Source organism: Apium graveolens, chromosome 11 (assembly GCF_009905375.1).
Source record: "Apium graveolens cultivar Ventura chromosome 11, ASM990537v1, whole genome shotgun sequence".
Classification (NCBI taxonomy): Eukaryota; Viridiplantae; Streptophyta; class Magnoliopsida; order Apiales; family Apiaceae; genus Apium; species Apium graveolens.
The window spans coordinates 107,128,317-107,200,405 of NC_133657.1; the positions used below are offsets into that span (position 1 = coordinate 107,128,317).

General features: G+C 34.0%; 2 protein-coding genes across 2 annotated transcripts; one reads left to right on the plus strand and one right to left on the minus strand.

Annotated features, from left to right (window-relative positions):
• Positions 1-1,334: 1,334 nt before the first annotated feature.
• On the minus strand, positions 1,335-3,926 carry LOC141696781 (inorganic phosphate transporter 1-4-like). Its single transcript, XM_074500907.1, has 2 exons — positions 3,873-3,926; positions 1,335-3,228 (listed from the first exon to the last, which is right to left on the minus strand). Exon 2 carries the CDS (start codon positions 3,165-3,167, stop codon positions 1,566-1,568), a length of 1,602 nt encoding a protein of 533 aa, XP_074357008.1. The 5' UTR covers positions 3,168-3,228; positions 3,873-3,926; the 3' UTR covers positions 1,335-1,565.
• Positions 3,927-14,511: 10,585 nt separating this feature from the next.
• Positions 14,512-18,981, plus strand: LOC141695753 (uncharacterized). Its single transcript, XM_074499974.1, has 2 exons — positions 14,512-14,756; positions 18,615-18,981. The coding sequence occupies exons 1-2, from the start codon at positions 14,512-14,514 to the stop codon at positions 18,979-18,981; spliced, it is 612 nt and encodes a 203-aa protein (XP_074356075.1).
• Positions 18,982-72,089: the final 53,108 nt, after the last annotated feature.

The following is a 72,089-nucleotide window of genomic DNA, read 5'->3' on the forward strand; positions in this document are numbered from 1 at the left end:
CCAAGAGGTCTCAAACCCACACTTCTGCTCATACGTTTTAAATCTACAACACAAAAAAAAACAGAATAAATAGTCATACAAACATTCCCACTTATGCACTTTACATTGGTAAAAAAAATCCAAATACCTGTGAAGGAAGTCCGGGTGGTTCTATTAGACGAAACATCAGCAACAAAATTAAATGGATTGTGTGGACTGGAATCACGCAATACATTTTATTACTATTGAATAACGGCTGTAAAGGAGACCTAAATCTAACTACAAAATGCATATGAATCATGAGTTCCCAACATTCACTAATGTAACAGATAATAAACAAATATAATGAAAAACATACCAGATGATAATGCAGAACCTGGTGACTGTGTATTCGAGACTGTAACATTGGGACTCTGATTTTCTTTTTTAACACATATGTTTCTACGTTTCACAACTGAATCAATGAGACGAATATAAGAACATGAATTAGATTACAATCTACATACAAAATGTAAGAGGAAGAATGATATTCACCATTCAACTCAGAAACAGGAAAACTTGGGATAGCCTGCAACAGAGAAGATTGATTTGAGCGCTGATCTGATGAATCTTGGCTACGAATCAAACGTTTCAACCCTACGGACAAAAACACAAACCATTCAAAATCATATAACACTTGACGTGCATGATAATTAACAATTATTCATGATGAAATCAAACCTAAAAGTGATGTCCTTGCAGAGCTTGAGCCTTCCAGGGAGCGTGAATCCATGCTTGACAGGAGATCGGCGGAGCAAAATCGTTGGATTGAGAAGAACATCAGAGGAAACCTATTAATCAGTTACTACCTTTAGCACCAGTTTGATAGAGAAAAAAATTCAAAAAAATTTGAACGTACTAATCAGTTGCTACAATCAGGGGGTCTAGCTGTATAATAGGTTAGTTTGTATATGAGTTATAAAATATTTAAATCTTAAAAGATCCATGAATATGTGTATAATATAATGTTTTATGTGTAAAAAAATTAAATGGGTCATGGATAGTGGGTCATGGGTAAATTCATGGGTAAATTTAGTGGGTAAATTCTAAATGGGCATTAGTAGCCTTTAAAATTATATAGATATAGATTTTGCAATTGTGAGGAATCGAATTATGATAATTCACTTATTAATAAATTTAATAAAATAACAATATTATTCAAACCATATCAAGTCCAAAAGATATAATATAACGTTTCGACTACAATTTAAGGTTCTGCTGCAATCACTACTGCTTTTTTACCTTAGCAGAAACATGATCAAAATAGGCTGGAAAATTTTAAAATATTGACCGGGCTTGCTTAAATATATACAAAATAAATAAATAAATAAAACTTGAAGAATGGAAGAAGGTATGTTTATGAATGTGATTCAAATTTAACCAACTCTTGTAAATTCCATAACAATGGAAAATCTATTAAAACAAAGCTAACATAGCAAAAAGTAAAATTTACACATATTTCAGACTGCTGATATGATTCTGAGATTCCTGAGCTTTCGTAAACTTAATGAAAAATACACCAAGACAAAAAATGGTCCAGATGGTTATTATACAGGCAGCTGAGGACGTGCCTCAGCTCCATTCTCCTCCTCATTATTCTCACCTGACATGTCCTCCAAAGATTTGCCTTTTGCTTCGGGTACCAGAAAAGTACACAATGTCCCCAGAAGGTTGACAACGGCCAATACTAGGAGAGAGTTTTTAACACCAATACCAGCAGGATACCCTGCATCTGCCTTTGCCTTGTCTTGGTTTTGAGCCAAATACAAGAATCCGAAAGCACCTACTATTGCTCCAAGCTTTCCTGATGCAGCTGATATTCCGTGGCAAGTTGACCTCAATCTAGCAGGGAAAATCTCCGCAGGCACAATGAATGTTGTGGCATTGGGTCCAAAATTAGCAAAGAAGAAGGTTAATGAGTAAAGGACTACAAATCCAATATGGTTGCCTTTCTCAGTCCAGTGGTCATAAGGAATTGCCAGCGCAAACATAAATATTGTCATCATGGCAAAACCTAGCAACTGAATAGTAAATCGCCCCATCTTATCGATTAGAGCAACTGTGAACCAGTAACCAGGTACGGTGCTACACAATGCAATGAGTGTTTGTGCCCTTGCAATCGTGTAAACCTCGTGAATTGCATTCATACTTTTAGCTGAAGGAATCCAACCAACAGCGCTGAAGATGTCCTTTTGGAACAGATTTTGACTGTAGTACGCAATGTCAAGCAAGAACCATGTTATTGAAGTACCAAGCAAGTGAAGCCCATGACGAGCAAGAAACTTTTTTGAAAACAAACTAATTGAGTTGCATTGTTTCTCAGCCATTTCCTGCACCATTTTTGGTTCGGCCTCAATGTCAACCTGCAGAACCTTTGACATATCTGACGCAGCCTGGTTTGCATTCTTGGCTACAAGAGCTGTGTATCGAGCTGTTTCTGGCATCTTCATTCTCCAGTAGTAGGTGAGGAGTGCAGGAAGAGCTCCAGCCATCAAGATAATCCTCCATACAAAATCAGCCTGGGGGACAGTTGAGCCAATCGGATCAACCTCATAAGCTGGAGCTTTGAATTTTGCATCGAAGGCACTAGAAAGTATAATAGCGAAAATGCCTCCTGATAAAATTCCAAAGCCTTGCATTGCAAAAACAGCAGCAATGAATGCACCTCGTGTCTTCTTATTAGCATATTCAGACATAATGGTAGCTGAAAGTGGGTAATCACCACCAATGCCAAAACCAAGCCAGAAGCGAAAGAAACAAAGAGTTGTCATGACTGCCTTTGGGTTATTTCCAAATGAAAGGCCAGAGGCAATGGAGCAAATCACCATAAGCATCAATGTCAGTCCATATACTTTCTTTCTCCCCAATTTGTCACCTAACCAGCCAAAAAATAGCTGCCCTGCCAACGTCCCACAAAATGCAACACCATTGACAGCAGCAGATACATTCGGAGGCAAACTCCCTGGTTTTCCTGATCCCTCATCATGATAGTAAATTCGGCCCAGTAATTTGGTAACAAGTGATATGCAGAAGAGATCATATGCATCGGTGAAAAATCCCATTCCAGCAACTAAAATCGCAGTGAAGTGATACCATTGTGTTTTCGCAACATCCAGAGCATTGAGAACTTGTAAATTGTTCCCAGCCATGGATAAATCTTGCACTTTGAAGCCCCTTGTACTTGTCCCCTAAATATCTCCTCGATGACTTCTGCAAGTGCAAATTCTCAGTCAGAATAGTTCATCATAATGCGTATTAACCAAAAAAAGCACCTGGTCCGAGTTCCTATACAGTTAATCAAAGAAGGTAATTATACATACGTTAAAAATCAGATAATGTTAAGATGAAACTAAGCCACAAATCTCACTACTGTTCTAGAGAATCATAAACATATTGTTTATACTTCATTGGAAAACATTGAATTTAATATTATTTATTTCTCCCCTCACAGAATCAACTGAAAAACAACTCACTCTCTCAGAAGCAGTAAATTAATTAAATCAAGATAGATAAAAGATTTTATTCACGTATCATATGACTATCAAGGCCAAAAAGGAATATACATGCCACTAACACAATTAAAACACTAAAAATATCAAGAAAATTAGATATATATAATTATGTTACACCGTTCTTCTAAAATCTTAAGATGAAAGATCAAATATCGAACATTAATCAAAACCAAGATCAAGAAAAGGGGGCAGAGACACGAAAATTTGTTTATAATGCAGATGTATTAATATGCCCTAAGAAGATGAATATATTTATATATGCATGGGCATGTATATCTGACAAATAGCATAAACTCCATGCATGGCAGTAATAAGTACAAAAAAGAGCTTTAAAGAACTGACCTTTGTTGTTTTGTTTGTATCTCTAATCTCTCGCTGTCTCAGATCGATTAATATGTGTGCTCTTATATAAAGATGAAAAGATGTGTGGGAAGTATACTAGGATTCGGAATGTAAATTTGTATACGAACTCCGAAAGGGTATATTTTTTAGGATATTCTCCCTGCACTTTAGCTAGTCAAAATCTTTGTTGTACGATGTCGTTTAGGTTTCTCATTTACTTTTCTTTTCTATTGGGAGTTGTTTTTGATCCACCCTTATTATGTGATTACATTTATTAATTTCAGGTGAAAAGTTTAACGGCAAAAGTCAGATTCCTGGGACAGGTTAGGAATATTCTTCCTACATACATGGTTGTTTAATTTTAAAATTTCTCAATAAATAAATGATCCAAGATTATATGGTTACGGGATATTCTGTCTATTTTTTATTTGTTGATTTAACTTTTACACATATTTCAATATATTTAATCGGATATTTAAAATTATCGTTTATGAAATTTTCTTTTATTAATAAAAGTAGACAACTTATATTTTAATTGATTAAATTACTCTTTTCCAATATGAGCTTTATTATATTTTACATTTTTTCCTGTATTATGTCTATTACTGTATTACTGTTAAGAGGATTTAATTATCTTAATTTTAAACGGGTTTAGCAAGTCACACTTGACAACGGCCTTATCAGTGTACTTTAATATAAAAATATTTTTTTTTTGAAACTAACTTTAATATAAAAATATTAAAATATCAAAAATAAATTATGAATTTTCTTAATTTTCGGTTTCTAGTTGATCATTCTGAAATTTAGAATAAATATTCACCGAGACCCTATAAAAGATGACCCATCACCACAAACTCATCACTTCATAAACAACATAATTACTATACAAAACAAATTTATTGCTCAAACAACGAGAAATCATATTCAAAAATTATTTGTCAGCCTAGACTTGGTATAAGAAAAATATGACAACTTTGAAAATGAAATACGGTCAATTTTTTCTGAACTCTTCTCCAATTTTCGTGTCAATTGAACTCTTGATTTTGGCAGAATATTTAGTAAACCGCGCTTCACAACGGCTTTATAAAACCCCGGGTTTTAGCATCTACATTCATCAATCTAATTGACATTCGAGTTACCCGCTTGTTTATAATTACATTAAACAATAAGTATTAAAACAAATCTAAAAACAGAACAATAATATCAAATTACAAAACAATAGTACCTTGAAATGACATATAAATAATTTATAAATTAATTCTAAAAAAATAAAAATAATAATTTTGATTTTACAATTTAACTTCAAATATTTCAAATGATAACTTCAATATTATTTAATATTATGTAAACTTCCTAAACTAAATTATAATATAATAAAATATGTAATTTAATGATTAACTTTACTCTAATCAATTTTTATTCATTACCTGCCCGTCAAGGTTCATAACCTCAACTATTGCACGAAACTAGGGGTGATCGTGGTGTGGGCGGTACGATTTTTTTTCAAATCGCAAATTAACCCGTACATGCGATTTATTAAAAAATTCAAACCACATCCGCACCGTGTAAACTCACAAACTGCGTAAACCACATCACGAAAATACGGTCCGGTGTGGTGCGGTTTGTCCGGTTTATATATTAAAAAAATTAACAATTACATACAAATATAATAAAAATTTACCTAATATGGAATCGAATAATAATATGTCTTTGAAAAAAATAGAAATATATTGGTAATTTGTAATTATTAAGCTAGCATTTATAACACAACACTGTATTAAACAAGAAATAAATCTATAATCTATAATATATAAAGATAAAAATAAATATGTATTATACATATAAATATAAATATATATGCATATATAATTGCGGTGCGGTGTAGTTTGAATCAAAATATTAAAATATCAAATCTCAAATCACACTACAATGTGCGGTTTATCAAAAATTAAAATCGCAACTGCAACACAAAAAATTAAAACCGTATTTTAATGTGCGGTGTGGGGCGGTGCGTGCGGTTTGTGCGATTTGATGATCACCCCTAAACGAGATCATTCTTTATAAGAAGCAAGAAGGTAATACCAGATAAGTAATATGTACTTATCTCTCATATATAATACAACATCAGGGGGTTTGATAAACAATTTAATTAATATGACGATTATATCCCTATGTTAATATCTATATAACATTTATTTTACCTCATAATTCATTTATAAAAAAATATTAATTGTTATATAATTAATATATGCATACATACAATAATACATACATACATGCATACATACATAGATGCATCATGCATGCATAAACACATACACACACATTTATACACATACATACACACATTCATACATGGATACATACTCATATATTTTTACTTATCATCAATTTAACATCGTCCTCCAATACAATGAATTATCCAAATATTATATTAAATTATATGAAATAAAAAATAAAACAAACTTCTATCTTTTATATATATAATACAACAATAGGGGATTTGATGAATAATTTAATTAATATGACGATTATACCCCTACATTAATATTCATATAACATTTTTTTCACCTCATATTTCATTCATTAAAAATTATTAATTGTTACTCCATCCGTTTCATTTTAATTGTCTCTTAACTTTTCTGCACACATCTCAAGGTGCATTGACTGCATTGCAAAAAATATCACTTTTAAAATTTTCTTTTTATAAATAAAAGTTGAAGTTATACTACATTTTTATTCAGGAAAAGATAATTTTAAAAATTATTATTTTAACTATGCGGTAAAAGCACTTAGAAACGAGTGCTGAAAAGTCAAGCGACTATTAAAAAGAAAGAGAGGAAGTAGATAATAAATATGTGCATACATACATTAATACATACATAAAATAAATATATACATATCTATAAATTAATACATGCATACATATATACATATATACATACATACATACACACACACATTTATACACACATATACACATATACATACATTTATACATATTCATATATTATTATTTGTCATCAATTTAACGTTTTCCTCCAACACAATGAAATGACTAAATATTATATTAAATAATATGAAATAAAAAATAAAATAAATTATTTATACACATAGGTACAATTTATAATTTACTATTAATAATTATGTGACATGTATCATATACTCCCACCGTTCCATAGGTTGTTAACATTTTTGTTAGAGGGGTGGAGTTTGTTGAGCAAATTAATTCTTATGACAATTATACCTTTACGTTAATATCTATATAATATTTAATTCACCTCGTCATTTATTTATTAAAAATTATCAATTATTGTATAATTAATATGTGCACACACACACATACATACACATACACACACATACATACATATATACATACAATAAATATAAACATACACACATACATACACACACACACACACACATATATATATATATAAATCAATACAGAGACACACACATACGTACCCGTACATTCTTATTTGTCATCAATCTAAACTAATTCTCCAACATAATTAAATGATGAATTATTATATTAAATTCAATGAAATAAAAAAATAAAATAAACTATTTATACAGATATGTACGGCTTATACTTCACTATTAATCATTTCATAATATACATCATATACTCTCATTGTACCATAGATTGTTACATCGTTGTTAGACATAAAGATAAAATAAAATGAATTATGTTTAAGATAGATTAAGAAAACGGGGGTAAATTTTGTAACCATTATAAAGATAATAGGCTATTTAGAGAATGTTAACAATCTGCTGGAACATCCCAAAATATAAAGTTATTGAGATGAAGAGTATCATATGTTATTCAGTTGAGTAAACTTACAATACTAAAGTCAATTGGCTATATAGTATTATCACATTTCTAACACATAAATACATTAAATAATTTAAAAATAAATTATTAATTATTTTATATTTAGAGTGATTGATATACATCAGACACACATAATCACTTGTATTTATTAGATTTTTTAAGCATTAACATATAACAAATACCATTTAATTATAAAGTGGCAAAAATTTATATTAACATAATTTATTACTTCCTGCGAATGCACCATTGCGAACATATCTCAATCACTCGTGCTCATATACATAAATAAATAAATTATCATCAATTAGATAACACCATAAATATATCGTCAATAATTACAACGAAAACAGTTTCAATTAGTACATCTATATATCTTAATGACTACTCCTTAATTACCATTTAATTATAAAGTGGCAAAAATTTATATTAACATAATTTATTACAACCTGCGAATGCACCATTGCAAACATATCTCAATCACTCGTGCTCATATACATAAATAAATAAATTATCATCAATTAGATAACACCATAAATATATCGTCAATAATTACAACGAAAACAGTTTCAATTAGTACATCTATATATCTTAATGACTACTCCTTAATTTACCAATGGGTAAATAAATTTACCCATGACCCAAATCCTATATATTTTTCCATATCCATGGACTATCCAATTAGCTTCAATTGACCCATCTTAATTACTAATTACCTATTTTTGAATTTCAAAATGGAAAATAATATCAAAAAAAATAAATCATGCATGATTTGCTCATTCTGTTACATCACTCTCTCTCTCTCTCTCTCTCTCTCTCTCTCTCTCTCTCTCTCTCTCTCCCCCTCTCTCTCTCTCCCCCCCCCTCTCTCTCTCCCCCCCTCTCTCGCTCCCGCTCTCCCTCCCTCCCTCTCTCTCCCTCCCCCTCTCTCTCTCTCTCTCTCTCTCTCTCTCTCTCTCTCTCTCTCTCTCTCTCTCTCTCTCTCTCTCTCTCTCTCTCTCTCTCTCTCTCTCTCTCTCTCTCTCTCTCTCTCTCTCTCTCTCTCTCTCTCTCTCTCTCTCTCTCTCTCTCGCGAATTAGAAGCTACAATGGATGATCATTGGATCTGAAAACTGAATCTTAGCACTGAAACGTTATCAGAATCAAGGAATCTGAAGGTATTGCTTATCACCAGTTTCTAATTTGCTGTTGGCTTATTATCTGTTATTTTGTCATGCGATTCACCGGACTATATATTATGTACATTAATCACTAATGGTAGGATCCAAACGTGTTCGTGGTCGTAATACTTGAAAATATTTTGAATGCATCGCACACCTCAGGTAATCAAGGTATGAAATCTGATGACCATGTCTCATCGTTACACTTTTTGTTTTGTATTTGGTAATGATTTTTCAGTTTTTGACCAATCAGAAAACAAACGTCGCGTCCGTGGCCGGAATGTAGATTCCATTCTTACAGACATGACTAATTCTCAGAGTGCAGATAATTACCTGATGATTTCCTCCTGCAATAATTCATGTAAAGTTTCTTCATTTTACTGACGTAGTTTGAATCTAAAAGTTATTATGCAGACGTTAATAAGTTTATCTTTATTCTTTGCTTCAGCTAAACCTGAATCTGATCCAATAAATATGCGTGGAAATGCATTGTCAGATAGTAGCAAGGAGAATCAGAATCTACTAATTTTGTCAGGTTAAGCATTTCTCAGCCTATCAACTATTGAACATGGCCAAAGCCGGACATTCTAACAATTTTGATGTATAGTTAATGTTGTTTATTTGTGATTGTTACAGGTACCAAACCACAGCCGTTCAATCAGTCTTTGAGGACTAATAATGCAGAATATCTTAGCCGTAATCCTCTAAAAATAATTAACGATAACTTGAATTGCAGAACAACCATGTATGTTAATAGGCCTGGTATTTTAAGTTAACTTTGTATTCCCCTTTCATGGATGCAGGTAATTCTGTAAGCCGGTCTTCTTTGACACCCTTATCAAAGAATATCGAATTTAGTCAGAATTTATAGTCTACAGGTTCGTCCACTTTGAATGGTTTTTGTTTGCTTCTTAATGTAATACTATTGTTGTGTTTACACAATACCATGATCGGCATTCAGTGGAATTGAAAATAAGTTTTTCTCTATTCTTTGCTTTAGTTAAACCCGGATCTTATCCAATAAATTTTAGTGGAAATGCATTGTCAGATAGTAGTAAGGAGAATCAGAGTCAAATAATTCTGTCAACTATATCATCTTTCAGCCGATCAAGTATTGAACATAGCCAAGGTCTGTCGTATACTGCGGTTCAGATAAAACTCTGCTTCCGAACATTCTAACGATTTGAGTATATTAAATGTTTTTTATTTGTGATTAATTCAGGTACCAAGCCTTCACCGTTCAAGCATTCTCTGAGGACGAAGGTCTCAGAATATCTTAGCCGTAATTCTCTAAAAACAATTAACGGTAACTTGAATTGCAGAACATACATATATGTTATTAGGACTGATATTTTAAGTTTACTTTGTATTCCCCTTTCATGTATGCAGGTAATTCTTTTAGTGAGTCTCCACTGACACCCCTATCAACAGATCTCGAATTTAGTCAAAATTTACAGTCTGCAGAATAGTCCACTTTGACATGTTTTTGTTTGCTTCTTAATGTAATACTAATGTTGTGTTTATACAATACCATATTTAGCATTCAGTGGAATTAAAAAAAGGTATCTTAAACACACAAAGCTACAAGATATTAACGTTGAACTATGTAAGCAACAAATCTTCGGAGATTTGCCATTGTGTTTGGAAGATTTAGGCAAACAGTCTCTGCGCACTCTTGACATGACAAAGGCTGGTAAATTCCCAAATTTACATTTATAGATAGAATATTCTTAATTTTAATATACCTTTTGATTATGCAGTTCCAGTCCAATCCAGTGATAAGGATAGATTAGCCACCGGACAGATGTTAATGTCAAGTCTCCATGAAGTTCAGGTTGACAGTAATTTCCAACCCAGTTTTTAGAAACTAGGTACTGACGGATATTGCCTCAATACTAAACCAAATGCAAAACCAAACCTGAAACAACCTGGTAAACAATAATAAGTGTGGTCAGTTATTTCTTTTTACTAAAGAATCCTGTTTGATAATATAAATGGATTTACTGGAAATTGCAGGAAAAAAAACCAGATGAGGGTGCGTCGAAAGAACTGCAGTTTTAAGGAACACAAAATATTCCTGAGTACACTGACGGATGATCCAACTTTTAGTGAAAGCATTGTGCACAAGCCTGTAAGAACTGCGTCACCTTCATAAGCTTCTCAAACATCAGACACATTTTACTTAACTCATAGTTGGAAAAATTTGTGTTTAAAATTATATGATATTGGTTGAATTGGTTATGTTTTTCTCCAGGTAAAAGAAAAAAATAGGCTGTGTGGAAAGACTCCGCGTGATAGAGAATTACTCGATAATTCTCCATACACGCCACCTGGAAACATTTCACATTCATACTGTTCTCAAATATCAGGTCAAAACATGCTAAATATTATTTTTCATTTCAGCTGTCCATGGTTGTCTTATTGCTATATTGGCAAAAAACAATTTTGGAATTGTTAAATTCATCGCATAATTTGATAAATTTTGGGTCAATTATGTAGGTGTACATATAAATGGAGAAACATGCGCAGCTCCTAATACTCCATACGTTCATAAATTATGACCCATGGGATTTGAAGGTGCGTTTCAAAATCAAAATTGTAAATTAGAGATGCTTACTATTTATGCAAATAAAGATAGTAGGAGTTGATCTTATTAATAATGTTGTTGTTGTAGTAGGAGAACAACGAAATATGGCAGCTCCAAAAACTAATCAAAGTGCCAATAGTACTGTCACTTTTGCACTGCCCGCATCCACTATATTTAAACGACCACAAGTAACTTTAGGTTCCAGTGATATCGCTGTAAAACAACAATCCAAAAAACCTGTGGTAAAATTAGTCCAGGTTCTTCGGCATATGATACATCTTCGGTAAAAAGTAATTATGAGCAAGGAGAAAGTTCAGGTTCTAAGAACTTATTAGGAGAATTCAACAATGTTGAAAATTGTGACAGCAGCGACAGTGATTGTATATCTAGCGGTATGAACTTAAATTCAGTTCCATTCTTAATTAATCTGATGTTCCACAGTCATAATAATTTCAAATTTTGTAGGTGATTGTGACGATGTTGATGTACATGGATTTGACAATACTGTTACTAAGTGGAGTGAGTACCTCGATGTCGGTGATCCTGATAGAATTTATTCAAAGTGTCAGGCCATCATGTGGAATCATGAAAGAAACAATAAAAGTGCGACCAAAAAGCCTCTAACTTTCTCTCTTTGTTGTAAATGGTCTGATAATTCTTGAGAAAGAAAAGCAACCTCCCGAACCTCTCGCTTCACTCCTTACTGGTGTATCCCGTTTTAGGCACTTCAAGGAAAATATTAGAATGTATAACTGTATGTTTTCCATGTCTTCCACCAGAGGTCAAATTAATCATAGTATCAATCGTGGTGGTGCTCCTTACTGTTTCAAGGTAAAAGGTGTAAATTACCACAGTATGAAAAGCTTTGTACCACTTGATGGTGAGATCCCCAAATTCTGTCAACTCTACATATATGACACTGAAGATGAAGTATATAACAGAATAAATGCCGTTAAGGGAGGACGCGATGCCGTGGATGAAGATATCGTTCAGTCGTTGTTAAAATGTTGGATAAACATAATCGTTTGGTCAAAGGTTTTCGTATGGCACGTGAAAGAATTAGTCAGAATGCAATTGATGAATTTAGATTGGTTCTAATATCTTCGTCTTCCGCATCTGGTCGACTAACCATAATGGTCCATCGAATGAAGTTGCCGGGTTGATTGTCACTGATGAGTATACTAAAGGATGCAGGGATACAATAATCCATTCGAGAAATAATGGATTAAAGAGAATTTTTGAAACTGATCCACGGTTTATGCAGCTTCAGTATCCTATTCTTTTTCCTCATGGAGACATCGAATATTACCGTCAAATCCCTTTAAACAGACCAAATCAAAAAAATCAGAAACAACGTTAGAATACCGAAAATGAAGATCCGGATGAAAAAGGGGAGAGAGAATTCATCACGATGAAAGAATATTACAATTATAAACTCATGATACGGCCTTCGAAAGGTATATTCAAAATCATGACCTAAATTTTAACCCTTATATATTAGTTTTTTCTCAAATTTTAATTATCTCCGAAATTGTCTCATGTATATTCAGGTTTGACTCCACATCTAGGAGGTCGTTTATGGCACCAATATGTTGTTGACGCATTTACTGCGATTGAGCAATACAGACTTGACTGGATCAGAGATCACCAGACTACAATTCGTTCTGATATGTACCACAACATACGAGGTGCACTAAACAAGGGTGACAACAATCCTGAAAATGTCGGCAAAGCAACAATTTTACCAGCCTCCTTCACTGGCAGTAAAAGATACATGAACCAGTATTTAAAGGACGCAATGGCAATTTGTCGAATACTTGGACACCCATCATTGTTCCTTACGATGACCACTAACACAAAATGGCCTGAAATTCAGAGGATGTTAAAGTTTCTACCTGGTGTTGATGTTGTTGACGCACCCGATGTCGTTGCAAGGGTATTTAAAATGAAAGTTGACCAGCTTCTTGATTAAATAAAAAATAAGAACTGCTTTGGACGTTGTATTGGAGGTATGCTATTTTCAGGACTTCTCCCTTTAACAATTTTTTTATGATTTATATTTAATATGACATGTATGTCAGGCTTTATTTAATTATTTTCATCAATTTCATATTACAGTAATGCACGTCATAGAGTTTCGAAAGCGTGGATTGCCACATGCTCACATGCTAATATGGTTGCATCCAAACGATCGTCCCATAATAACTGAACAAATAGATAAAATGGTTTTTGCAGAAATTCCTGACCCAAGTATTGATCCAGTTGGTTACGAAGCTGTCAAGAATTACATGATCCACAGACCATGTGGCACTGACCGTGTCAAGTCTCCGTGTATGGTTAAAGGCTGTTGTATTAAACATTTTCCTAAAAGGTAATTCATCATCGTTTATATTGAGATCCAGAATTATGCTCTTGCAGGTATGAGCTGTTAATAATGCTTTATACATATTACATGTTCCATGTTTGGATTAACGTTATCAAGTTTTATTAATGTTATTGCAGAGATAGAGAAATTGTTGAATGATATTGGTAAAAGCCTTAGAAACTTCCCAGATATGCCATATCCAGAAGATGCTTTTTTTTTCCAACTCTGAGAATAGACTAATTCTTGAGAAAACATCCTATGATACAGAAGAAATGAAGAGAATCCACACAAAAAATCATAGTCTTATCAATGATGAACAGAAGATAGTCTATGATTCCATTCTTGACTATATCAACCAGAAAAAAGGTGGTGTTTTCTTTGTTTACGGAAGTGGAGGTTGTGGAAAGACTTTCTTATGGCAGACATTGTGTTGTCGATTATGATCAGAGCATAAGATTGTGCTTCCCATTGCCTCATATGGTATAGCTGTCGTGTTACTTCCTGGTGGAAGAACCGCACACTCCCGCTTTCACATTCCACTCAAACTTGATGAAAATTGTTCTTCCGGTTTAAGACACGTGACTAATATTTCTGAGCTACTTCAGTGAACTGATTTAATAATTTTGGACGAGGCTCCTATGCAACATCATCATGCTTTTGAATGCGTTGATCGATCCTTGAGAGATATTATGTCTGCTATTGATAAAAGTAGAGCTAAAGAGCTATTTGGTGGTATAACCATTGTTTTTGGTGGAGATTTTAGGCATATACTTCCTGTCATTCCAAAAGCGTCAAAGGCTGAAGTTTTCTTCTCTACCCTCAATAAATCCAAGCTTTGGGAATCTTGTGAAGTATTTTTATTGAAGCAAAACATGCGGCTTAATGCAGGAAATAGTGATTTGGAGAACAAAACCATTGCGGACTGTAAGATCCCGTAAGAGGGCTATTTTAAGCTAGAAGGGGGGTTGAATAGCTTAATTACCAATTTAAAAATTATTGTGGTGTTTTAAAAATATTTTATCCCTTTTCAAAACTTTACCGAGTGGTTATGCAGTTTATATGTGCGGAAAATAAAGTGCAAGGAAAGAAAATACCACATGGTGATTTTATCCTGGTTCGTGATGACGCAACCTCTAATAGATTCGCTCACCCCTACTCCAGTCCCCGAGCTCCTCTCCCGGACTCGAGATTTTCCCTTATAATAAACTCGCTCCTTTAGTAGGCGGAGAAGCCTTTACACCCTTTACAAGTATTTGTCTTGGTGCGGAACACAAGGGTCACCACCTCAAAATAAATGTAATACCTACACAACTTATCTTAGACAATAACTCCCCACTATTTCTTCAAAGTTGTTGTAGAGCCTTTGTGTGGACTTGGCTTCCTTAGCTTTTTCCGGTCTTGGATCTTAGTGATCCGGTCTTGGGTCTTTCCTCTTCTTCACGGTGCGAAGACTACTAACTCCCCGTTAGTACGTCTAGGACTTGGGTCTTAGAACGAGAATCACCTCACGTCACTTCACCTCACTACAAAACTAATAAGACAATCCACGAAACAAAACAAGTAGGAAAAGATTTGTTTTGAACTAGTCTGTTATTGTACTAGCCCACAAATAGTATAATATTCAAATAAGAATATTAAATAAAATAAGAATACTTGACTTAAGATAATAAATAGTAGTCCAAGTATTTTTATGATTACTCCTTTATAGATTAAATAGATAGGTGGAGTAATATAAAAAGTCTTTTTATATTAAGCACTTATGGCTTATGACTTCTTTAGTATTCTTCTTCTTTCGATTAATTATTTATAGATCGAAGAATACTTTAATTACAACCTCGGAGTTGTAATTTTACCTTTAAGTATATCAACTTTAAGGTTTTAAGGTATACTTGTATATTGACGATTATAAGGTCAAAGTATACTCTCTTAACTTCAAGCACGCTTATAAGATTTATGAGTCTTAGCCAAGATCCAATTAAATAAGTGCAAGTAATTGGCTTAAGATTGTGCTTTCAAAGTTTGGACAAATAATTACGAGTATTTTATAGATATCGTAGTATAACCCCACGGAACACTGAAAGATGTTAGAAGGGGCTTATACGATATGACTCATAATTGTTTATATACACGATATGTGTTAGCCAAGATCCAATTAAATAGCGTAAATTAATTGGCTAACTCGTGGATTTGATTTGTCCTTAATTTTAACGGATGATTACGAAGTAGTTTATATGGAACAAGCTATAATCCCCCGGAACACTAAAGATGTTAGAAGGGATTACACTTTTACTTCGTAATATTTTATATGTACGTTATTAGTTAGACAAGATCCATTTAAAGAGCGTTAAGTAATTGTCTAACTCGTACGCTCCGTTTTAAGATTTGACAAATTACGAAGTGTTTATATGAGACAAGTAATAATCCCCTGGAGAGCACTAAAGATTCTAGAAAGGATTACACATGAACTTCGTAATTATTTTATGAGTACGAATGAATGTTAGCCAAGATCCAATTAAAGTGCAAGAAATAATTGGCTAACTTGTACTTGTGTCAAATATAATCTCCCCTTGGAGATAAAGTACTTTTCTTATTAGATATTCTCGTTGGAATGATTTATGTGAATATCAAGTACTTATTTGAATTCCGAGTTCGAATCTAAGTTCTCCCCAAGAACTTCCTTTATAAGAAAGCTTGTATTAGAGCTTAAGATGAAGTAGAGAAGTTAAGAACAAAGCTTAAATACAAAGAACTCAAATAAGAAGCTAAAACTAACCACTTTTGGAAAACGGTCAGAAAAGTTCGCCGGAAAAATTCGCCGGAGGTTCGGCCGGATTTTGGCACTTTGGTCGAACTTGGACAGCCCTTCGGGAGTCCGGGAAGTGGTAGTCGATGAGCTCACTTGGTGGGATAAAGCTTGGTTGGGTGAAGCTAAGCTTGGGTTTCAAAAACCTTGTATATGTAAGTATATAGAAGAGAGAAAAGGTTTTTGAGAAGAAGTGTGTGTATAGAATTTGAAAGAGATGAAGAGAAGCACTTCTTGAAAAAATCCCAGCAACTTTGTGGCTCTTTAGCTTAAAGAAAATGGGTTGGGGTGGGGGTTTATTTATGGGAGGAGTTGGGTGGATTGAATAGTTGAGATTTGAGAAGGAATGAATGGTGGATGGAGTGTATCACATGGATTGATGACATGGCAAGTAGGTTGTGTTTTTTTGTAAGTGGGAAGGAAGCACAAGCTAGTATCCATTCAAATCTCAGCTGATATATATATATATTAAATATATATTTTCCTTTTCATTTAATCATTCTTTAATTACTTTAATTAAGGATTAAATACCATTAATTATGACCACCCCAAAAACTCTTAAATAAATATCATAAAACATATGATAATTACCTAAATATTATAAAATGATGTCCTGAAATTTTTGGTCAACTTTAGTCAATGGTAACTAGGTCAAACATGGTCAACCGTGGGACCAACTGCCTCGATTTTTGTGCCCGGACAAAAATTCTCTGAATGCTACGAAATTTTTATCATATTTAGAAAATATCATTTAAATGATTCATACCAAATTTCAAGTCATTCTAGCATGTGGAAGTATTTTATTTAAAAAATGAAACTGTTCTGTCAGCCTTTCTTCCGAAAAAATATCATTGGTCTTGAAATAAAGGAGATGGATCTTTTGACCAAAGTTTTGACTTGTATAGATACTTAAAATATATTTCCTAATATATAAAATATATTTGAGTGGTGGGAAATAATTTTGAGTATTTTTGAATAATTTTCTCCGAGAAATACTAATTTTACGAAACGGGAGAAAATTACTTTACGAACATACAAAATGAGTGTAAAAATGGATATTAGTACTTCAACCAAGAATATTAATAAAATTTGAGTAATAACTCTTTTGAAGGATGTAAAAAATATTTAGGAGCGAAGAGTAAAACATTTTTGATATAGCACGAGATCTCTAAATAGTATTTCTGCAATATTCCTTATTCGAGCTTGTTGCCATATTCCTGTTGCAACACAGATCTAAGAAATATCATATCTTGATATTTCTTCTTTGATCATATTGCCTTAGAGATATATTCCATAAGGATAAAAAAAAATATTTTGCAAGAATGGAATATCTCTTTTATCTGTTTAAAAGACATGATTTTGCTAGTTTGACTTTTTGACTTTGATTTGGATCAATTAAATTCATGTCCTAATGGAGAGGATCTACGTGTTCTTAATTTTATGTTTAATCGTAAAAATACCAAAATAAATAATATATCGAAGATATCCTTTCACGGACTTTAGCAAGTGGCAGCTTGCTGTCGATGATGGCAAAGAAACCAATATTTCTCCAAGTCCAGACACTAGTGAAATGTTAATAAAGATTCCTGATCAATATATCGTTCATACATCCAGAGAACCAATCCAGAAGCTTTATGAAGTGACGTACCCAGATTTTATACAAAATATCTCTTCACATGAATACCTCAAATCAAGGGCCATACTCACACCTACCAATATCGTGGTGGATGAGATTAATACAACGATACTTGAAAAAATTCCCGGCATGGTTTACACTTATCTGAGTCAGGATTCAATTGATGATGCAGGTGATGATGATAATGATTTCAGATCCGCGTTTCCAGTTGAGTATCTAAACTCTATCAATATGCCTTGCATTCCTTAGCATGAGTTAAAATTGAAGGTAGGAGTTGTCGTCATGCTTATGAGAAACTTAAACCAGATCATGAGATTATGCAATGGTACAAGAATGATTGTGAAATCCTGTAGGAAGAACAGTATTGAATGTGAGATTTTGTGTGGCTCTCATGTTGGAACGAAACATCTAATTCCTAGAATTGAGGTGATTCCAAGTGACACGAACTGGCCGTTTGAATTTAAACGCGTTCAGTTTTTGATTCAAATATGTTATGCCATGACAATTAACAAAAGTCAGGGACAATCACCTAATACATTTGGGCTTTACCTTCCTAAAGATGCTTTCTCGCACGGACACATTTATGTTTCTATATCCAGAGTGACACGACCTGAAGGCCTCCATATTCTCATAGATAGTGATGATGGTATTAGCACAGATATTACAAATAATGTAGTTTTTGAGGAAGTGTTTTACAATCTTCCAAGTGTAGACAATTGATATGACATATTAAGAACTTCTTGTAACATTTTTCTATATTTCCTTCTTAACTCTGGATTTATTGTGTTTGATATATCAATGGTGTAAGTTCAACATCTAAAATGTTACACTTTTTTTTACTGCACCAGTGTATAAATATAATATAAACAAAATATCTCCAATTATTTTGTCTACTAAAAATATGTATAATCTGTTTGATTAGGAAGATTTTCTTAATTGTTAAATATATTGTACAGATTTTATTAGGAATTGGATTACAGTTTTCCCTTTTTCTGTTGGCAAAAACCCAAATGATAAGGTTGGTTAGTTGTCATAATCACATCAAACACTTACCTTAAGAATTATCAGCAAATTAAACCGGGATATTACTCTAATTCTCATTTAAAGGAATAGATTTGCACTATCAATTTCGAGCTAAATTGTTGGCATCTCTCTAATGCCTTGCTGGTTAAATATAATTTTAACATATTTACAGGAGTTTTGTCATTTGCTAAGCATCATCCTTTTTTTCTCTCAAGATTTCAACCATTTTGTAAGATCTTCAATTCTTTAAGCGATTTATACAGTTCTTAGAATATTGAATGTATAAATATCTTACCTGCTGAGTTGTTATTAAATTTTTGAATAAAATTTTTTCTTGCTCTTCTTATAGTGATCTTTTTCAATGGAATCATTTGATCGTCTATCCAATCTCGATAAGGCAAGCACTAACTGGAAAATTAAGGTCAGGGTTACCAGGATGTGGGCTAACATGACTTTAGAGACGAACTCATTGAAAGGCTACAATCTTATTCTCCTTGACGATGATGTATGTTTTAAATTTATTCATCTTTGCGTTATTTGTTGTTAATCCTTTTTTCCAATATTATGTATTTATATCATTTAAATTATTTAAATGTAGGATAACCATGTTCATGCCTTTGCCTATCATAACATTTGGAATGGATTCAACACGGAAATTGTGGAAGGCGGTGTCTATATTTTTAACCAGTTTGTAGTTAAAGATCCGGTTGGGAACTTGAAGCCTGTGCAGTCAACGCTCTGCATCAGATTTACAGGCTCCACTACTGTGAGGACTGCTGATGATGATGGCATGATCTCTTCGCAAAAGTTTGAGTTTTTAGACCTTGTAGATTTGTTTGCAGAAGCAAATAAATGTCTTCCTCAACAGCAGCCTGAATTTGCAATAGGTCTGGTAACACACTCTTTTAACTCAATATTGTAATAATTAACTCATATAAAATAATTCTCCTACAATTATAAGACAGTCTACTTTAATTTTGTGTAAAGAAATTTTGTGTTAAACAGATATTATTGGAGTTGTGGAGGAGTATGAAGGTTTGAACAAGTTTTCTACTAGATACAGAGATAGGGACATTGTGAAGTTTAGAATATGTGATTCAAGGTAATGTGCATATGTATATTTGATCAGTAGTGTAATTACGCATATACACCGTATATTGCTAATATATTATTAACATATATGATATCTAAACCTATTTTGTAGTAATGCCCACAAAGTTACTGTTTGGGGTGATCTTGCTGTGTCGTTCAACAACAAGATGGTTGGAAATCCCAAAAAACCGATCATTGCTATTATAACAAGTACAAAAGTGACTACATTTATGAGTAAGTACTTATGCAATCAAATCTATTACACAGTTATATTTTTGCTGATTAAACAATTAACTTTATTCCCATATACAGATCTATTCAGATTGGTACATTACCATCTACTCATCTATATATAAATCTAGATGATGATTATGTGAATGATATGAGGCAGAGGTAACAAGTAAATATAGAGTTAAAATTAACTCATCGACGTTTTGCTCTATTTTTTAATTTTTTCTATATGTTTAGGTTGCTTGAGGAAGGATATATAATGAAAAGAGACAAATTATTCGAAGCTAAACAAATTGAACTGGTTCCTACATTATTTGAAAAATTGTCACTCAAAGACCTTAATGAGAATCTGACATATGATCACCTCAAGGTATTGCAATTATATAATATTCAGAAATGGTATTTTTTATATGGTTGCTTTTGTTGTTAAATATTACATTTTCATCATACCCCAGAAAAGAATTTGCTGCACCTTTAAGATCATTATGGTCGATGAGAAAACAAATTGGTGGTTTTATAGCTGTAACAAATGTCTCCACGAGGTTGAGCGCATTGGAACAGTATTCAAATGTATCCATTATCCTCGAAACATTCCCGTGTCTCCGAAGAGGTAACCTAACTATTTCAATTTGTTGGAAATATTTGTAGGCTTGATACTGTTAATTAAAGCCTAAAAAAATAGCTAACTATTTTCTCAAGGTTCCGTATCATGGTCCTTGCCGAGGATGAGACACTTGCCTGTAATATTATTTTGAATGATCGAGTTTCTAGAAGAGTTCTTGGAACAAGTGCTGCAAAGGTGGTTTCTGATTACGATAAGGTAAATAACTGTTATCCGAATACAGCTGCACCGTCACTATGTTATACCACATATGTAATCTTATTTTCTATAACTGTGTTCAGGATTCCTCCAAAGCCTTTCCAGAAGTTATTAAATCATTAGTCGGAAGACTAATTTCAGTTGAGCTCGGCCTGACAAAATCAAACGTTGTTGAGGATAACAACATCTTTTATGTTGATGATTTATATGAACCAACGATGAACACTCCAACTCCTTCTGAATCTCCAATTCTGTCCGAAGATTATTCCATCAACATGGGTTTTGAAGTGAGATTATAATGCGATTATGTTACATTTGAGTTCTCTTTAGTATTCCCTGCTGAATAATAATACTTTCATACTTTTTTATTAACGGTCTTTGCATGTATAGTACTCTGAAGGTGATGATGGTAATGGTACTCCAGGCTCTGCTAAATCTGTTACCAAAAAAATTAAGAAGGTACTGCCAATAACTAGCATCCTATGTTAGACATCCTATTTACTTATATACTAAAGTGCTTTTCGCTGACTAGGAATTGTCCTTATTCATCACTTGTTAGGTCACAAAACACTATAGAAGGGGGTTGAATATAGTGCTTATACAATCAAATCGATTTATCAACACAAGTATGTAACAGTAATGAAGTATATTCAATATAATAAACTCTATTACAATAGAACAGTTGTTCTCTCTCAGTGATAAACAATATCACTAAGAGCTGCTAGGTTACAATGTATAATGTTCTCGATAATGATATCACATATAGTGTAAACCCTAAGCTGTGTTTGTATAGTACACAGTTACAAGATATCTTCTAATTGATATGGAATATAATTCTGTGTCCTAAAATATATCAATCAGATATTATCTTCTACTAGTCTTCCAGTCTTCTAACTCTTCATGCATATCTTCTATTGTTTTAGTCATGATCCTTTCCTGTAAGTCAGCTGCTTTCCTTATCTGAAGTATTTGCACTTAAGTCCTGATATAAATCCTGACGGCCTTAAGTTCTGATATAAGTTCTGACTTCAGTAAGTTCTGATTTCTAGTAAGTCCTGATATTAAGTTCCGAAAACTAAACACAACAGATTAGACATGACATCTCAAATATATCTAACAATCTCCCCCAACTTGTAAATTATGAAAAATATACAAGTTAATAGATTTGATGATGTCAAAAATATTTAAGTACAAATGCAATAAGAGTTTAAATAAACAACTAACTACGACTTACAATCCTTGTAGCTTTTACCAATTTTACTGAGTCAATCTGAATCCAAAGTGATTCTTGGCAAAGTTTGATATCAGCTTTTCTTCTACATTCCTCAGGACTTGAGCTAGTGTATCTTTGGCTTGCTTTAATTCTTCATCTTGACTTCCAATCTGGTAGATTGTAGTCCTAAGTGCTGAGATATGATTTCTTTCTAAACCATCACCAAGTCTAATTACTCTTGGATGAGTTGAATCTTTATTATAACACAAACATTTCTCTTTCAAAATGACTTCAAGTTTAGCAGAATCCTTTTTCATTGGAATTTCACTTCTATCATCTTCAACAATGTTTGGAATGAATTCTGCAACCCTTGATCTAGAAATTCTTGCTTTATCCCTTATGGTCTTCATGATGAAATTTGACCATCTCCTAGTAATCTTAGACTTTATCTCCAAAAGATAATGAAAGAATTGAAGTTCTTTCAGAGATTTGTTCAGCACATCTGATTCTGACGTTCTATATGTTCTTCCATCTTCAAGAAACAGAATCAATTTTTCTTTGACATTACTTTTGTCATGAGCATTCAGTACCACTTGAACAGATATAACCTTATCAAGGTGTTTCTGTGTAACTTCTTCAAGAGGTTTGTCAGTCAATAAGAATGGATCTCTTGTAAGTACTTCAACTCCTGTCTTGATCTTGGCTTCTTCGGAACCTAATCCAGCTCTGTCTCTTGCTTCTCTGGCTTTCAATCCAACAGTCATGAAATCAGATAGCAGCTGGCTTTTCTTAGGATCTGATGGATTAACATTCTGCCATAGGAGTTTTCTCTTATCAGTAACTGTCAATTTGTTCAAATTAACTTGAGCTTTGTCAGAGGTTGATGTCTTGATGACTTGATCAGAATTTGTTGTTTCTTCTGTAGCTTGCTGTTCTTCATTCTGAACAACTTGAGTTGTGTCAGAGGTTGTCTTAGATTCTTCAGTTATCTTCCTTTTCTTCAGAGTTTAAACAGTTTCATCTACTGCAACAACATCATTAAATAATTGAACCAGTTTGCATACAGGTTTCATCAGGATTTGAGGAATCTTCATCTCTTGTGGCTTTGTTGGTTCATCAATCTTTCCTTTCCCTTTATCCATGTGATCAATTTGTGATTTTATCTTGGGCTTTGAAGCCTCAGTATTTAACCTTTCCTTGATCACTATGCCTTTTACCTTAGGCCTTGGAGGTTTCTTTACATCATAAGCTTTAGACTTTAGATTTGTCTTCTCAGCTGCAAATCTAGCTTCTTCCTCCTTTAAAGTCTCTAAATCCATTCCAGGATTATGCTTGAGAAATAGTTTTCTAGCAATCTCTTCATCAAGTGTCTAAATTTTAGGATCTTTATAGTAGACAGTAGTCTACTTTCCCTTTAGCTTAAGAGTTTGTAAAAACTTCTGAGAGTCTTTAGATCCTGACTGAATCAGGATATCAGAACTTGACATCAGACTTTTAGCATGCACAACATCAGAACTTGACTTCTTCTGTGTAGAAGATTTGCTAACATCAGAAATTACTTTCTGTGAAGATTTTCCTTGACCTTTTCCTTGACCTTGACTCTGACCCCTACTCTTATCAGAGTTTCCCTGGTCATCACCTTTATCATCCTTCTTCTTCAGTATTTGACTAGTTAAGTAATTGGACTTAACTACCTTCTCCCCCTTTTTGGCATCATCTGGTAGTACTCTTATCAGAGTTTCCCTGGTCATCACCTTTATCATCCTTCTTCTTCAGTATTTGACTAGTTAAGCAATTGGACTTAACTACCTTCTCCCCCTTTTTGGCATCATCTGGTAGTAGGAGAGAGAGAAGAAGTTCTACTGAAGATTGAATTTCATTCAGTTGAGCTTGTTGAGAGGCTTGATTCTTCAGGACCTCAGTAATTTGGGCCTGTTGCTTTTCTTGAACCTTCTCAATAGCTTCAACTTTCTCATGAATAGGTCTGATAAACCTCTTTTTATCTAGCTTGATCTCCATATCCAGCTTATCAGCTCTTTCCAGAAGTTTGTCAACTTTTTCATGAGTAATGGAGTGTTGACCTTGAAGGTTTTTTGTACTTAGAGCTGTGACTTTTATTTGGTGCTTGGAATCAGAGTTTGTCAACAACTCATCAGCTTTTGCAATATGCTCTGTCAGAACTTTAGAGCTTGGAATGAAATCTGATTCATTCCATTTCTTGGTCCACTCAACTCCTCTATGAGTTTCTTCCCAAGGAACGGGAGCTTCTTTTTCAACAAACTTTTGAATCAATGCCTCTTTTCCAAGAATGGGAGCATTTACTGGAGCACTGTCTCCAAAACTTGCTAGAATCTCCTCATCTTCTTATAACACCAGAGTTTGTGTAACTGAAGGAGATTCTGTAGCAGCTTCATCTAAATTCTGATCTTCATGTTCCAGATCTAGAATTAGTGTAGATGGTAACTCAGCCTGTAAGATTGGAGAAGTAACAGTAGATGGATGAGCTGCTGTTGGAGCTTCCAGATAGAGCACAGTTGGAATGTTCAGCCTATGAATGTCAATTTCAGGACTTAATCCTGAATCTTCACCTATTGTTTCTTTAATAGGAGAGACAAGAGGTGTGATCAATGTGTCTGGAACAGTGTCTTCAGCTTGAGGAAGGGCTTCAATGATAATTGGTTCAGATGAGATCAGAGATTCCTGATCCCTTTCCTCAGCTTCTTGAGTATCCTCAGAGTGAGGTTGTGCCAAATGCCTTCCTGCTCTCTGTTTCTTTGATCTCCTGGATGGTGGAGAAACATGATCTGCATCAGAATTTGCAGATCTTTTCCTCTTCTAAATTTCAGACCCTTCAGCTTCTATTTCCTTCTGAAAAATCACATTTTCAGCTTCAACTTTCAAAGGTTCTGATGCATGAACCTGGACTTGCTCCTCTTCTTCATCAGACTCATCCCTTAGTATCATTCTTCTTCTCCTTAGTGGAGATTTAGGAACATATTTTGATTTTGAAGGTTTGGGTCTTGATGTTGTAGCAGATGGTTGTTGGTGAGAGGATTGTGCTGGTTTGAAATATGTTCTGATGGTAGGTTATGGTAGAGGTTGAGAGGATGGAGCTGGTTGTGTATTGGTTGTAGGTCCTGATGGAGGTTGAGATGGTGCTACATCAGGATATATGGTACTGTATATGTGAGGATCAGCATTTACTAAGAATTGTTTAACTTATTGAGGAATTTGGAGGGGTCTTAGTACAGTCTTCTTATTATCATAGATAATAAGTCAGTGAAAGCCCTTTTGTGTAACTCAAAAGGGTCAATTGTCTCACTATAGTTTTGTGGTGTATCAGGAAAACAGAAAGTATAAATAAGTTGACAAAATCTAGCAAAATAGACTATATTGCTATCTTCTTTCATCCTATCACCAATAAACCTTAAAATAACACTTGCATAATCAAAATATGTTTGATTCAAAAGAGCATACCCGATTTTCTGACTCATTATGGGTATAGCATCAAAGTTTGAGCACTTGTTGGTGAAGGCTTTTGTAGTACAGTCAAAGAAAAAGCTCCACTCCCTCCTGATATGGGGTCTCTTCAATTGTCCCATCTTTGCCAAAGACTTTTCAAAGCCCAGACTTGCCATCATTTGTTGAAGAGCTGGCTCCTCAACTGTTCAATTAAAAGTGCAGTTTTCTGGTAGATGTAATGCCTGTCGAAAAGTTGACAAAGTCACCACATGCTCATCCTCCCCTGTTGTAAAGATAATACTTGGGGACCCATCCTTTCCACTATCATCATAAACACATGACCTCTAAAACTCCAGTATTTGCTTGCTTGAAAAAACCTGGGGTTGGGTCAGTGCATAGCCTATTTCACTTCGAGCAAGAAAGTCTTGGATGAAATGAAGTTCTAAAGGAGCCTTGTCCTTAGAAAGAATAGCCATGTAATTATTAGTAACAAACTTAGCTCCATGATAGATTATATCTTTGGGTGCCATTTCTGTAAAGAAATAAGTAAAAAAATGTGTGTCTAGAAGGTGTTTGATAAAATGCCTGTTAGAAAATAGCTTTAGAGAATATCAGAGAGAGAGAAAATAAGAGAGATTAGAGAATAAGAAAAGTAGGTAAAAGATTGTAAAATCTTTTAACTCTCTTATTTATACACCCACTAATTATAACGGTTAAATTCTGAAGCGGAACCGACATTAGACACCTGTTACGCAGTAAATAGTCAAAACAGTGGTTAGTGAGCACGGGAAATGTGCAATAATTATTGCTCACATGCTATTTTTCAAAATAAACACGCAACCCATAAACCAAATGATTATCACCGTTTTTCTCTCACATAATTATTTTCTGATAAATATGACTGTTACAGTAAAAACCACAAATAAGTCAAGTAATTAAATAATGCCACATAAGCATCAGAGTTTCCATCAGAACTTGATTATTATCAGAATTTAATGGTCATCAGAAAATGGCTTCTATACTCAAAAAGTGAATTTCGGTATCTGTGATTCTTTACACAAATACTGACTGGTTTCATCAGAATTTAATCATCAAAACTTTCATCAGGATTTGTCCTCAGAATTTATGCAAATAATACTTAACTGTTTGTCAAAAACGACTTAATCACCACAATAATTTTCATCATTCGTATGGAGTGAGAGTGTGTGCATTTGCAAATGATCAGAAAATGATTAAAGTATGATAAACTTCAGATATCTTAGAAATAAGGCATGACTCAGAAAAATGCTTAAAATCTATCTTTAATTTTGAAGTCTACTATAGAATAAATTTATTCAAGAGTCCACCTCAACTGTTTGTGCTCATTTTATGCATCTTTTGACATTCTTTTTACAGTGGCTTCTCAGTGTAAGTGAGTCACAACTGCTATTAGAATTTATGCTATTATCAGAGTATTTCTCCAATAATCAGAGAATGTGAAAAGTCATCAAGAAAAATTTATTTGCTTTTCTAATGCATATAACTTATACCAGCAATGCACTTGGATCTTCCCTTTCACATATTTACTCTAGATCTCAAAGGAGTGCCTTACTTCAATTTCTTTTCCTTTGTTTTCTTTAGATAAGTGAGGCTTAACAAGCATGTAGTTCATCCTTAAGATTTACTGACATCAGAATTTGACAGATATGAAGCAAAAATCTAGTTTGTGACTTAGTAATAAGATACACAAAGTAAATTTGACTAAGATCAAAATCAGAGTTTGCTTGTGTTATTAATTTCCACATAAACAACTAATTCATACATGGGATACACAGTTTGTTAAAGACTACTAAGTCAGCATCTAACAAATAATCCTAATTGGATTGAATAGTCACAGAACATTCAAAACACTATCAGAGTATATAGAATCACATTAGATAAAAATTAGTATTTAATATATTACAATTTAAGCACATATTACATAGAGATAAGACAATCTGTAAACACTGATCATAAAGTCTGATGTATGAGAACAAAAGCTAAACAGAATTTGAGAAAGAACCTGAAACCATTCCAAGTTCATTTACCAGTCTTGTAAAAGTAGCTTCACATAGTGGTTTTGTGAAGATATCTGCTAGTTGTTGATCTGTTGGGACAAAATGCAATTCCGCTTTACCTTCCATAACATGTTCCCTTATGAAATGGTACCTAATGCTGATGTGCTTGGTCATTGAGTGTTGAACTGAATTACCTGTCATAGCAATAGTACTTTGATTATCACTATAAATGGTTATTTTAGAAAATTTTAACCCATAGTCCAACAACTGATTCTTCATCCAAAGAATCTGTGCACAACAGTTTCCTGCATCAATATATTATGTTTCTGCAGTTGATGTAGAAATTAATTTCTATTTCTTGCTAAACCAAGAAACCAATCTGCCTCCAAGAAATTGGAAGCTTCCACTAGTGCTTTTCCTGTCTATTTTGCATCCTGCAAAATCTGCATCTGAGTAACCTATTAGCTTAAAATCTGATTCTCTAGGATACCACAATCCTAGATCAGCTGTACCCTTGAGGTACTTGAAAATTCTTTTTATAGATATTAGATGAGGTTCCCTTGGATCAACCTGAAATCTTGCACAAAGATAGGTAGCATACATGATATCAGGTCTACTTACAGTTAAATAGAGTAAAGAGCCGATCATACCTCTATAGTTAGTAATATCTACTGATGCTCCACTATCTTTATCTAACTTGGTTGCAGTGCCCATGGGAGTGGATGTAGTTGAACTGTCTTGCATTCCAATTTTCTTGAGTAAATTTCTGGTGTACTTAGATTGATTTATGAAAGTACCTTCTTCATTTTGCTTGACTTGAAGTCCCAAAAAATAGCTAAGTTCTCCCATCATACTCATTTGATATCTTGACTGCATTAGCTTTGCAAACCTTTCACAGAGTTTAGAATTTGTAGAACCAAAGATGATATCATCAATATATATCTGTACCAAAAGTAAGTCCTTTCCATGGTTTTGATAGAACAGTGTTTTATCAATTGTGCCTATGTTCAATCCAATTTCCAGAAGGAATTGAGCTAAAGTCTCATACCATGCTCTTGGAGCTTGGTTAAGGCCATAAAGTGCTTTATCAAGTCTGTAGACATGATTAGGAAATTTTAGATCTAAAAATCCTGGAGGTTGTTCAACATATAACTCTTCTTCCAATTCTCCATTGAGAAAAAATACTTTTCACATCCATTTGAAAGACTTTGAACTTTTTGTGAGCAGCATAAGCCAAAAAGATTCTTATGGCTTTTAATCTAGCAACTGGAGAAAATGTTTCATCATAGTCAATACCCTCCTATTGAGAGTAACCTTTAGCAACCAGCCTTGCTTTGTTTCTTGTAATTATTCCATCACTGTCAGTTTTGTTTCTGAACACCCATTTTGTGCCAACAATTGATCTGTTCTTTGGTCTTGGCACTAAGCTCCAGACTTTATTTCTTTCAAATTCATTTAACTCTTCCTGCATTGCTTGTACCCAATCAGCATCTTGAAGAGCTTCTTCCACTTTCTTTGGTTCAGTCTGAGATAGAAAGGAATGATAGAGACATTCATTTGATGTTGTTGTTCTGGTTCTGACACCTGTTTCAGGATCTCCAATTATTAAGTCAGGTGTGGGTGATTTGGTCCACTTCCTTGCATATGAAAGTTGATCTCTAGAACTGGATCCTCCCCCATGATCCATGCTGTCTCCATCAGCATTTTCTGATGCTCCCCCTGAAGTTATGCTCTCTGAAATTTCAGAATTTGAGTTGGATCCTTCAGAAATTGAAGAATCAGAGTTTCCAGAATTATCAGAATTTGGCTCATCAGAACTTGATGAATTAGAACTTGAAGAACCAGTGACAGGTTCTGATGCTTCTTGAGAATCTTGAGATGTGGTAGGTTCATCAGCTTGCTCCCCCTGAACAGGTGCATTTTCCCTTTGAGTAGTTACCACAGTTTCATTGACATCAGAACTTAACCCGTCAGAACTTACATGATCAGGATTTAAGTCATCAGAATTTACAGAATCAGAATTTAAATCTTCATTTTTAAATCTCAGCTGATCATGATCATTGAAATCTTCAAGTCCAGTAATCTTTTTATCATCAAAAGATACATTGATAGATTCCATGATAACCCTTGTTCTAAAATTGTAGACTCTAAAGGCTTTTATGGAAAGTGGATATCCAACAAAAATTCCTTCATCGGCTTTTAGATCATATTTTGACAGCTGTTCAGGATGAGTTTTAAGAACAAAACACTTGCATCCAAATACATAAAATAATTTCAGATTTGGCTTCTTTTTCTTCACCATCTCATATGTTATTTTTCCATGCTTGTTTATGAGTGTAGAATTCTGTGTACAATAAGCAGTCTACACAGTTTCAGCCCAAAAGTAGGTTGGCAGCTTTGCTTTACCAAGCATAGTTCATGCAGCTTCAATGAGAGTCCTGTTCTTTCTTTCTACAACTCCATTTTATTGTGGAGTTCCAGGTGCAGAAAATTCCTGCTTTATTTCATGCTCTTTGCAGAACTCTTTCATGATTGAATTCTTAAACTCAGTGTCATTATCACTTCTTATTATTTTAACAGATTCTTTGACTAACTTATCCAGCTGTCTGACATGATCAGTTAGAGTAGAGGCAGTTTCATTCTTCTTGTGCAAGAAATACATCCAAATGTATCTTGTGAACTCATCCACTATAACCATAGAATGTTTCTTCTTTGCAATTGACATGACATTGACTAGACCAAATAGATCAACATGCGGTAAGTGATAAGGCTCAAGAATTGAGGATTCAGTTTTGCTCCTGAATGAAGATTTTCTTTGTTTTGCCTTTTGACATGAATCACAAAGGCCATCAGGAGCAAATACTGATTTTGGCAGTCCTCTCACAAGATCTTTCTTTACTAACTCATTTATGTTGTTGAAATTTAAATGAGAGAGTCTCTTGTGCCAATTCCAGCTTTCTTCAATTGATTCTCTACTTAACAGACAGATTGCAGAACCATCAGAATTTGTTGAAAGTCTAGCTTCATATATGTTACCATGCCTGTAACCTTTCAGAACCACTTTGCCTGTAGAATTACTTACAACCTCACATTGTTCTTCAAAGAAATCCATATGATAACCTCAGTCACAGATTTAACTCACACTTAGCAGGTTGTGTTTAAGTCCTGAGATAAGAGCTACTGTTTCAATGACGACATTCCCAAGATTGATATTGCCATATCCCAGAGTTTTTTCCATGTTGCCATCTCCATAAGAAACTCCTGGGCCAGCTTTCTCCATAAAGTCTAATAGCAGGGCTTTATTTCCAGTCATATGTCCTGAACATCCACTGTCAAGAACCAAGATGTTTTTCCTGTTGCCCTGCAATCACAAATACCACTATTGGTTAGTTTTAAGGACCCAGACTTGCTTGGATCCTTTGGCCTTTTTTAGTTTATTAACATTTGCAGCAGATTTAGTTTCAAAGTTTATGCTAATATTCTGTTTATCAGACTTTATATCACACTTTGTATCAGACTTTACACTGGAAGGAATTACACTAACTTTCTTTAAAGAAGGTTTTATTTGATAATAATCATAGCACAAACTATGATATTCCTTACAAGTATAAATTGAATGGCATAAACTACCACAATGAAAACAAGGATTTTGTGGTTTAAACCTAACAGACTGACTCTTAACTCCTGATCTAGGAGGAAAAGAGTTTATATCTTTATTTTTCCTGCAAAAAGAAGCAAGATGGTTAGAGTTTCCACAGTTATAACATCTCTTTCTAGGAGCATTAGGAATAGGCATATAATTATTGCTTTTATTCACATCTTCCTTTCCATTCTTATTTTTCCTAGCTTCCTTTACCTTCTTCACATTTCTAATCTCTTTCAGCTTATGTTTAAGCTGCTTCTTAGTCATTAAATTAACTGAAGCTGGTTTGTCCTATTTTAATTTGTCAGAAGTTGACTTTTCTTTGACTTCTGTTCTAGAATCTTTCATCTTTTCAGAATCAGACATTACAGTTTTTGCTACAAACTTAACATGATTAACTTTAGGCTTTTTAGCTTTCTTGGTAAAGTTTGGTTTAGATGACACATTTTCCTTTTCTACTTTATCATCTTCATAACCTAAGCCCTCTTTCCAGTTTCCACTACTTAGTATATTCTGAGTTGTTCTGCCAGATTTAGTCCAAGTTTTGATGATTTCTCTTTCCTTTTCTAATTCAGAATTAAGAGATTTATTCAGTTTTAGCACTTCATCTCTAACATACAAAGCATCATCTCTTTCTTTCTGAGTTTGGTGGAACATAACTAACTCTTTTTCTAAATAGTCATTTCTGTTTCTAAGAGCAAGACTTTCAGATGTTAATCTTTCATTTGTTAAAGTCTGATCTCTAAACCTAATGAACATAGTTTTAAGATATAATCTCAACTCAGTAATACCATCAGTATGAAAAGCAAAAGTTATTTGAGGTACCTTCAATTCAGCAGTTTCAGGATTGCTATCAACATTTGCCAGCAAGGCATAGTTCACCTCATCTTCAGAATCTGAAGTGTCTGTCCAGCTTTTCTTCTTTGTGACAAGTACCTTGCCTTTATCACTTTTTCCTTTCTTGCATTCAGGAGATATGTGGCCTCTTTCACCACAATTGTAGCATTTGACATTTGAGTTGTCTCCTCTGTTAGACTTTCCTCCTTTGCCTTCAGACTTTCTGAACCCTTTCTTATCAGAACTTTCACCTTTCCTGGAAAACTTCTTGCCCTTTCTAAATTTCTTGTAGGCTATCTTTGTGATACCCTTCATCATAAGAGCACACAGTTGCATGATCTCTGCATCAACATCCACTTCAGATAAACTTTCAGTTTCTGAATCATCATTATCAGAATCTGATGATTCTGAATCAGACTTTATGATGAGAGCCTTTCCTTTGCCCCTCTTTGAGACAACCACTTTAGGAGATTCCTTCTCATCTTTAAGAGCAACTGTCCTTGACTTTCTTCCATGCCTCTTGCTCCTTTGATCCATCTCAAGTTCATGAGTCTTGAGCATACCATAAATTTCATCAAGAGTAGTTTCAGTAAGGTCATAGTTGTCTCTTATGGTATTAGACTTCAAATCCCATTTTTCAGGAAGAGCTAAAAGGAATTTTAGATTTGAATCTTCAAGATCATATTTCTTGTCCACCAGTGATAGATCATTCAAGAGTTTGGAAAACCTGTCATATAAATCAGTTAATGACTCATCAGCTTTTGAGTCAAAGTGCTCATACTCTTGAGTGAGTATAGTCTTCCTGTTTTTTTTGATTCCATCAATTCCCCGGCATCTTGTCTCCAAAGCATCCCATACCTCCTTTGCAGTCTTGCATCCAATTACCATGTTTGACATGACATTATCAATTGCAATATGCAGCAAATGCCTTACCCTTGCATCCTTGGCAATAGATGAGATATCTTCAGGTGTGTATTCACCTTTCTCCTTTGGTATGGTCTTTGCTGGTTGATCAGCAACTGCAACAGAGAGCTTGGTAGGCTTATATGGTCCTTCATTAATTCTATCAAGGTATTCTGGATCTGTAGCTTCCAGAAACATAGCCATCTTCACTTTCCATATAGGATACTCAGATGGTCTTAGTATGGGAACCCTAATAGTCTCATATCGACTGTGGGTTTGAGTGTTTGGAGTATCTTGAGTTTTGGTGCGCTTAGTTGGAGTTTGTGTTTCTTCAGACATGATTGATTGTTTGGATCTTACTGTATGTGTGTTAACAGAAAGGCTCTGATACCACTTGTTAGGTCACACAACACTATAGAAGGGGGTTGAATATAGTGTTTATACAATCAAATCGATTTATCAACACAAGTATATAACATTAATCAAGTATATTCAATATAATAAACTCTGTTACAATAGAACAGTTGTTCTCTCTCAGTGATGAACAATATCACTAAGAGCTGCTAGGTTACAATGTATAATGTTCTTGATAATGATAACACATATAGTCTAAACCCTAAGCTGTATTTATATAGTACACAGTTTCAAGATATCTTCTAATTGATATGGAATATAATTCTGTCTCCTAAAATATATCAATCAGATATTATCTTTTACAAGTCTTCCAGTCTTCTAACTCTTCATGCATATCTTCTATTGTTTTAGTCACAATCCTTTCCTGTATGTCAACTGCTTTCCTTATCTGAAGTATCCGTACTTAAGTCCTGATATAAATCCGGACGGCCTTAAGTTCTGATATAAGTTCTGACTTCAGTAAGTTTTGATTTCCAGGAAGTCCTGATATTAAGTTCTGAAAACTAAATACAACAGATTAGACATGACATCTCAAATATATCTAACATCACTCTAAAACTATGTCCACATAATTTAATTAATGAATATGTCACTTTTGCTTGCAGGATGGTTGATAGCATGCTTCAACTTTGAGTATTTTCTAGAGCTTTCATCTTGCTTATGGCTAAATTATTTTTTACAGTTATTGTCCACGTGACATTATTTGCAACTTCAATTGTATAACAATGTTTTTACCCTGTTTTCAATATTTGTTATCTATGTATTTGATTTTTAATCCTTCATAACTGTGATCAGCGTCATCACACATAAATAAAAGTTTGGTTTACAATATTTAAATATTACCTTGATCATCTACGTTTAATGAAGCATGGTTGAAGCACTACTTTTATTAAAAAGTAGTACTTATTTATCAAGGACCCTGTCGTACACCATTTAATTTGACATTCAATGTCGTTTATGGACATAAGATTTTATAATGGAAAGAAATGTTTAATTTTAAATTGTATAGCGAAAAGATCATTTTTTCAAGAGAAGACAAGTTCTTAAATTTGACTCAAAACATTCATGATGAGCAACCTTAAATTCAAAATAAAGTGTCATACTATATGTTTTAAATTCCCCACATTGTTCAAAATTAAAATTTACCAAATGTAACTACTTGCCATCTCATTATACAAGTTTCCACGATGTTTCCCATGAATAACCTCAAAATATGCTCCTTAATTTTGACATGAATCAATACCTTAATTATGGCAATCCTGATTCACACATTGCTTTATTTAGGAATATGATATAATATGCGTATTGTTTGTGATTTGCAGAGTATACCACAACCTCTAAAAATTATCCTAACTGCCTACAATTAAGATGACAATATCTTCTTTTAAAATTGGTGTTATTGAATATCTTTACCATTTTCAAAATCGATCCTATTCTACTTAGACGGTACTATATATTCAGTAACTTTCATAGTTGTTCTACACTAAAATTGTTGAAGAACATACAGGTTTGTACACATATTTCTCTTCAATTTCAACAAAAAATACTATAAATAATACATTAATCCTATAAACATTTATCATCTTTCAGCCAGGTATGGATGACCATCAACATTTGTCCGATGTGAATGCCACTCAAATTGCATGGACGTTGAAAGTTAGGGTGACAAGAATGTGGAGGTCACTAAATGGTCATGGAGAGGTCTCGAGGCACAGTCTCATTTTACTCGACTGTGAGGTGTGATTGCCTTTAATCTGTTGCAAGTAATTGAGTTCACCACGTTTCTATTTTTCATATTCATTATTCATGCATATACTCTCCTTATATTACAGAATACGCACATGGTTGCAGTTGTGTCACCTGCTATATGGAATCAATTTGCCGGACTTTTGATTCCAGGAACCTTTTACCGTATAAGGAACATAGGTATCATGCCTGCAACTGGTTTGTACAGGCCTGTGCGTAACACAAACTGCATACGGTTCCTACCCATCACTATTGTGGATGTTATTCCAGTGGATACTCTAATGATTCCGCGGTACAAGTTTGAATTGACTCCCCTGACTGCTATTTCCGACGCTCTTTTGAATTCTAACTTTGATGAGATGCTTGTTTACTCCACAGGTATTGAATTTTAAATGTCGACAATCACGATTTCTAAAGTTATAAACGTTATTAATTTATAATGTCGAAACATATGTTATCGGTGTTGTCGAAGACTTGGAACCAAAGCAAACAATCCTGAGCAGATTGGGTTCAAGGGATATGATCCGCTTCAGACTAAGTGATGGAGAGTAAGATATTCCATATTCTGTTTATATAATGCAGATTTGTACAATCAGAACTGTTTAGATTACCACGTCTTTACTTTGATTTCAGGACATCACACCGTGTTTATTTTGTGGGTAATTTCCCACCAAATATAGATTTTTATACCAGGATATAGGAACAGAAAGGAAAATTGTCATCCTTGCATCTGTCCGCATCAACGTTTACCAAGGTTAAATTAATTATTTACTAATTATTTACTTGGTATTGAAGAAAGTTATTTAATTCCCGAAAAAGAAATTAAATCATAATTACTAATTCATAAACTATTATAACAGATATTGTTTGATTTTTTAATAAAGAGAGCTAATTGATAAACTATTAGTAGTACTAATAATAGATATTATTCTATTAAGCTTTTAGTAGAAAAGTTTCAATGTAACTGTATATGTATCTGAATTTACCTTATCTTTCATCATATGTAGTTGAATTTTACATAATTTTACATAATATAATCTTCTACAATATATAAATTTAAATAACCTATGAACTATGTATTTTAAAATTGTGTTTCCAATGTAATACTAAATGTTCAATTGATTAAATCATGTGTGAAGAAAATACTATTATTTTCATAATTTTTTCAACATAATAATTTTCTTTAGGACACATAATTATGATTAATATTGCAAACTAAACTGTTCAAATAAATTTAGTTATTTTAAATCCAACAACTTTTTGGAATAAACACATCTCCTCAACTCTTCTATCTTTTTTTTTTATTTTGGTAAAACTCTTCAACTATTTGGAGCAGACACATCTATTCAATTATTTTCTTTATATATTGGCAACAATCATTTAATAATATCTCATATAATTAGGGGTTAGCATAAATTAGCCAAACCGACCGAAACCGCCCAATCCAAACCGACCAAACCGAATTTTACGGTTAACTAACGGTTTGGTTCGGTTACGGATTGGCATTTTAAAAACCGATTTTTTTTCGGTTTGGTTTCGGTTTTTACCTCCAAACCGACCGATATAACTGAACCGAACCGAATACCTAAATTAAAACATTAATATACATATATTAGTAAAGTGCAATTAATAACAAATTATATTGTATCAACATATGTGTAAACTAAAATATATAAAAGAAATAATCATAATATATTTTATTCTAAGAAATAAATATTTATGTATGTGTTATGTATTCACTATTTTTATTCAATAAAAGCATAAGAATTGGTCGCATCTTTTTCGTCTTCTTGCCTTTTTTTTATTTTTCAAAGTCATTATTTTTATATATTCTTTTTGAATATGATTATAATATATTAGGTCACACACACTGTAGAAGGGGGTTGAATATAATGTATAGCACAATAAAATCGAATTCAAAGAACACAAGTAACAGAAAACAAACTTTATTAAACTCTGTTACAATGTAGAACTGTCCTCTCTCAGTGATGAACAAATATCACGAGAGCTGCTAGGGTTACAATGAATAATATTCTCGATAATGATAACACTTATAGTGTAAACCCTATGTCTGTGTTTATATATCACACAGTTACAAGATAATCGCTAATTGATATGGAATATAATTCTGCTTCCTAAAATATATCAATCAGTTATCTTTTCTTTCAAGTATTCCATTCTTCACAGAATTTCTTCTTCATGCATATTTCTTCTTACGTTTGTCTTGATCTTCTTTCCTTTCAATCAGCCGCCTTCCTTATCTGAAAGTTTCCTTTAAGTCCTGATATTATCTCCTGATAAATATCTCCTGAACCTTAAGTACTGATAACTTAAGTTCTGACTTCAGTATAAGTGCTGATTTCAGTTAAGTACTGATTTGTCATGTTTAAGTAAGATCTGAAAACTAAACATAAATCATATTAGACATGACATTATCAAATATATCTAACAATCTCCCCCAACTTGTAAATTAGCGTAATATACAAGTTTAACAGATATTTGATGATGTCAAAAACATTAAGTACAAATGCATGAGAATGTGACTAGATAACTACAACTTACAGTCCTTAAAGCTTTACCAACTTTAACTTCTGATAACAACTTCATTCTGTATACATATCAGAATTTGAGCAGTTGTAGATCTTGACTTGGCTTCACTTTCTGATCTCTTTGATGTCAGGAGTTGTTCTGAGATAGTTCTTTAACAAACATCTCTCAGCATATCTGAGTTCATCAATCATCCTCCGTTTTGCATCTTTGAGTTTTGCAGTATCTTCACCAGTTTGAAAGATAACATATCTGAGATCATTAATTTTTGCTTTTCTTAACTCCTGATCTAGTCTTATGACATAGCTTTGTCAGACTCTAGATTGAATTCAAGTCCCTTAATACCAAGATATGTTCTGATCATTGCAGTATTAGGCTTCATATCAACAATATCACCCTTGTGATCTCTGTACTTGGGACAGTATGTGCTGTCAAACTTTACAGAATAAAGCCTTTTCTGTCTCTGAATTTGAGTCTTCAAATAACTTGCATCACTTTCTGTTATTCTGTCATTCACTTGAAGTAAGAATAAAACATGTTCTAGTTCCTTAAAATACTTCAGTGGTATAACATTTTCCCTTATATGGTAAACCCTTCCATCTGTCATGAAATATAACAAGATGTGTTCTTTCAAGAAGGTATGGTAGACCATCTGTACAGATTCTAGTTGATTCAATCTTTCAGGAGTTGCTCCAACACCTGGTTCACTTAAGGAAGTTGGATCATTGGTTGTGTTATGCACTCTTCTTTCATCAGCACTACCCAATCCAGATTTATCTCTTGCTTCCTTTCCAGTAACCACTCTTGCTTCAAAACCACTTGCTGCAGTCTTCAAAGGTTGAGTCTGTTTGGCTTTAGTGAATCCTGGTAGGAGTAACTTTGAGGATTTAACATGAGCAATGTCAGAGGTTTCCTTTGACTTATCTTCTGATATCAAGTCAACTTGAGATATGTCAGAGGTTGCTTGCTTCATTGTTATATCAGAACTAACTATATCTAGACTCTGAACAACTTGAGCCATGTCAGAGGTTGTCTTAGAAATCTTCCTTGAAGTCAGAGTCAGATCAACATTTTCAACATAAATTTCTTCATCTATAGGAGGCACATAAACCTTTACAGGTTCACCAACTTTTTCTTTGCCCTTGGACCTTGGATCTATCTACAATTGTGATTTGGCCTTGGTTTCCATAGGATTTGTCCTTTCTTTTATCACAATGCCTTTAGCCGTAGGATGTTTCTTTTTAACAACAGAAGCTTCAGATTTGGAGTTGACCTTTTCTAACTTAAGTCTAACTTCTTCTTTCATTAGACTCTCAAAGTCCATTCCTGGATTTTCTTTCAGAAATAACTGTCTTGAAATTTCTTCATCAAGATCCAAAAGTTCATCAGAACTTGTCCTTTTACCAGTATCAGAAGTTATTCTTATCCCAGTATCAGAACTTGTTCTATGACTTGTAGTTCCAGCTCTACTTGATGAGAGACCTCCACCTTGACCACGACCTCCACCCATTCCAGAGTTTCCCGGGTCATTACCATCATCCTTTTTCTTCAGTGTCTTATCAGGTTTGTATTTGGACTTAATTACTTTCTCCCCCTTTTTGGCATCAGCAGATAAAAGAAGCGAGAGAAGCAATTCCACTGAGGATTGGATCTCATTGAGTTGAGATTGCTGAGAAGCTTGATTTTTCAGAATTTCATCAATCTGAGACTGTTGCTTCTCTTGGGTTTTCTCAATGTTGTTAATTTGGTCAAAGGAAGGTTTGAAAAACCTTTTCTTGTCCAGCTTGACAAGTATATCTTGCTGTATTAAAGATTCTTGAATCTTGTCCACTTTGGCCTGAGTTACAGACTGTTGACCTTGAAGGTGCCTCGTAGTAAGTGCAGTAACCCTTAGATGTGTCTTGAAATCTTCATTGACTAACAACTCATCAGCTTTTTCCAAATGATCAGCAATAATCTTTTCTATAGGAACAAGGTAACTGAGTTCCACTCCTTAGTCCACTCCTGTCCTCTAGGAGTTTCACTCCAAGGTACTGGTGCTTCCCCTGTAATAAACTTTTTGACTATTTCAGCCTTTAAAGGAGCTTGCAGAGGTGCATGTCCAGAAGGACCAGCTGCATCAGCATCTAAATTTGTAGCAGCATTACCAGTAGCATCAACATTTACAGCATCAGAACTTACAGAGTCAACAGCTTCAGCATCTTCTGATACAAGAACAGTATGAGAAGCTATGGAGGCTTCCACATCATCCTCTAGGGACTGATCTCCAACTAAGTTCTGATCAACATCCATATTCTGATGCTCACCTAAAATCTGATCTTCAGTATCTAGATGCAGAGAAGGTGTTGTAGGCAATTCTGGATGAAAATCAGCATCAGGAATTGGTGTTGTTGGTGGAGTGACTTGAGTTGTTGGAGCTTCTAGATGCAAAACTTGAGGCACTTCCAAGTTAGGAATGTCAATTTCATCACTTGGCCCCTGAGTATTAGCATTTATTGGAGATACTGGAGGTGTAGGTATATGAGTGGATTCTGGCTCATGTAGTGGTGAGTGATAAGTAGCATGAGGGTCTGAATCAGCACTAGGAGAATTGTGAGCTTCAATAGGGTCTTGTGAGATCAGAGATTCTTGATCCCCTTCCTTAGCTGCTGCTTCCATTCCTTTACCAGAATCTTCAGGCCTTTTTGCCAATGTTTTGAATCTTTTAGCTTTTAAGATGACTGTAGGAGCGTTATCATCAGAATTATACTTTCTAAGCCTTTTTAGGGGCCTAGAACTCCCAATATCATCATCCTTCTGAGAAGAGACCTTCTCAGCTTCTTGAACAATAGGTTCTGATGCAAGAACCTGTTCCTCAGCATCTGATTCATCTCGCAGAATGAATCTCCTTCTCTTCTGTTGTGTCTGAGATACTTTCTTAGTCCTCTTAGATTTGGAAGATGAAGGCTGCACTGTAGGTTCTGATGGTTGAGGTTGAGAAGTTTGTGGTGGTTGAGTAGAGGTGGTAGGTGCTGATGGATGAGGTTCATATGGTTGAACATCAGGGTATAATGCAGTGTACTTAACATGATCATAGGTTATTAAGGCTTGTTTGACAGATAAAGGAATTAAGAGGGGTCTTAACACAGCCTTCTTATTATCAGTAGATAATAAGTCAGTAAAAGCTCTCTTAGCTATTCTAAATGATGAAATTAAGTCACCATAATTTTGGGGCTTATTATCACAACAGAAACTATAAATAAGCTTACAGAATCTAGCAAAATAAACAGTAGATCTATCTTCATTCATTCTGTCCCCAATAAAACCTAAAACAACACGTGCATAGTCAAAATCAGTTCGATTTATAAGAGCATACCCGATTTGTTGGCTGAATATGGTAATTGCATCAAAATTGGAACATTTGTTTGCAAAAGCTTTAGTTATGCAATCAAAGAAGAAACTCCATTCCCTCCTTATGAAAGGCCTCTTCAACTGGCCCAGCTTTGCCAATGTTCTTTCATATCCCAGACTGGCCATCCTGTTTTGAAGAACTGGTTCGTCAACAGTAGAGTAGACACAGTTCTCAGGTAGCTACAGTGCTTGTCGAACCGTAGACAACGTCACAACATACTCATCCTCCCCAGATGAAAAAATAATGCTTGGGGACCCTTGAGCACCACCATCATCATACACACCGCTTCTCCAGAACTCCAATACTTGAGTACCAGAAACTGTTTCGGGGTCAGTCAGAGCATACCCAATATCAGAACTAGCAAGAAAGTCCTGAATGAAATGAAGTTCAGAGGGTACTTCTGACTTGTTAAGAATAACAGAGAAGTTATTGGGAACAAACATTGCTCCATCGAAGATTATGTCCTTTGGTGCCATGTGAATTCGTGAGAAAGAAGATTGCATGTAAGGTGTTTGTGAAAATGTCTTTATGAAAAATCGTCAGTAGATGAGAGAGAATTGAAGTAAAGAGAGAGAGAGATAAAACGTGAAAGTAAATAAAAGATTTTACAATCTTTTCTCTCTTTTACTTATACACGGTAGAAAAAGTAACCGTTGGGACACTTGTCAGACATGCAGCAGTAAAAGATAATTAATGGGCACGTGTATTCAGTAATCATTACTTATTACATGCAGTTTTTCAAGGAAAAACCGTTCCACTTACCAAGTAATCCCATTAATCAAGGTAGTTCAGTTTTATTTTTAAAATTTAAAACTATTCCCACTTAAAATTTTTTATCACTGCGTGACCAATATTCTGTAAAAATATGACAAATGAGAGAACAACCAAAAATAAATCAAGTAAATAAATCCTGCCACGTCAGAATCAGAACTTGATTTGTATCAGAGCTTGAAGGCCATCAGAATATGGTTAGTATCATGATTTAACATGTTATCAGAATGTCAAACGACTCAGAGACAAAATCTTGCATAAATATAAAATTTCATTAATATATTTAGCAAATACATTTCATGAAATTCAAATTACATGCTGAAAAGTACAAGATTGTCCTAAGCTACAAATTCTAACATCAACAACTTTTGTCCTAAGCTAAGAAGCCAGACAAAGCTGACGGTGACAGGGAGCAAAAATTATTTCTTCTTCCTACTCTCAACAAAAAGAATAGCGAGACGAATGATTCGCTCCTGCTGTCGGAGATGACGGAGATGTAGATCTCTTTGGACTGTCAACAGGTCACATTTAATGATCTCTAAAAATTGAATCCAGAGATTATGAGGAATGTTTTTGATATGATATGGAGTTGGAATTCCATTTTGAAAAACATGTACAGTCTCAGTGCCATAATTGTAAAACCAGCCAAACTCAGCCATTTGTGGTGATAAGAATAAGAAGAGAGTGAGTTTATGAGAAAATGAGAGATGTGCTGGCTGGAATGAAGTGTTGGTTTAAATAGGCAATAGAATGCCAAGAGACTCAAGGAAAATTGAATGGTTATAGGTAGAAATAATTCTACCTCGTCTCCCTAGACTGATGAGAATAAAAACAGCCATTGGAAGTGTAAAACAGGATTTAATGCGCACATAAAACAAGTAAAAATTACTGTGCATAGATGTGTACCACTAACCCAAATTATATTGACTGTTAATATCTCACCCAAACATATTCTGATTTTAAATAAGACTGTTTCAGATTTTAACCACAAATAAGTCAAGTAAAGAATCAGAGTGTAATATCAGAACTTAGACTTATATCAGAACTTAATAGTTATCAGAACATGATTTCTTAACTCGAAAAATGAATGCCTATTTCTGTAATTCTTCACACAAATTCTGATTTCGTTTCTTCAGAACTTAATCATCAGAACTTCCATCATAACTTGTCCTCAGAATTTATGTAACTGACACTTAAACGTTCATCTAAAATACCATATATCACCACAGTAATTTTCATTATTCATATGGAGTGTATGTGTGTGCAGTAAGCTAAATATCAGATAAAGATTAAAGTCCAATTCACTTCAGTATATCTTAAAAATAAGGCATAACTAAGAACTTTGCTCAAAATCTGTTATGATTCTGAAGTCTACTTTAGAATGAGTTCATGCATGAGTCCACCTCAACTATTTTGTGCTCATTTTATGCATCTTTTGAAATTCCATTTTACAGTGGCTTCTCAGTGTAAGTGAGTCACGACTGCTTATCAGAATTTATGCTATTATTAGAGTATTTCTCCAGTAATCATAGAGTGTGAAAAGTCACCAAGAAAAATATTTATTTTTTCTTTTCTGATGCATATTACTTAATACCAACAATGCAATTGGGTCTTCCCTTCCACAGTTTGTACTCTAGACCTCAAAGGAGTACCTGATTTTAATTTCTTTTTCTTTTCCTTTTCTTTTGATAAGTGAGGCTTATCAGCACTTTGTACATTCACAAGATTTACTAACATCAGAACTTAACAGATGAGAAGCATTATTTTAGTTTTTGACTTAGTAATAAGATAGACAAAGTAAACTTAACTAAGCTCAATATCAGAATTTGCTTGTGTCAATAGATTTAACATAAACAATTACTTCAAACATGGGATTTGTTAGTATATTAAAGACTATAAGTCAACATCTAGCATATTTATCCTCATTGGATTGAATAAACATAGAAACATTCATATCACTATTAGAGTTTAGAAATTCACAGCAGACAACAATCAGTACTTAAGCAATTTTCAATTAAGCACATAATACACAAAGATAGTAATATCTGTAAATACTGATCATAAAGTCTGATGCATAAGAACAAAAACTAAGCAGATTTAGACAAAGAACCTGAAACCATTCCAAGTTCATTTACCAATCTTGTAAAAGTAGCTTCACACAGTGGTTTTGTGAAGATATCTGCTAGTTGTTAATCTGTTAGAACAAAGTGCAGTTCCACTGTACCTTCATCCACATGTTCCCTTATGAAGTGGTACCTTATGCTGATGTGCTTTGTCATTGAGTGTTGAACTGGATTACCTGTCATAGCAATAGCACTTTGATTATCACAGTAAATAGGGATTTTAAAATATGTTAACCCATAATCCAGTAACTGATTCTTCATCCAAAGAATCTGTACACAACAGCTTCCTGCAGTAATGTACTCTGCTTCTGCAGTTGATGTGGAAATTGACTTTTGTTTCTTGCTAAACCAAGAAACCAATCTGCCTCCAAGAGGCAGCTTTCACTTGTGCTTTTCCTGTCAATTTTGCAACCTGCAAAATCTGCATCTCAGTAACCTATTAGCTTAAAGTCTGATTCTCTAGTATACCACAATCCCAGATCAGCTGTTCCCTTAAGATACTTGAAAATTCTTTTCACAGCTGTTAAATGAGGTTCTCTTGGATCTGCTTGAAATCTTGCACAAAGACAGGTAGCATACATGATATCAGGTCTACTAGCAGTTAGATAGAGTAGAGAGCCAATCATACCTCTGTAATCAGTAATATCTACTGATTTACCAGAATCCTTATCCAATTTTGTTGCAGTGGCCATGGGAGTGGATGCACTTGAACAATCTTGCATTCCAAATTTCTTCAGCAAATTTCTGGTGTACTTGGTTTGACAAATAAAAGTGCCTTCTTCATTCTGCTTGACTTGAAGGCCCAGAAAATAGCTAAGTTCCCCCATCATACTCATTTGATATATTGACTGCATTAGTTTGGAAAACTTCTTGCGAAGTCTGTCATTTGTAGAACCAATATTACAACCGACATTTTCGTGTAATACTATTTGTAAATTTGGTGCAATTTTAAAACCGAATGCCAATATATTCAACTATTGTATGCTTGTGTGAATGAGAATTTCTGCGTCTTAAATTTGCGTTATGTGGTATATGATTTTTTCAAAGCAAAAGTTTATTTATTTCTTTTATTTTTGATTTATAAGGAATATTTTAAACCTTGAATAAATTTCTTTTTAAAAGTTATTTTGTTCACAAAATTTCAAAAGTGGTTTTATAAAATTTCTAAAAATCCAAGTTATTTTATGGTATAAATTTTATAATTTTTGAACTTGTATTTTATTTTATAAAAATAAATCTTTATAACTTTTAGTTGTCATAATTAGCAAATTACATGGTTGCCCTTGCATGCAAATCCTTTTCTATTCAATTTAAAGGGCTAAAGAGACAATTCCAACCCCACTAACTCTTATTTTACTAGCCAAATTCCTTCTTTGCCCTTGCATGCAAAATGATCCAAGTATAATTGGAAGGTTAGTCTTGTCAATTCTCATTCCCACTCACATTTTGTCAAATAAAAAACCATAAAACAAGCAAATGGCATGATTATTCACTCCACTCACACCACACTTTCTCCTCCCTCCCTCCTCCCTCTCTCACTCTCGGCCCTCCTCCCCCTCACTCTCGGGTTTTAGCCGAGACCAACCCCCTCCCCATTTTCTTCATTCCTCAACCAAGCTCCCACCTTCTATACAAGTAAATACTACTTCCCATATCATGATCACATATATTTCAAGGAGTTTTGAGTAAAAAGTTTAAGTTTTAAGGTTGCATGTCAAGGTTTTAGTTGAAACTCAAAGTACAACCTTGATTCTTATGGATTTAAGGTTGTTTTTGAGAGGAATACAAGGAATGGTGGAGTGCCAAGTCTTGAGAAGGAAACTCTTGATGTTGAATGGCCATTTCCCTTCCATTTTATTCGGCCATGACCTTAAGGGAGCCGAATGAATGGTCCTTGAGATCATTCTTGTTGCTTTGTTCAATCTTTGTATGTTTATGTGATAATGGCATGAATCTTGTAGTGAAAATTTGATGAAACTCTTTGCATGCTAAGTGATCATCTAGATATAGCTTATGCTAGGCTTGCATGTCAATTTCATGGTAAAATATATTTAGAAAACATGTTACTTTGGTTGGTAAAACTCAAAGACATGCATGAATATTATAAGATTTTGATCATTTGGAAAGATTTTGTTAGTAAGCTTTAATTTCAATAGGAATAAGGTGTTAATATTGATTAGTGTTCCTTGATGCATGGTAATAATTTGGGTATATTTTATAAAAAAACATAACTTGTCATTTTCAAAAACTTGATGATTTGTGAGTTGTGAAATGTGGTTTCTTTTGTTTTTCCATGATTGCACCTTAGGTAAGGATGATCTCCACCAAGATTATTTTGAGTATAAGGGAGTTAGTTCAGTAGATCACCATGTTTAAGTCTTGGTTTGGGTATTGGGTTGTTGGTGGTTGAGTTTGTCAAGTCAAAACCTTGGAGAAAGGAGAGTTATAATTTCTGCAGAAAATCAGTTTAGTACCCTGAGGTTTAGAGTGAGTTTTGACCATGTCATTGATGTGCACTCTGAGGCCCAAGCCACCAGAAGTTATTATTGGGAGTATATAAAAGGTTTTAGGTGTTGGTTGGAGGTTTTCATGTCGTTTGGTTAGGTGCACAAGTAGAATAACAAAATCTGTCCAGCAGGGGACAGTTTTGTTGCAACTTAGAAATAGGGAGATTGGACCATGTCATGGGTAGGCCCTCATTAGGCCCTGTTGGGCCTTAGTTAGAGGGAGTTTCAGAGAATTTTTTCCAGCCATAGTTTATAGGATATGAGTTAGAACCATGTGTCACAAGTTAATTCTAGTCAGGGCGTTTTCTGCCCAGAAAAACAGGGGAACCTTGGACTTTTAGCTTAGGCCCAAGAAGGCCCAAGCTAGGCCCTTGAGCCACATCAAGTTTGGGAGTTGCCCTTAGGTCAGAAGAGTCTTGTGTAAAAGTTTTGAAGGAAAACTTGTAGTTTAAGAGTGTCTAATGCATTCAAGAAACCATAGATGTCATTCTGAAATTTACACCAGTGAGCACTTTCACTTAACACATAGTTTTAGAAGACTTAGGAGTGAGATCTAGGTTGACCACCATAGTTGTAAGATAGTATAAGGTCAGTAGAGCAAAAGGCCCAAGTGAGGGTCAATAGGTCTTGGATAGTTTAGTAAAGGCACATCGAGTTAGGAAGCCAAAATTTGAAGACTTTGTCTAGTTTAGTGACCAAGTGACTTAAGTTGAGTCAAGATCATCCAAGCCTAGTGTTGCATTATGGTGTATATGGTGTTATTTGGTATTAATATATGATATGTGAGTATATGTGGCTATGTGTGTGCAATTATATTTATAAGGTGAATATAAATTAAGTGCATATATAAATTAATATCCAATAGCCTCACTAAATTTTCTTGTCCAAGTTTTATATATGAAAACCTTTCCGTTACCCTAATGGAGTAAAGTTTAGTGGATCATGGCCTTGAGATTTAGTAACGTATTTCCCGTGTTTCGAGTTGATCTATAATCCCTTGATAAAAATGTTTACTGTTAAAAGAGATTTTGGTCATAAATCGGCATCAATTTTTGAAATAAATAAAATGTGGATTTTCAGTCCCAAAGGGGGATAAATGTTTTCTTTGAATAGTGGATCTGGACTGAGACGCGAGTCCTTTCCACACTTATATTAGGCTTAAAAGTTGCCTAGGGATCCCATTAATGTTTTAGAACCCAGCGAGGTTCGGGATTACTTCGTGGCTGATCACTGGCTGTAATCCGTAGCGTCATAAAATGATTTTGATTAAGATATGGTTTTGAAATTGTTTTGATACAAGCAAAATGATGCCATCACCCAAAGTTTTATCTCTCGTTATCATTGGTTATGTCTTCCCATTGTCATTCTTTAATGTATATCTCAATTTGTGTTTTGTATCGTACTGTTTAGCACTTGTTGAGCATTTGGCTCACTCCTTGCTTTACCCTGATATTACAGCTAGCAGCTATGGTTAGATTCAAGCAGACTACCCGTAAGACCTATGATGCTGATGCTTATGTTCGAGCTCAGGTAGAATAAGAGATAGTAGTTTTGTGTGAGGACTCGCTATTTAAAATCAGTTGTAATAGATGGTAGTGTTGGGCTGTTCCAAACCCTAAACTGTAAGATCTTGGAGTTGGTTATGTTTACTTCTTTTTAAAAAATGTTGTAATAGTTATATTTAATTTGCTGTTTAAGTTGGGGGCGTGACAACCAAAGATGATATCATCAACATATATCTGAACCAAAAGTAAGTCCTTTCCATGGTTGAGGTAGAACAGAGTTTTGTCAATAGTTCCTCTGTTAAATCCACTTTCCAGAAGAAACTGAGCTAAAGTCTCATACCATGCTCTTGGAGCTTGTTTAAGGCCATAAAGTGCTTTATCAAGCCTGTAGACATGATTTGGAAATTTGGAATCTACAAAGCCTGGAGGTTGTTCAACATATACTTCCTCTTCTAACTCTCCATTGAGAAAAGCACTTTTCACATCCATTTGAAAGACACTAAACTTTTTGTGAACAGCATAAGCCAAAAATATCCTTATGGCTTCCAATCTAGCAACTGGTGCAAATGTTTCATCATAATCAATTCCCTCCTGTTGAGAATATCCTTTTTCAACCAGCCTTGCTTTATTCCTTGTAATTATGCCATCACTATCAGTTTTATTTCTGAACACCCACTTTGTACCAACAACAGATCTGTTCTTTGGTCTTGGCACTAGGGTCCAGACTTTGTTTCTTTCAAATTCATTTAACTCTTCCTATATTGCTTGCACCCAATCAGCATCTTGAAGAGCTTCTTCCACTTTCTTTGGTTCAGTATTAGAAAGAAAAGAATTATAGAGACATTCACTTGAAGTAGCTGTTCTAGTTCTGACACCTGCATCAAGATTTCCAATAATTAAGTCAGGTGTATGTGATTTAGTCCACTTCTTTGCAGATGGAAGGTTTTCTCTAGAACTAGATGCTTCCCCATGATCCATGCTATCTTCATCAACATTTTATGATGCTCCCCCTGAAACTATGCTCTCTGAGTTGGATCCTTCAAAAATTGAGTTTTCGGAATTATCAGAACTTGGCTTATCAGAACTTGATGAATTAGAACTTGAAGAGCCAGTTGTATATTCTGATGCTTCTTGAGATATGGTTGTATCTTCAATATGCTCCCCCTGCACAGGTGCATCTTCCTTTGGCATAGTCACCACAGTTTCAATAACATCAGAGTTTAATCCATCAGAGTTTGCAGTATCAGGATTTAGACTGTCAGGATTTTCAGTATCAGAATTTAATTCTTCATTTTCAAATCTCAGCTGATCATGATCATTGAAATCTTCAAGTCCAGTAATCTTCTTATCATCAAAGGAGACATTGATAGATTCCATGACAACCCTTGTTCTTAAATTGTGGACTCTGAAGGCTTTTGTGGAAAGTGGATACCCAACAAAAATTCCTTCATCAACTTTTAAATCAAATTTGGATAGCTGTTCAGGGTGAGTCTTAAGAACAAAACACTTGCATCCAAATACATGAAAATACTTCAGATTTGGCTTCTTTTTCTTCACCATCTCATATGGTGTCTTTCCATGCTTGTTAATGAGTGTTGCATTCTGAGTAAAACAAGCAGTCTGTACAGCTTCAGCCCAAAAATAGGTTGGTAGCTTTGCTTCATCAAGCATAGTTCGTGCAACTTCAATAAGAGTTCTATTCTTTCTTTCAACAACTCCATTTTGCTGTGGAGTTCCAGGAGCAGAAAATTCCTGCTTGATTTTATGGTCTTTGCAGAACTCTTCCATTGTCAAATACTTGAACTCAGTGCCATTATCACTTGTTATGATCTTCACAGAATCTTTGACCAATTTATCCAGTTGCTTGACATGATCAATCAAGATAGATGCAGTTGCACTTTTTGTGTGCAAGAAATACACCCATGTGTATTTGGTGAACTCATCTACTATGGCCATAGCATATTTCTTCTTTGCAATAGACATGACATTCACTGGACCAAATAGATCTACATGAAGTAGGTGATAAGGCTCAAGAATTGATGATTCAGTCTTGCTCTTGAATGAAAATTTTCTTTGTTTAGCCTTCTGACATGAATCACAAAGGCCATCAGGAGCAAATACTGATTTTGGCAGTCCGCTCACAAGATCTTTCTTGACCAATTCATTTATATTGTTGAAATTTAAATGAGAGAGTTTCTTGTGCCAATTCCAGCTTTCTTCAATTGATGCTATACTCACCAGACAGATTGCAGACCCATCAGTACTTGTTGAAAGCTTGGCTTCATAAATGTTATAATGCCTGTATCCTTTCAAAACAACTTTGCCTGTAGATTTGCTTACAACTTCACAGTGTTCTTCAAAGAAATCCACATGATAACCTCTGTCACAGATTTGACTAACAGTTAGCAGATTGTGTTTAAGTCCTGAAACTAGAGCTATTTCTTTAATGATGACATTCCCAAGATTGATATTGCCATATCCCAGTGTTTTTCCAATGTTTCCATCTCCATAAGAAACACTTGGGCCAGCCTTCTCCACAAAGTCTGATAGCAAGGCTTTATTTCCAGTCATATGTCCTGAGCATCCACTGTCCAGAACTAGGATATTTTTCCTGTTGCCCTGCAATCACAAAGACCACTAATGATTAGTTTTAAGGACCCAAACTAGCTTGGATCCTTTGGCCTTATTAGGTTTGTTAACATTTGCAGCGGATTTAGCATCAGAGTTTATGTTAACATTTTTCTTATCAGCATTTACATTATCAGACTTTGTATCAGAACTTACAATAGAAGGAACAATGCTAACTTTCTTTAAAGAAGGTTTTATTTGATAATAATCATAGTACAAACTATGATATTCCTTACAAGTATAAATGGAATGCCATAAACTACCACAATGAAAATAAGGATTTTGTGGCCTATATCTAACAGACTGACTCTTAACTCCTGACTTTGAAGGTAAAAAGTTTATGTTCTTATTCTTCCTGTAAAAAGAAGCCAGATGGTTAGAACTTCCACAGTTATGACATATTTTTCTAGGAGCATTAGGAACAGGCTTATAATCATTGCTTTTATTCACACCTTCCTTTCCATTCCTATTTTTCCTAGGTGACTTTACCTTGTTTATATTCTTTACATCTTTCAGCTTATGCTTAAGCCGCTTCTTTGTCATTAAGCCTACGTTTACTTCAGTTGTCTTTTTCTGTTTTAGTTTGTCAGAAGTTAATTCCTCTTTAATTTCTGATTTCTCAGTATCAGACTTTACAGCTACAAACTTAACAGGTTTTAACTTTGGCTTTTGTTTAACAACTATAGGCTTAATTTCTACAGTTCCTTTATCATTCTTATCATCTCCATAACCTAAGCCCTCTTTCCAGTTTCCACTACTTAACAAATTCTGAGTTGTTCTGCCAGAGTTAGTCCAAGTCCTGATAATCTCTCTTTCCTTTTCTAACTCAGTCTTTAGAGATTCATTCATTTTAAGTACTTTATCCCTAACATAGAAAGCATCATCTCTATCTTTCTGAGTTTGATGGAACATGACTAACTCTTTTTCTAAATAATCATTCCTCTTTTTCCAAGCAAGATTTTCAGAAGTTAATCTTTCACATGTTAAAGTTTAATCTCTATAACTAATGAACATGGTTTTAAGATATCTTCTCAACTCATTAATGTCATCAGTATTAAAGGCATAAGTAGTTTGAGGTACCTTTAACTCAGCAGCTTCAGGACTGCTATCAGCATTTGCCATCGAGGCATAGTTCACCTCACTTTTAGAATCTGAAGTGTCTGTCCATCAAGGCATAGTTCACCACAGTTGTAGTATTTGACATTTGTGTAATCTCCTTTGTCAGACTTTCCTCCTTTGCCTTCAGATTTTCTGAAACTCTTCTTATCAGAACTTGCACCTTTCCTGGAAAACCTCTTTCCCTTTCTGAATTTCCTGTATGCAATCCTTGTGATTCCTTTCACCATAAGAGCACACAGCTTCATCATCTCTTCATCAGCATCCATCTCAGGCAAGCTTTCAGTTTCTGAGTCATCATCACTATCAGAACTTGATGACTCAGTATCAGACTTTGTGATGAGCACTTTTCCCTTGCCTTTCCTTGAGGTAGCTGCCTTGGGGGATTCTTCTTCAGCCTTAAGAGCAACTGTCCTTGACTTTCCTCCTTTCCTATTGCTTCTTTGTTCCATCTCAAGTTCATGAGTCGTGAGCATCCCATAAATTTTATCAAGAGTTGTTTCATCAAGATTATAGTTGTCTCTTATAATTGTTGCCTTCAAATCCCAACTTTCAAGAAAATCTAACAGGAATTTAAGGTTTGAATCTTCAAGATCATACTCCTTATCAACTAGTGACAAATCATTCAAGAGTTTGACAAATCTATCATATAAATCAGTCAATGACTCATTAGGCTTTGAGTCAAAGTTTTCATACTCTTGAGTGAGTATTGTCTTCCTGTTCTTCTTAATCGAATCAGTTCCCTGGCACCTTGTCTCCAACGCCTCCCATATCTCCTTTGCAGTCTTGCAGTTAATTATCCTGTTTGACATTACATTGTCAATGGCACTATGCAGCAAGTGTTATACCTTAGCATCCTTAGCAATTGATGTGATATCTTCAGCAGTTTAATCACTCTTCTCCTTTGGTACAGACTTTGCTGCTTCACCTACAACTACTACAACGAGTTTTGTTGGCTTGTGAGGTCCTTCATTGATTCTGTCAAGATATTCTGGATCTGTAGCTTCCAGAAACATAGTCATTCTCACCTTCCATATGGGATATTCAGATGGTTTCAGTATGGGAACTCTAATAGTCTTATATCGACTATGAATTTGAGTCTTTGGGGGTTCTTCAGCTTTGATGGGCTTGGTTGGAGTTTCTGCTTCAGACATGATTGGTTTTGGATCTTAAACTGTTTGTGTGTTAATAGATAGGCTCTGATACCACTTGTTAGGTCACACACACTGTAGAAGGGGGTTGAATACAGTGTATAGCACAATCAAATCGAATTCAAAGAACACAAGTAACAGAAAACAAACTTTATTAAACTCTGTTACAATGTAGAACTGTCCTCTCTCAGTGATGAACAAATATCACGAGAGCTGCTAGTGTTACAATGAATAATATTCTCGATAATGATAACACTTATAGTGTAAACCCTATGTCTGTGTTTATATATCACACAGTTACAAGATAATCGCTAATTGATATGGAATATAATTCTGCTTCCTAAAATATATCAATCAGTTATCTTTTCTTCCAAGTATTCCATTCTTCACAGAATTCCTTCTTCATGCATATTTCTTCTTACGTTTGTCTTGATCTTGTTTCCTTTCAATCAGCCGCCTTCCTTATCTGAAAGTTTCCTTTAAGTCCTGATATTATCTCCTGATAAATATCTCCTGAACCTTAAGTACTGATAACTTAAGTTCTGACTTCAGTATAAGTGCTGATTTCAGTTAAGTAATGATTTGTCCTGTTTAAGTAAGATCTGAAAACTAAACATAAATCATATTAGACATGACATTATCAAATATATCTAACAAAATAGAAAATATATTTCTATAATATGATACAAAATTTCGATTCTTATTTACAAATTCAAGTTTAATTTAATTTCTAATTTTATTTTATACGAAAACGGTTTAAACCGAAACCAAACCGAACCGAACCATTTTAAACGGATTGGTTTGGTTTGGTTTTTTCACATAACGGTTTGGTTTCGGATTGAATTTTAGGGAACCGTTAATTTCGGTTTGGACCCTCCAAACCGCCCAAACCGACCGATGCTCACCCCTACATATAATCAAATAAATCCCTGAAATAGTTAACTTTTGTCTTATACATTTAGGGATAATGGAACATGTTGAGCGTGTATGGAAATTTCCTTCTAATGGTTGGGTCAAGATCAATGTCCATAGTGAGTTTATCCAGAATGCTCCTGAAGGCGATAATAGAAATGGTATTGATGTTGTTATAAGAGATGCATGAGGTCATCTTCTCAGACTTACTTATGGCACAATTCAAAGACTTACAAATTTGAATAGTGCATTATGGGCTATTTTATTAGGCATGCGCCGTGCATTCCAGAATTCTTACGAACGGGTTATCATTGAAACCGACAATATACAAGCATACCGAGAATGCAAATATTACAAAGAAGAAGGGATTACACCATATTCCAGACAGACTTTTAGACTTATTCTTTCAAGGCTTAGTGATAAGAATATCCGTTATGAACTTAATTTGGTTCATCCTAATAGGAATGCAGTTGCACGTCGTTTGGTAACACTTGGAAGACAAGATACGCATGACCTTCGAACATTTGATAGGCCTGTTGCAGATAAACATAATTTCCTAAATATGGATTTAGGTATTGGGCTAGAGCAAGCAAGATTTCAAGACTTTTAAGTTAATGATCCCGAACCAACAATTGATGGCCAGGTTGTGCAGGTTTAAAATTCTTTCAATGTATGTGAATGTGATATATGTCTATCATGTAAGGAAGACAAATTTGGATATAGAATAAACTGCATTTGTAATTATTGTTCAATGTATATATATCTTTTTAATCATCCACAGTAAACACAACATGACAGTAATCCAACATAAACAATCAATCATATATGCAATTATTGCATAAAAATGTTTATTACTATCCTCGAAGTAGAGGAAGTACAATACATCATCACAGTATATCAACTACAACATATTTTATATATTTTGAGCATAATCATCTAATAATATGGGAAGCTTTCCACTTTCTTCAATCAACATATCAGCACGAGCATTCAAATTCTAAAGATGTTCTTTCCACCCATCATCAAACTTTTCAAATGCACTTACCGTTTCTTTTGTATTCTGTTTGAATTTGTTCTCATGGCCATGTAGAGATGTGGACGTATCACCTAGGAATCTGCGTGAATTCCCTATATAAGAATATGGAATTTCAGTACTACTCTGTGATGACTCTCCACGTTTTTTCCTTGATCCATTCTTCAGAGTACTTTCTATTTCGCTGTGAAATATTGAAACTGGGTCCATTAAATTTGTAATATAAAGCAATATAAATCATAAAAACATATAAACATTTAAGTATTACTTGAATTGTTCCTCAAGGCCAATAGAACGAGCAAACAATTCAGATTGCCTATTTTCCATTGTAGCATACATCTCTGAGTAGAAAATCTTTGTTTCTTCCATGTCATTATTGAATTCTGCGCACGCTACAGCCAAATTTTACAACTCTTGCTCCGCTACATTCTTTATGCCTGACCATCCCTTCCTCTTTTCACTTCTTGAAGTCATTTTGTAATATGTAATATACATCTAACTGTTAAAAATACCCAAAGGTATATATACATGTGAGAATGGCTGGTAGTTTTTGGCAGTTCTTTTCTGCTAAATTTAACAATTACCATGATCTATAATAACCGAATGGTAGTTAACAATTTGAATATTTTTTTTCCTATTTTCAACTGTCATGCTACTCTGATTTTGTGATGTGTCCTTAAGGAATATGCTGATTAGGTCCTCATTATGAGAAGATACTTTTAAAAAGGTTTACAAAAAATCATTTTACATGTGTTGGTGCATACTGTGCATATTCACATACTCATTCTTTTCCTCATGTTTGAAGATCGTCACTTCTACTGCAAGAGGATATGAATCAGGAACATTACATTGTTTTGGATTACTCATGAATCAGCCTATGAATGTGGCTAAGTGTATGCATCAGAGTTTCTCAGCGTTAGGAATGTAATTAGCATGTGAATATGCATCCTATTATATACATCCTACTATTTTTGACAATTATCTATTATGGTTGGATCTATTTTATCTTGGAAATTAAATTTAAATACTATCCGCTTTAATCTTTAGTAGCATGACATCATGAATTGGAGTGGATGTTTTAACATTAATCACATTTTTGTACTTCTTGAACATGTCTGTCAATACATTTTTCAAATTAGATAGAACATTAAGAGGGATGAATTTTCACTTTATATGTAGTAATCATATATTCTCACAGAAAAATATGATGCATTTGCAAAAAGAATATCCATATGTTGTAGTTTGACAATGTCCGTGATGTACTTAACGTTAAATTCAATTTTCTAACTTTATAGCTACTATGATTTACCTAAAAAATATATGTGCCAACTAAAGAAAATTTAAAAAAAGATGTAGCAATCTCTTGAGATCGAATTTCAACCGGAAATGATTTTCAAAAAAAAAGTTTATACATTACAATATGCAAATAATTACAAACATACAGAGGTTTATGAGAGCAAACCAAATTTATAGATAAGTATCAAAACGAAAAAGGTAGAGTTTACCATGTGCATATGAGTCATCAACTTGAAAATATATAAAAACTATATATTAGTCTGCTATTGACAATAAAACGACACTCCCATTTTTAATATTAAGGATTCGGTTCAAGGTTTCATCACCAGCCTGAAAACTTAAGTTGCATATGAAAATACAAAATTACAATATAATTTAATGTAATTTAAAGCATAAGCACATGGAACACGTTCAAATTGATATAAAGAGTATTCCAACAACATCACAATATCAAAATTCAGTCTCCAAATTACATTGATACTGTTAAGTAGCAGGTTCAGATTCTAAGAAATATATGGAGGATAATTACTAATTGGGAGGATTGACTTTAATATTAAAAGTTGGAACAACACTGTCTTGCTGTAATGTGAAGCGCAGATTGTCATCTTCCTTTAAGTCAAGATCTTTGACAAATTTGCTCCATCCACGCGAAAATATGGCAACTGTCCCGTTTAGCACTATTTTTATATTCCAAACTCCTTGGCCAGTTCTGAACTTCACCATGTCTCCGCTTTTCCACATTTGATCTCAGAATCTTATAGTTCTAGGAATGTGATGCACAATAGTTGAACATGTTAACATAATTTGTCCAATCATAATTTGTCCAGTCTGTTCCTGAACATAATACAACAAGGTATTCAGAATAGTTATATTATACTCTTATATATTATTATTTACCGCTCCATGACATTTAGAGTTCAAGAGAATTCCAGCCAATAATTTAGAAAACTGGAGATTCATTCCAATTTGCGCATCATGTGGATTGTTGTTTTCCATAGAACAATCAGTTAAAACTATAAACTCAGTGAGGTACAATATAAATTCAACTTCTTAAAACTAGACGGAACCCTCTGCAATTTTGGATAGATAATGCAGTGAGGTACAATATAAATTCAACTTCTTAATAACGTTCAAATACAATTAGTTAAAAACTTACAAATGCTCCATCCTCATCTTTCTCCACATTTGCAGAAACAAAGATGCCTAACGGTTTTCGTCCTCTACCTACATTTAACATTTATCAATCATGTATACCTAAGTTTTTAAATAAGCATCCAACAAGCAATGAAAAACATTGTTTGACATATTTACCCATATCCCAGTCAATATTCCATGAGTCGTGCTTTCTCTTAAGTTCCTGAACATTCAAATTTAAAACTCAATCCAAAACAGTTCATGAAGAAATTTTCAAAAATTCGTGAATAATCTACTATTGGAAATCTTAGCAATTTGCTATACAAAAGTATAGGAATCCAGCGGTGAACTAATTATATCAATTTGAAATCAAATCATTGTCTATATGACTCTGAACTAAAACATGCAATCAACATCAATACATGGAATACTCTTATACATACAAACGGAGAATTACATATACTAAAAATTGATATCTGAATAAAAATTAAAGTCTTAAACAAACTATTAGCCATGAACTTTACAACCAATTGACAACAACTAAAACATGGATAGATGGGATTACTAACCTCCAAAAAATTTTCATAATCTTCTGATTGAGAGAGTTGGTTTCCCTGATTTGAAGTAGTAGCCATCGATTCTCCCTCGGCAGAGCTCTCTTCTATATTTTGTTTGTCATTAACGTTATTGTGCCTAAATCCAACACTTTGTTAAAGATATGTTGGGTATGAATGACCTAATCTTAAAATATAAATTTAAATTCTTTTAAATTAAATATTACAATATACATACTATTAAAATTTTGTAAAGATTATTAAATTAAATTTTATGTTTTATCATTAAAATAATATCATAACAAAATATATTTTAATTTTAATTCTTATATGCTTATAAATTAATAATTATCATATTTTATAAATTTATAATTATCACGTTCTATGTTTTGTTTGCCGTTAACGGTATTGTGCCTAAATCCAACACTTTGTTAAAGATACGTTGGGTATGAATTACCTAATCTTAAAATATAAATCTAAATTCTTTTAAATTAAATATTACAATATACATGCTATTGAAACTTTTGTAAAGATTATTAAATTAAATTTTACATTTTATCATTAAAATAATATCAGAACAAAATATATTTTAATTTGAATCCTTATATGCTTATAAATTAATAATTATCACATTTTATAAATTAATCAACACAAATTAAAAAACACATGTTGAGATTATTTATTTTTTTATTAATTAAATAAATTATTCTCAAATCATTTCCTTAATTTGTAATATACCTTAAAATTAATCTATATCATATGAAAAAACATGAAACATGTGCTGATTTTATTACAAACAAAATTTAAAATTAGTTAATTATATTTTAAAACAAAAATTATGACAAGACAACATATATTTTTCTAACATACGTGAAAAAGTATATTCGCGTACATTTTTTCATTAACTCAAAAGTTACGTAAACATTTCTCTTTATATTATTTAATATTTTTTTTAAAATTAAATATATTTAGAACGCGTAGCGCGGGAAATAATCCCTCCTAGAATCCAATAATATTACAAAAATATTTTCTGGGCCATCCGTCTATTTATACTTTATCTTTTTTAACTAAATTCGCTACTACAAGTACAACATAGGCAATAAGATATTAAAAATTAAAATTAAATATGTATCTAAATCCGTCCAACGAAATATTAAAATATTTCTTATCATGACAAAAGATATGTTGTACCAATCTGCCCGGGGATCCCTTGCATTTGCGGTCTCCTAAATACTGTAGGAACGTGAACCCTTTATTTCGAATATTAACAATTTATTAAAATAGAGGGATTATTTTGGATATTTTGAACGGTCTTCTAAAAATTTAAATTTGTGACAGATTATCCCGAATTCTCCTAAAATAGTGATTCAAACCATGATTCAAATTTGGATCACTGAATAATATTGATCCAAATTTGATTCAAATTTGGTTCAATACTGTCTACTAATCCAAATTTACTTTAATATAAAATGATAATTTTATTACTTAGATAATTTTAAGTTTGTTAAATTTAAAATTGATTTATGACTAATTAATGAATGTTAATGATATTTTAGATATTAATTAATGAAGTGAATATTATTTTAGCTAATTAATTCACTAATTTTAATATTTTTGAAGTGTGGTAAAAGAAATTATTTTTGATTTAATTAATTTATTAGATATAATATAAATAGTTATGTTTAAACATTAAATTTAATAATAAAGAGTTTAATATGATATTTACATATTATAATATATAAAAGGTAATTTGGATCAAAATTTAAATCACGCTATTAAAATTAATCAAAGAATTTAGATTAAAGTTCGAATCAATTATTGATCCAAATTTAAATATTTAGATCAAAATTCTTGGAGATGCCCAGATTCCCTTAACATTTCGACTGCCAAAGTCCAAAATGATGATTCATTCAGTTGAAAATTCGGAGTTGTTTGTTAGTAGTGGAAGAGTAATAAACTGCACAAATATTATACTCCGACCTAGCTAACTTTCTTCTTCTACCCACAAATCTTTGTGTACTAGTAACATTCACCGCATGCTCCATTCTCAGCGGCTCTGCTTCAAAGCAACCTACCATCAGAATAATATACTTTGGACCAGTAGTATATGCTCAGATTATTTCGTGCTTGACTGTTTCGTGTACAATTTCCAAATTTTTAAAAATCTGTACTCGATTTGACTCGCATGGAATAATGAATGTTCTAAATATTTGGGAACTACTTGAACAAAGTACTCAGTTGAAAATTCAGATAAAACAAAATTCTAATTTTTAATTTTAGTATTTATTTAACTTTAAGTATTTTATGAATAAATGATATACAAGATAATTAATCAGCTTCTTGAGAGAGCACTTGAAGAATGCGGTGACGATTTGGATTCAGCTATTAAAAGTCTTACTGAACTACGTTTGGGATCAACAGTTAATAACTCTGATGCTGCACAGGAAGCAAATATCCAAGTACAGCCTATAGTATATAGGATATACTACCCTCTCCATCAAGGCATGAAAGGAATTGTCTTCTTGTGTATTTTTCTCTGCGACGGTTACAAAATTTGCCTTCCCAATGACTTCAATTATAGCCTACTGAGATCTACTAACGATTTACTTACAAAGAGAGATCAAGAGGACGTGAGTTTGCATCCATATGATTTCTCTGTAAAAAAGATATGGAATCCAGGAAAAGAGAATTTGGTATTCCCGGAGACATGCAGTTATTATCTCAATGGTTACCCATATTTTCATTACCCGACTCCACTATCCCAATAGACACACACAAATAATCTATACATATACAAAAAAACACTTCTTGCCAAGAACTCATAAAGAGAAATGGCACAGTTTGTGAAGAAAGATGATAATCTCGACGGCAAAGGCATTTTGGAGGATGTTATTAGAAGTTAGAATGACAAAAAAGGGAAAAAACGGGTGTGGTTGGTGAATTATTTTGCAATTTGAATTCATAGTCAACGGGTGGTAAAATAATTTTGTGGTCAAGAGAAAATTACATTTAAATTTCGGTAAGTCCTACGCAATAGGCTAAAGTTTGTCTTGACTTATATTTATTTATGTTATCAAATTTTAGTTTATGTAAATTTGTTACACCTTTTACATATTGTGCACATGCACACACATAAGCCGAGGGTCTTTCGGAAAATAGTTTCTTCATTCTTTTGAATGAGGGGAAGACTGCGTACATCTTACCCTCCCCAGACCCTGCGATAAGCGGGATATACAGGGTATGTTTGGTTTGGTTTGGTTTGGAGTATTTCGAAAGAATACTCGATATAAAACTCGAAAATTTTTAATGACCTGTAACTTTTAATTAACTATGAATTAAACTTGTAATATTTTATACATAATATGTAATATATATTTTTTTAAAATTTTGGCTAGCCTTTTATAACAATTTTAACACTAAAAATACTTAAAAGTGTATTTATTTGTTTACAAACTAGTACTCACTTACAAGTTATTTTTTGAACATTACCCTTTTTTAATTTTTTTTTCTACTAAAATTGATTTTTTATAATACGAGTTATACCTAAGTTTGATCCAAATTAAATACAAAATAAGTTTTAATCGAATATACTAAAATCGGATCATAATCCCGAGTACTCCCGAATTTTAGAACACTAGCAATTTCTTAACATTTTCAAACACATACAATTTCGTATAAATCAAGTTCTTAGATGCATTTTACTTCTACTTTTCATAAAATTTGAATATTTCAGTGTGGTAAGAAATGTGTTTGGAGTGTTGCATCCTTAATTACGAAAAAAAACCAATTTTTGCATAAAATAAGTATGATAAATTAAATAAGTGATAAAATTTTATAAAGTATATACTCAGATTATTTCGTCCTCAGACTGTATCCTGTACAATTTTCAAATTTTAAAAATCAGTACTCGATTTGACTCGGCCAAGGTATAGAATAATGAATGTTCTAAGTATTCGGGAACTACTTAAAAAGAGTACTCGGTTAAAAATTCAGATAAAACAAAATTCTTAATTTTCAATTTTAGTATTTATTTAACTTAAAGTATTTTATGAATAAATGATATACAAAATAATTAATTATGTTTTCGAGTATCTCGAAAGAATACTCGATATAAAACTCAAAATTTTTTAATGACATGTTACTTTTAATTTACTATGAATTAAACTTGTAATATTTTATACATAATATGTAATATAATTAATTATTTTTTTTTAAAATTTTGGCTAGCCTTTTACAATAATTTTAACACTAAAAATACTCAGAAGTGTATTTATTTGCCTATTAACTAGTACCCACTTACAAGTTATTTTTTGAACATTACTCTTTTTTATTCTTTTTTTCTAAAATTGAGTTTTTTTCGAATAATACAAGTTTTGCCTGAATTTGACCCAAATCAAATAAAAAAAATAAGTTTTAACCGTATATATTAAAATCGGTTCATAATCCCGAGTACTCCCGAATTTTAGAACATTAGCAATTTCTTAAGATCTTCAAACACATACAATTTCATATTAGCACATCGAGTAATTTTACCATGTTAAGGTTCTTAGATGCATTTTACTTCTACTAGCTTTTAGCCCGTGCGATGCACGAAATGATTATAAATATTTTTTATAAAAATTTTGAACTCAATAATTATTCTTTACTTCAATAAATTTTAATTCAAATATTTTATTGCTTAAATTTTTATATCTATTACGTACTTTGTACTTGTTATGGATAAAAAACTAAGGTTATTATTTGCTGTATTTATTGCTAAGGTTCGGGAGCTCAAGGCCTTTAATGGCTGCTCTCGTGTTTCGTAGCTTAACTCTGCCTTTACGAGATGCCTACGTATCTCTGTGAATTAGAGAATCAAGCCAAAAAACGTAGCTCTGATTTGTGGGGTGAGACCCTTTATATAGATGTTGATGGTCCTTAAATTGGACTTGGTATAGGAGACTTGGTAGCCAGGTCTCAGAATTAGAATGGACTTTGGAGTCCTAAATAGTAGGAAACTGATTCCTTATCCTTCTAGGTCCCTTGGAGGCTAATCTGCAAGGATTTATGTCCTTATTGGGACTCTTCTCAACAGCTGATTTTTTCCTTATTAATTAATTATGAAATTAATTAATATTCAGGGTTTTTTGGGCATTCTTTGTTCCATCAGGCCTGATCTGGTCCATCAGGTCTGATCAATGTGTTAACCTTTTTGGTCTGAATGTCATACATCTTCTTATTGGGCCTAGCAGCCCAAATCATGTATAATTACTGTAATATTTAATTACACAATCAAGATTTATTTATCCCTATCATTTTCCCCCCAACTTTTGGGAAACCGCATAAGATTTCATAAAAGTTAAGTTCGTTCATTCCCTTTCAGGGTATCGTTTTGTGTAAAGTGTGGAGCGACCTACACGTTTACAACGATTTCCCTTGTATGCGGCTTCAGGGTCGTTTAAAAACTTCCCTTTCTATTTTCTTGTCTTCTCCCTATTTTTAGGAATTTTCTGGTATTTTTCAGGAATTTTCCCTTTTTTCCGAGATTTTTCCAAATTTTCTGTAATTTTTCACAAATGTTCTCAAATTTTCAGCCCTTTTTCGACCAGGATCCTAGTCGAAATTTAGACCTGGATCCTAGTCGAATTTTGGTCCAGCTTTCCAATTCTGGTCGAAGGACTTCGATTAGGATCCACGACCTGGATTTCGACCAGGATCCTAGTCGAACCTTCGACCTGGATTTTGGTCGAAAACTTGTGTCTTTCTTTGCTTCCTGGTCGTTAAGTTTCGACTAGGATTCACGACCTAGGTTTCGACCAGGATCCTAGTCGAACCTTCGACCTAGATCTTAGTCGAGACTTCTGTGCTTATTTGCTTCCTGGTCGTTAGATTTCGACTAGGATTCATGACCCGGGTTTCGACCAGGATCCTAGTCGATTCTTCGACCTGAATTTTAATCTAGGTTTCTGCACCCATTCTTGAAAAATATTATGCTTGATTCAGAAATTCGACCTCAATCCTGGTCTGGCTTTCGACCTCAATCCTGTTCTATTATACCCGTAATTTTCGGGGGTCTGTTCGAAAGAATTCGAACTGAATTCAAGACCTGAAATTCGACCTCAATCCTGGTCTATTATACCCGTACTTTTCGGGTGTCTGTTTGAAAGAATTCGAGCAGAATTCACGACCTGAAATTCGACCTCAATCCTGGTCTTATTGGGTCTCCTTCTCATCCAATTTGGATTAGACTTTGTTTGGGCCTTATCTCTTTAAGGGATTTGATTTGGGCCTATATTTTTCCAAATCCAAATTGAATTTGGGCCTTCTATTTTTCCAAATCTTAATTGGATTTGGGCCTTCTAGTTTTCCAAATCCTAATTGGATTTGGGCCTCCCATTGGGCCTCTTTCATATTAATCTGGGTTTTAATATATTAAAACACCTTCTTTAGAATTCTCTAGAATTCTTGGGAATTTTTATTTGTTTTCTTTGGAATTCCTTGGAATATTCTGGAATGTTCCATTTTTGGGCTTTTTTTCTTTGGGCCTTTATCTTTACTGGGCTTTTTGTCCCTTCAACTTCACTTTTTCTCCTATATAAAGGAGTGAGTAGAGTCTATTGCTCCTCACTTTCTCATTTCTAAATTCTCCTTCTTTTTTCTTCTGTTAAGAATCTCAGAGAAATAACAGTAGGTCGGAGTATTTTGAGCCCCAAAGCCTTTTTTAGGAGCATTACTTCAGGTAACACTTCTCCCTTTTTGTTCTTGTGCTTGTTTTTGCATAGTTTGCGTTTAAAATTGTCTCCTTATGTGCCCCTATTTTACAGATGGCCGAAAAAATCAAGCCTTATGTGCCCCTATTTTACAGTGGTTGTTTCAAAATCAAGGATCCTTTCAAGCTAGTTCTTGCAGGTCCGGCCGACAGGGCCTGTCAGTGGAGGAAAGACGCACTATGCGTCTATAGGGATACTCTAAGGGCAGGTATTAGACTCCCCTTTCACCCATTCATCCCTGTTTTGCTAGCTGATGTGGGCATCAACCCTTGCCAACTCCCTCCTAACTCTTGGAGGTTGATTCTGTGCTATCTGTCGCAATGCGCCAAGCACAATGTCCCTACCTCTGTTGCTGTTTTCAGAAAGATTTTCCAGTTCAAGAACAGTCCTAAAAAAAATCCGGGGTGGGTTTCTTTAAACCAGCGCCCAACCGTTCCCCACATAGTGAACGGGAAGTCCATCCCTGACAACAATTTGGGGTGGAAGAAAGATTTTTTGTTCGTCGTTTGGGAGGGTGGCGATTGGGGCACCCTATTTCGCTCGTCTTTTGGGCTAGCCGTAGATGGGATCCCTAACGATATAGTTTTGTCTGAGGAGGAGACCATAGCTTTCAATCTCCTCACTCAAGATAATGGGACTTCCCATTCTTGGGATCTTATCAGGGAGACCGTTCTTGTAGAACGTGGCCTTTCTCCCGTCCCTAAAAAGAGTATGTTCCCTTCCTTCTCTAGTTGTCTTCATTTCTTCCATTTTCTACTTTTGCTAATTTCTCAACTCACTTATCTTATTTGTTGTTGTGGCTGAGTAGATTGAGGAGGCTACAAAGCCTAAGGATCTGGAAACGACCAGGATGAAGCGTGCTGGAAAGGTCTTCAAAGACCCACGCCTTGGGGATCATTTCCCGGAGTTCCTACTCCAGGCAAAGGTCTTAAGGTATACTTGTATATTGACGATTATAAGGTTAAAGTATACTCTTGACTTCATCTTGACTTCCAATCTGGTTGATGGCAGTCCTAAGTGCTGAATGTAATTTTTTTCCAATCCATCACCAAGTCTGATTACCCTTGGATGAGAGGAGCTTCATTATAGCATAGACATTTCTCTTTCAGAATAACTTCTATCTTAGCAGAATTCTTCTTTATTGGAATTTCTCTTCCATCATCTTTAACTATCTTTGGAATAAATTCTGCAACACTTGATCCAGAGATTCTGGCTTTATCCCTTATGGTCTTCATCATGAAATTTGACCATCATCTGGTAACCTCAGACTTTATCTCCAAAAGATAATGAATGAATTGAAGTTCTTTAAGAGATTTGTTCAGCACGTCTGATTCTGACATTTTACATGTTCTTCCATCTTTAAGAAATAGAATCAGCTTTTCCTTGACTTTACTCTTATCATGAGTATCCATTACCATTTGAGCAGATATAACCTTGTCAAGGTGTTTCTGTGTAACTTCCTCAAGTGGTTTGTCAGTTAATAAAAATGGATCTTTGATAGTTACTTAAACTCCTATTTTCTTCTTGGCTTGGCTTCATCCTAACCCAGATCTGTCTCTTGCTTCTCTAGCATTCACTCCAACAGTCATGAAATCAGATAGTAGTTGACTTTTCTTAGGATCTGATGGTTTAGCATTTTTCCATAGGAATTTATTTTTATCAGCAATTGTCATCTTGCCCAAATCAACTTGAGCTCTGTCAGAGGTTGACATCTTGATGACTTGTTCAGGATTTGCAGATTCTTCTGTAGCTTGCTGTTCTGAAATTTTTTCAGGATTTGTCAAGTTCTGAACTTCTTCACTCTGAACAACTTGAGCTATGTCAGAGGCTGTCTTAGATTTTTCTGTCATCTTTTTTCTTTTCAGAGTTTCAATAGTTTCATCTTCTGCAGCAGCATCATCAAAGACTTGAACCATCTTGCACACAACATCCATTAGAATTTGAGGAATCTTCATTTTCTGCTTCTTGACTGTCTCCCCAAATTTTCCTTTTCCCTTGTCTTTGGGATCAGTAGTAGTTTGAGATCTAGTCCTTGATCTAGGAATCTCTGTGGCAGATCTTTCTTTTATCACAATCCCCTTTTCTTTTGGCCTTAGTGGCTTTTTATCATCAGAAGCTTTTGACTTTGGTTTGCTCTTCTCAGCAGCAAATTTAGCTTCTTCTTCTCTTAATTTCTCTAAATCCACTCCTGGATTATCCTTAAGGAATAGTCTCTTGGCAAGTTCTTCATCAATAGTTTGAATTTTGGGATTCTTGTAAAAGAATGTTGCTTTCTTTCCCTTGAATTTCAGAGTCTGCAATAACTTCTGTGAATCTTGGCTTCCAGCTTGAATCATTACATCAGAAGTAGTTGTCAGAACTTGATCATCAGAATTTGTGATCAACAAAGAAACATCCTGATTTGTAGGCTTCTTTCCTTCTTTATCCCTCCTTTGAGTAGAACCAGACAATCTCTGATGATAACCTGTCTGTTGAGAAGGATTTCATGATCATCCTTTTTCTTCAGTGTCTCGATTGGTGAGCATTTGGACTTAACTACCTTCTCCCACTTTTTGGCATCATCTGTCAGGAGTAGAGAAAGAAGGAGTTCCACTGAAGATTGGATCTCATTTAACTGATTCTGTTGAGCAGCTTGATTTTGTAAGATCTCATCCAGTTGGGCCTGCTGCTGTGATTGAACAACCTCAATAGCATCCACTTTTTCTTGAAGTGGTCTGAAAAACCTCTTCTTGTCTAGTTTGATCACCATGTCTAGCTTATCAGCTATTTCCTGAAGTTTATCAACCTTTGCATGAGTCTTGGAGTGTAGACCTTGAAGAGTTTTAGTACTGAGAGCAGTGACTTTAAGTTATGTTTTGAAGTTAGAATTTATCAGCAACTCATCAGCTTTTGCAACATGATCTGTCAGAATAGTTGGGTTGGGAATGAAGTCAGGTTCATTCCACTTCTTCGTCCATTCAACTCCTCTGTGACTGTCCTCCCAAGGAACAAGAACATCTTCTTCAACAAATTTAAGTAGTGCCTCCTTGCCAAGAATTGGAGCATTGGTTGGAGCACTTGCTGGAGCACTGTCTCCAGAATTTGATAAAATTTCATCATCTTCTGATAACACCAGAGTGTGTGTAACTGAAGGAGATTCTGGAGCAACTTCATCTGTATCCAAATTCTGATCTTCAGTTTCCAAATCCAGAATTGGTGTAGTAGGAATTTCAACATTTAGTATTGGAGAAACAGGTGGAGTTGACTCTTTTGCTGGTGGTGCTTCCAGATACAAATAGTTGGAATATTCAGCCTATGAATGTCAATTTCAGGACTTAACTCTGAATCTTCAACTGAGGCAGTTTCTTTGAATGGAGAGTGAGGTGGAGAAATCACAGATTCTTGTACAGGTTCTGATCCGTGGACTTCAGGAATTTCAGATTCTTGAATCAGAAATTCTTCAGGTGCTGGCAGGGCTTCAATCACTATAGGATTTGATGAGATCATAGATTCCTAATCCCCTTCCTCAGCATCTTCAGCATCCTTAAATTGAAGTTGTGCAAGATGCACACCTGCTCTTGTCTTTCTTGATTTTGATTTTCTAGATGGAGGGGTGACATGATCTGTATCAAAACTTGAAGGTCTTTTCCTTTTCAAAATCTCAGAACCCTCAGCTTCATTCTGTTTCTGAGGAGTTACCTCTTCAGCTTCTATTGTCACAGGTCCTGATGCAGGAACCTGGACCTATTCTTCCTCATCTGATTCATCTCTGAGAATCAGCCTTCTCTTTCTCCTTGGTGGAGATTGAGGAACAGATTTTGCTCTTGAAGATTTATGTCTGGATGTTGTAGCAGATTTTACAACTGGCACTTTTTGAGAAGTACCAGAGATTGGTTTGATTTTGGATTTGAAAGTGCTGACAACTGGTATCTGCTGAGAGACACCAGAAGTGGATTGTGGTGGTTGAGAGGGTGCAACTTCAGGAAATTTGGTTGTGTATGTGTTGGGGTCAGAGTTTACTAAGAACTGTTTTACAGATAGAGGAATTTGAAGAGGTCTTAGTATGTCTTTCTTATTATCAGCAGATAACAAGTCTGTGAAGGCCCTTTTCTGAAGTTGAAAAGGTTGAATCAAGTCACTAAAGACTTGGGGCTTATCAGAACAACAAAAACTGTAAATAAGCTGACACAACCTAGCAAAATAAACAGTATTTGGGTCCTCTTTCATCCTATCCCCAATAAAACCCAAAATAGCAGTAGCGTAATCAAAATGAGTTTGATTAAGAAGTGCATACCCTATTTGCTGACTCAGAATTGTAATAGCATCAAAATTTGAGCATTTGTTGGCAAAGGCTCTGGTGATGCAATTGAAAAAGAAGCTCCATTCCCTTCTGATGTAGGGCCTCTTTAGCTGCCCCAGCTTGGACATACTTTTCTCATAGCCAAGATTGGCCATCATGCTCTGTAGAAGTGGATCCCCAATCTGAGCATTGAAAGTATAATTTTCTGGAAAATGCAGAGCTTGTCGAACAGTAGACAGGGTAACCAGGTGCTCATCTTCCCCAGTTATGAAAATGATGCTTGGAGACCCATCTTCTCCACCATTATAATAGACTCCAGACCTCCAAAACTCCAGTATTTGTGCTCCTGAGAGTGCTTGTGGTTGGGTCAAAGCATACCCAATCTCACTTCGAGCAAGAAAATCTTGAATGAAGTGAAGATCTGAAGGAGCATCGTCCTTGCCGAAAATAGCCATATAGTTGTTGGGGACGAACTTGGCTCCATTAAAGATAACGTCCTTTGGTGCCATTTCTGTGAGAAATTAAGTGAAATAATGTGTGTGTAGAAAGTGTTTAATAAAATGCCTGTAAGAAAGGAGCGTCAGAAAATAGTAAGAGTGTAAGAGAATAAGAGAGATGAGAAAAGAGTGAGAAAGTAGGTAAAAGATTGTAAAATCTTTTATCTCTCATATATATACGCTCCACTTATTACAACGGCTAATTTCTGAAGCTGAACCAAACTTTTGACACCTGGCAGCATGTAATCAGTCAAAACATTATTAGTGGGCACGGTAAACGTGCAGTAATAATTGTGCACATGCAATTGTCAAAACAAACACGTTTCCTATTAACCAAAAGATTAGCAATGTTTTTATCTCACTTAAGTACTTTCTGAAAATATGACCGTTACAGTAAATATCAAAAATAAGTCAAGTAAATAAATAATGTCACGTAAGCATCAGGATTTGCATCAGAACTTGACTATTATCAGAATTTAACGGTCATCAGAACACGGCTTCTGTACTCAAAAAGATGAATGACTGTTTCTATATTTCTTCACACAAATACTGATTGTTTTATTCAGAGTTTAATCATCAGAATAAGATCAGAACTTGTCCTCAGAATTTATGCAAATAATACTTAACTGTTTATCGGAAATAACTTAATTACCACAATAATTTTCATCATTAATATGGAGTGATAGTCTATGTATGTTCAAATGATCAGATAGAGATTAAAGTCTAATAAACTTCAGTATATCTTAGAAGTAAGGCATAACTAAGAAAAATGCTTAAAATCTGTCTTGAATTAAAGTCTACTGTAGAATAAAGTTATGCAAGAATCCACCTCAACTGTTTGTTCTTATTTTATGCATCTTTTGAAATTCTTTTGACAATGGCTTCTCAGTGTAAATGAGTTACAACTGCCATCAGAATTTATGTTGTTATCAGAAAATTTCTCCAGTAATCAGAGAATGTGAAAAGTCACCAAGAAAAATTAATTTGTTTTTCTAATACATATAACTTAATACCAGCAATGCACTTGGATCTTCCCTTTCACATATTTACTCTAGATCTGAAAGGAGTATCCGATTTCAATTTTTTTTCTTTTATTTTCTTCAGATAAGTGAGGCTTATCAAGCATGTAGTTCATCCTTAAGATTTACTGACATTAGAATTTGACAGATAAGAAGCAATATTCTAGTTTGTGACTTAGTAATAAGATACATGAAGTAAATTTGACCAAGATCAAAATAAGAATTTGCTTGTGTTATTGATTTCCACATAAATAACTAATTCAAACATGGGATACATAGTTTGTTAAAGACTACTAAGTCAGCATCTAAAAAATAATCCTCATTGGATTGAATAGACACAGAACATTCAAAACACTTTCAGAGTTTATAGAATCATATCAGATAATAAGCAATGTTTAATATGTTAAAATTTAAGCACAGATTACATAGAGATAAGAAAATTTGTAAACACTGATCATAACGTCTGATGTATGAGAACAAAAACTAAACAGAGTTTGAGAAAGAACCTGAAACCATTCCAAGTTCATTTACCGGTCTTGTAAAAGTAGCTTCACATAGTAGTTTTGTGAAGATATCTGCTAGTTGTTGATCTGTTGGAATAAAATGCAATTCCACTGTACCTTCCATTACATGTTTCCTTATGAAATGGTACCTAATGCTGATGTGCTTTGTCATTGAGTGTTAAACTGGATTTCCTGTCATAGAAATAACACTATGATTATCATAGTAAATGAGTATTTTAAAAAATTCTAACCCATAGTCCAGTAACTGATTCTTCATCCAAAGAATCTGTGCACAACAGCTTCCTGTAACAATATATTCTGCTTCTGCAGTTGATGTGGAAATTGATTTCTGTTTCTTGCTAAACCAAGAAACCAATCTGCCTCCAAGAAATTGGCAGCTTCCACTAGTGCTTTTCCTGTCTATTTTGCATCCTGCAAAATCTGCATATAAGTAACCTATTAGCTTAAAGTCTGATTCCCTAAGATACCACAATCCTAGATCAACTGTACCCTTGAGGTACTTGAAAATTCTTTTCACAGTTATTAGATGAGGTTCTCTTGGATCAGCCTGAAATCTTGCACAAAGACAGGTAGCATACATGATATCTGGTCTACTTGCAGTTAAATAGAGTAAAGAGCCAATCATACCTCTGTAGTTAGTAATATCTACTGATGCTCTAGTATCTTTATCTA

Bases quoted from the DNA above. Each gene is read 5' to 3' on its own strand.
- LOC141696781 (XM_074500907.1), bottom strand. From the start codon at position 3,167: ATGGCTGGGAACAATTTACAAGTTCTCAATGCTCTGGATGTTGCGAAA.
- LOC141695753 (XM_074499974.1), top strand. From the start codon at position 14,512: ATGTCTGCTATTGATAAAAGTAGAGCTAAAGAGCTATTTGGTGGTATA. The intron at 14,757-18,614 runs GTAAGAGGGCTA...GAAATCCTGTAG, and splicing joins ATTGCGGACTGTAAGATCCC to GAAGAACAGTATTGAATGTG.